Source organism: Salmo salar, chromosome ssa13 (genome assembly GCF_905237065.1).
Source record: "Salmo salar chromosome ssa13, Ssal_v3.1, whole genome shotgun sequence".
NCBI classification, from domain to species: domain Eukaryota; kingdom Metazoa; phylum Chordata; class Actinopteri; order Salmoniformes; family Salmonidae; genus Salmo; species Salmo salar.
This window is the reverse complement of record NC_059454.1, coordinates 43,609,082-43,670,029: the sequence shown is the minus strand read 5'-3', so window position 1 is coordinate 43,670,029 and position 60,948 is coordinate 43,609,082. Positions and strand designations below refer to the sequence as shown.

Genomic DNA, 60,948 nt, shown 5'->3' with positions numbered 1-60,948 from the left:
TGGAGCTGCCTTACTCAAGAAAACAAAAAGGAGACCATGTTTGCATGCGGGTTTATTAACTCATTGATATATATATTTTTCTACATTGTTTGCAAACTAATATGTGACACGTACTATTAATGCCAAAATAACATAAAAAACAGGCAAGCAAAAAATGTGAGGCTCAAAACGCCCTGAGTGACGGGTCGCCACTGGGACTATCATTTGTTTTTCAACAGAAATCGACACAATTCTGTATACATCTGGCCCTTCTTTGGACACTGTGCTAACAAACCTCCAAACGAGCATCAACGTCATACAACACTCCTTCCGTGGCATCCAAATTCTTTTAAATGCAAGTAAAACTAAGTGCATGCTCTTCAACTGATTGCTGCCCGCACCCTCCTGCCTGACTAGCATCACTACTCTGGACGGTTCTGACTTAGAATATGTGGACAACTACAAATACCTAGGTGTCTGGTTTGACTGTAAACTCTCCTTCCAGACTCACATTAAGCATCTCCAATCCAAAATTAAATCTACAATCGACTTCCTATTTCGCAACAAAGCCTCCTTCACTCATGCTGCCAAACATACCCTCGTAAAACTGACTATCCTTCCGATCCTCAACTTCGGTGATGTCATTTACAAAATAGCCTCCAACACTCTACTCAGCAAACTGGATGTAGTCTATCACAGTGCCATCCGTTTTGTCACCAAAGCCCCATATACTACCCACCACTGCGACCTGTATGCTCTCGTTGGCTGGCCCTCACTACATATTCGTCGCCAAACCCACTGGCTCCAGGTCATCTATAAGTCTTTGCTAGGTAATGCCCCGCCTTATCTCAGCTCACTGGTCACCATAGCAACACACACCCGTAGCACGCGCTCCAGCAGGTATATTTCACTGGTCATCCCCAAAGCCAACACTGCCTTTGGCCGCCTTTCCTTCCAGTTCTCTGCTGCCAATGACTGGAACGAATTGCAAAAATCACTGAAGCTGTTGTCTTATATCTCCCTCTCTAACTTTAAGCATCAGCTGCCAGAGCAGCTTACCGATCACTGTACCTGTACACAGCCAGTCTGTAAATAGCACACCCAACTACCTCATCCCTCTTGCTCTTTTGCACCCCAGTATCTCTACTTGCACATCATCATCTGCACATCTATCACTCCAGTGTTAATGCTAAATTGTAATTATTTTGCCTCTATGGCCTATTTATTGCCTTACCTCCCTACTCTTTGTCACGTCCTGACCATAGAAAGCTGTTATTTTCTATGGTAGAGTAGGTCAGGGCGTGACATTTTTTTTTCTAGTTAATTTTTTCTATGTTATGTTCTAGTTTAGTATTTCTATGTTGGGTTTTTGTTTGGGATGATCTCCAATTAGAGGCAGCTGGTCATCGTTGTCTCTAATTGGAGATCCTACTTAAGTAGGTGTTTTTCCCACCTGGGTTTGTGGGAGATTATTTCTGAGTAGTTAGTGTATGTTTCACCTCTGCGTCGTAGTTTGTTGTTTTGTTCTTTAGTTTCTGTTTATGTATTGCATAGTTTCACAGTGTAAATAAAATGTGGACCGACACACACGCTGGACTTTGTTCCGCTTCTCCTTCCTACGACAACCATGACACTCTTCTAGATTTTCACACACTGTACATAGACTTTTCTATTGTGTTATTGATTGTATATTTGTTAATGTGTAACTCTGTGTTGTTGTTTTTGCCGTACTGCTTTGCTTTATCTTGGCCAGGTCGCAGTTGTAAATGAGAACGTGTTCTCAACTGGCCTACTTGGTTAAATAAAGGTGAAATCATAATAAATAAAATAAAAAATAAAAAGTCCTGAACAGTAGTTGCAAACAACAACAGTGTGCCACCAGCAGACGGCGGTGTTGACCTAGTATGACTAGTCTAATACATTTGGCTGGGATTGAATGTAATATTCTGTAGCTGCAGGAGATCTGTCTCTCTCTATCTTTCTAGCTCTCACTCTCTCTTTCCCTCTCTCTGCCATCCTCTCTCTAGTTGTATACCTGATGGTACGGCAACTGCACCGTCCCCAACCACAGGGCTCTCCAGAGGGTGGTGCGGTCTGCCCAACACATCACCGTGGGCATACCGGGGCCTGCCCTCCAGGACATCTACAGCACCCGGTGTCACAGGAAGGCCAAGAAGATCATCAAGGCCTGTTCACCCCGCCACTATTCTAGAAGGTGGAGACAGTACAGCTGCATCAAAGCTGGGACCGAGAGACTGAAAAACAGCTTCTATCTCAAGGCCATCAGACCACTTCCAACCAGTACCCTGCCCTGAACTTAGTCACTGTCACTAGCCGGCTACCACCCTGTTACTCAACCCTGCACCTTAGAGGCTGCTGTCCTATGTACATAGACATGGAACACTGGTTACTTTAATAATGGAACACTGGTCACATTAATAATGTTTACATAGTGTTTTACCCATTTCATATGTATATACTGTATTATAGTCAAGGCCATCCTATTCAACTATTGCTGAACATATACTATTCTATCCACGTATTCTTCAGATATACTATATATACGTTTGGACACACCTACTCATTCAAGGGCTTGTCTTTATTTTTAGTAGTTTCTACATTGTATAATAAAAGTGAAATAACACATATGGAATAATGTAGTAACCAGAAAAGTGTTAAACAAATCAAAATATATTTTAGATGTTAGATTCTTCAAAGTAGCCACACTTTTGACATTCTCTCAACTAGCTTCATGATGAATGCTTTTCCAACATTCTTGAAGAAATTCCCACTCATGCTGATCACAAAAAGTCCATATACAGTGTGTGCAAATGGCGTAAGGAGGTAAGGCAATAAATAGGCCATAGTAGCGAAGTAATTACACTTTAGCAAATTAACACTGGAGTGATAGATGTGCAGATGATGATGTGCAAGCAGAAATACTGGTGTCTAAAAGAGCAACAAAAAAAGTTAATAAAAACAATATGGGGATGAGGTAGGCAGTTGGATGGGCTATTTACATATGGGCTGTGTACAGCTGCAGCGATCGGTAAGCTGCTCAGATAGCTGATGCTTAAAGTTAGTGAGGGAGATATCAGTCTACAACTTCAGTGATTTTTGCAATTTGTTCCAGTCACTGGCAGCAGAGAACTGGAAGGAAAGGCGGCCAAAGTAGGTGTTGGCTTTGAGGATGACCAGTGAGATATATCTGCTGGAGCGCGTGCTACGGTTGGGTGTTGTTATGGTATTTGTAGTTGTCCACACATTCTAAGTCAGAACCGTCCAGAGTAGTGATGCAAGTCGGGCGGGCGTCTGCGGGCAGCGATCGGTTGAAGAGCATGCATTTAGTTTTACTAGCGTTTAAGAGCAGTTGGAGGCCACTAAAGGAGTTTTGCATGGCATTAAAGCTCGTTTGGAGGTTTGTTAACACAGTGTCCAAAGAAGGGCCAGAAGTATACAGAATGGTGTCGTCTGCGTAGAGGTGGATCAAGGAATCACCAGCAGCAAGAGCGACATCATTGATATATACAGAGAAAAGAGTCAGCCCGAGAATTGAACCCTGTGGTACCCCCATAGAGACTGCCAGAGGTCCGGACAACAGGCCCTCCGATTTGACACACTGAACTCTATCAGAGAAGTAGTTGGTGAACCAGGCGAGGCAGTCATTTGAGAAACCAAGGCTGTTGCGTCTGCCGATAAGAATACGGTGATTGACAGAGTCGAAAGCCTTGGCCAGGTTGATGAATACAGCTGCACAGGGCTGTCTTTTATCGATGGTGGTTATGATATCACTTAGTACCTTGAGCGTGGCTGAGGTTCACCCGTGACCAGCTTGGAATCCGGATTGCACAGCGGAGAAGGTATGGTGGGATTCGAAATGGTCAGTGATCTGTTTGTTAACTTGGCTTTTGAAGACTTTAGAAGGGCAGGGCAGGATGGATATAGATCTGTAACAGTTTGGGTCTAGAGTGTCACCCCCTTTGAAGAGGGAGATGACCGAGGCAGCTTTCCAATCTTTAGGAATCTCGGACGATACGAAAGAGAGGTTGAACAGACTGGTAATAGGGGTTGCAACAATGGCAGCGGATAATTTTAGAAAGAGTGTCCAGATTGTCTAGCTCAGCTGATTTGTACGGGTCCAGGTTTTGCAGCTCTTTCTGCTATCTGGATTTGGGTGAAGGAGAAGCTGGGGAGGCTTGGGCAAGTAGCTGCGGGGGGTGCGGAGCTGTTGGCCGGGGTTGGGGTAGCCAGGAGGAAAGCATGGCCAGCCGTAGAGAAATGCTTATGGAAATTCTCGATTAACGTGGATTTATCGGTGGTGACAGTGTTTCCTAGTCTCAGTGCAGTGGGCAGCTGGGAGGAGCTGCTCTTATTCTCCATGGACTTTACAGTGTCCCAAAACTTTTTGGAGTTAGAGCTACAGGATGCAAATTTCTGTTTGAAAAAGCTAGCCTTTGCTTTCCTAACTGACTGTGTGTATTGGTTCCTGACTTCCCTGAAAAGTTGCATATCGCTGGGAATATTCGATGCTAGTGCAGTCCGCCACAGGATGTTTTTGTGCTGGTCGAGGGCAGTCGGGCCTGGAGTGAACCAAGGGCTATATCTGTTCTTAGTTCTAAATTTTTTTTAAAGGGGCATGCTTATTTAAGATGGTGAGGAAATTACTTTTAAAGAACAACCAGGCATCCTCTACTGACAGGATGAGGTTAATATCCTTCCAGGATACCCTGGCCAGGTCGATTAGAAAGGCCTGCTCACAGAAGTGTTTTAGGAAGCGTTTGGCAGTGATGAGGGGTGGTCGTTTGACCTCGGACCCATAGCGGATGCAGGCAATGAGGCAGTGATCGCTGAGATCCTGATTGAAAACAGCAGAGGTGTATTTGGAGGGCAAGTTGGTCAGGATAATATCTATGAGGGTGCCCATGTTTACGGATTTAGGGTTGTATCTGGTGGGTTCCTTGATAATTTGTGTGAGATTGAGGGCATCTAGTTTAGATTGTAGGACTGCCGGGGTGTTAAGCATATCCCAGTTTAGGTCACCTAACAGAATGAACTCTGAAGATATATGGGGGGCAATCAATTCACATATGGTGTCCAGGGCACAGCTGGGAGCTGAGGGGGGTCTATAACAGGCGGCGACAGTGAGAGACTTATTTCTGGAGAGATTCATTTTTAAAATTAGAAGATCGAACTGTTTGGGTATAGACCTGGAAAGTATGACAGAACTTTGCAGGCTATCCCTGCAGTAGATTGCAACTCCTCCCATTTTGGCAGTTCTATCTTGACGGAAAATGTTGTAGTTGGGGATGGAAATCTCAGAATTTTTGGTGGCCTTCCTAAGCCAGGATTCAGACACGGCTAGGACATCAGGGTTGGCGGAGTGTGCTAAAGCAGTGAGTAAAACAAACTTAGGGAGGAGGCTTCTGATGTTAACATGCATGAAACCAAGGCTTTTATGGTTACAGAAGTCAACAAATGAGAGCGCCTGGGGACACACATGGCCTGGGTTAACCTCTACATCACCCGAGGAACAGAGGAGGACTAGGATGAGGGTACGGCTAAAGGCTATCAAAACTGGTCGTCCAGTGCGTTGGGGACAGAGAATAAAAGGAGCAGATTTCTGGGCGTGGTAGGATAGATTCAGGGCACAATGTACAGACAGGGGTATGGCAGGGTGTGGGTACAGTGGAGGTAAATCTAGGCGTTGAGTGACGATGCATCTCTGGAGGCACTAGTTTTGCTGGATGAGGTCACCGCATGTGTGGGAGGTGGGACAAAAGAGGTATCTGAGGCATGTTGAGTGGGACTAGGGGCGCCGCAGTAAAATAAAACAATGATAACTACCCCAAACAACAGTATACAATGCATTTTGACATTAGAGAGAGACATAAAGTGAGGCATATAGCAATCACAGGTGTTGATGGGGAGAGCTAGCTAAGACAATAACGGGTAAGACAACAACAGCTAATCAGCTAAGACAACAATAACAGATAAAATGGCAATGAATGGGCAGAGAGGGTCAGTAAACTACACACAGGGCCTGAGTTCAAGGCTGGGGCCGACAGATAAACAAAATAAACAAAATGGAGTACCGTGATTAATGAACAGTCCAGCAGGCATCAGCTATGTAGCCAAGTGATCATAGGGTCCAGTGAACAGCAATAGATGAAACAGGGAAGCTGTTAGGTAGTCGTTACTACGCTAGCAAGCGGGAGACACGGCGTTCATAAAGTTAGCAGGCCGGGGCTAGCAGAAGTGTCTTCACCGACGGCTCCGTGTCGTCAAAGGGTCCAGACCAATTGGCAAAAGAGGTATTGTAGCTGGAGTAATTTCATTTGCTAGCCGGGAGATGCGCCTGGCTCGAGGCTAACTGGTGCTAGATTCGGGACAAGGGCGTTAGCCACTATAGCCACTCGGTAGCAGCTCAAAATGGTTCCAAATAACTACTGTGGTTTCTTGTCGTTTTCAGAAATAAAATAACCACACCGTTTGTAAGCATCAATAAAACGTTCAGTTTATTTATTTAGTTTCTTATTTTTCATAATGTGCTATTGAAAACAGATGCATTCTGTACATAATTAGGTACAGTAGTAGGACATTTCATTTGTTGACTTTTCTGAAGTCATAGACATGGGTTGTCACACCAGGCATCATACTCAGTATTGTAGGTGGTGGGTACAGCAGAGTTACATTTAGTGCATTTATAGCATTATAAATATAAAGCAGACATGAAATGAAAATAGTGCAATTCTTACCCCATCTTAACAGAAGAGGAGTCTTGATAGTCTCAGCTACTGTCTTGTCAATGCTAGAAGACTTTGTATTGCGTACAGAATTTAGGTATGTCTGGAAAAACTAAAGCAAAACAATAGACATTGATAATTGTGAAAAACATGTGCTTTTGGATATCCATCAATTTTACTTATATTATTATTTATATAAATTACTTGCATGAAAAATGTCATATTTGCAAGTGGGATTGATACTGATTGTTGTTTCAGTGTGCTTGGAACTGTGCTTGGTTGGTGTGCATGTTTTGTAGTTCTCAAGTCTCAAGGTTGCGGTACAGTAGGTCTAACGACTGACTGTCTGAGGTCGCCATCTAGTGGTCTACAGACATAACCATAAGTATAAACCAGCCTTTACACAATTTCTCAAAATTGTAACATGTTAGGTTAGGGGTCAACCAATAGAGGCAATACTCAAGATGGTTCCAAATAACTACTGTAGTTGCATCTGAAACGGCATCTTATTCCCTATATATTGTACTATATAGGGAAAATGGTAAAAAGGGAAAATGGTGCCATTTTGGACAGATTCCGCGTTTCATACTAAAAAGGGAGAAAATACACAATTTATGTATAAATACATGCTTATGAGGCTTTGAAGACATGATCAAGTAGACCTACAGTACATTTTCCAGATGATTTTCTGTCAACAGTTTATAGATTTTGTGCACCTTGTTATTACTGAGGAAGAACTGAGAATGAATATGAATTATACAATACAAGTAAGTGACGTTAGAGTGCATACATAACGTAGTTAATTGGCTATGCAAGTCATCAGTTAATTTTCTCTTCAGAATGAGATGTGAAAAGCTCCAGTGACTGACTATGATCCTGGAAATCCCTTCTACTTGTAAAATAAATATGTCCTTCTACTAAAATAAATATGATATATCATGCACATACATTTGATTAAATAACTGTGGTAGTAATTCATGTAATTCATATACAGTTTTGTAATGATATAGCAATAATTATCAATTAATGGCATGTGAGTGTTTTTCTATAGTGAGATGCATCCTGCTCTGTGATTTAAGGTCTTGTTTGCTTGGGAAAGCTTCAGGTATGTATTACTACAATGCGAAAACGTACATGTAGCTCCTGTAAGGGTTGGAAGCTCATAAAAATAGTTTTTGATCTACATATTGGCAATATATCATCATTCTCCTTGTCCTCAAGCAGAGCGCTATCACTAGTGAATATATCTATTTTATTCAGATACATGAGTTGACATTTGGGCGATGGTATTACGTTGCATGACGTTCAGTAACGTGCTACTTCAGGTGTCATGTCACAAGCCCAACACTAGAGGTCCCTCGCTCCCAACGAAAGAAAAACAGGACGTGTTACGGACAAGCTTTGATAACATTGGAATAGGTGGATAGGTAGATGAGAACTGAATTATTGTGGAAGCATAGTCTTTATAGGCTACTCATCATTGAAGCGCTGGGACTTTAACTAAACTTTTTTTTTTATCAGAACTTAAAGTGAACTTGTTATCAGAAGTGCTAATCAACTGCTTATATATGTTGAGTGTAATGTAGTGTTTGAGGAGAGAGCAGGTTGGAGCCTGACAGCTTGAACAGTGGGATGAGAGATACAGTCAAGTCCTGTAATGTGGGCTGTACAGTGATAAGGCATGCAATAATACATTCAGGAGAAACTGGAATTGGTTTTAGGGAGAGTTTTTCTGTGTCGTCTAAACGTTTTGAACATACAAATGGTTAATGTATCTCCTCAAGTACAGATTATGTTTTTGGTCATAAAAATAAATAAAAATAAATAAAAAATGACAAGCAAACGTGTGTGGTCTGACTCCTCCTATCTGGGTCCCCGCCTGCGATCTGATTGGTGAATTTAATGGCTAAGCTACTCTGACCTTCTGCTGATACATTCTGTTGAAACATGATAAAGATACACAAGAGCTGTAGATGGCAATGTGCAAGTTTGTGCTTTGATAATGTGCTTTGATGTGCTTTGATTCATGCATACTTTATTCCTCTGTGTCACTATATGAGGCCTACAATACCAGTCTGTTACGGGAACACAATACCAAACAGGCCATGAAAAAAACAAGCTATCAAGCAAGAGAACGTAAGCAATAAAGGAAGAGAACGGTTCTGGTCATTACATACGGTACTGACTAGGTGCCTGAACACATCGGAACAACGGTGGTGCACTATGCTACTGGCCAGTGTGCCCTAATTACAGCAAACGATTTGGTCCAATCTTTAAATCGCGACTCATAGAAAACGGCGGTGGCGGAAGCCATCCAGAAATGGTGTGTAATATGGGAGATATGTCATTGTCATTCATTGCCATGTTCCTCAGTACATCTTTAGAAAGCTTAAGAAACCTTAGAGCTTTAAAGAGAGGAGTTGTTGATTGTGGGGGCTACTGTACTCTACCCTACTGTACTGTACTCTAAGCACATTCATAAATTCTGATTGGACAGTGATTTTAGGAAGAGACCTATGCCACACTATGCAACAGTCTAAGCATTATTAAGCATTAGATTACACTTGTTGTTTCAGAATGTGAACTGTCAGACCTGGACCAACCCATCTGTGTCTGGAAAGGCCTGCCCTTAGTGGAAACACATGGGCTGGTTCAGTGGTGAAAGTTTGGGTTTTACATAACTGTTTGGGTGCTATCGCTAAGTGGTTTTGAGTGCTAATAGCGGTGAGTTAGGGTGGGGGCGAAGAGTGAGGTTTGGGGATGTAAGGGGCGAGAGGGTTTGGTCTGGGTCAAGCTGGCGGTCCGGTCGCTGCTCTGGTTTGTGTTCCTGTTGCGTACTGTTGCAGTGAGTGGCCCTGAGAAGCATCATGTGGCTTTGGGATCAGTCAGGGGACTCTGGGAGGACTCTCCAGCAGGGGGCAGCGTGGGGGTGGGGGTCCATCTTTATCGGGGGGACTCCTCTTCCTCCTCCTCGTCATGCTCCTCTTACTGCTCCTCAACCTCAACCTCCTTCTCCTGCCGTCTCTCTCAGATGCAAGCTGCCCTGTCCCCCTGTCATCCACCTCCTTTTATCTCTCCAGGATTGAGAGGGGCAGGCCTGTGGAGATGGTGCCTATCCAGACAGGAATGAAGGCTGCCGACCCCTGGTCCCCCCGTGACCCCCAGTGACCTCGGACTTCTGACCCCTTACCTCTGAACCACAGCAGTGGCTGCTTCTTATAGAATAAAACAGAATAAAATAGAGTAGAGCAGAATAAAGAAAAATGGTACACTCTTTGAAAAAAGGGTTCTTCGGCTATCTTTTTGGTTCCAGGTATACACTTTTTTGGTTCCAGGTTAGAACCCTTTTTGGTTCCATGTAGAACCCTCTGTGGAAAGGGTTCTACATGGATCCCAAAAGGGTTCTACCTGGAACCAAAATGCTTCTACCTGGAACCAAAAGGGTTATTCAAATGGTTCTCCTATGGGGACAGCCAAAGAACCCTTTTAGGTTCTAGAGAACAATTATTTTTCTAAGAGTGTAGGGAGGGATAGGGACTGCTGAGGGGGTCCTACTCACCCAGGTCTGAGTCTGTGGTAGCTGGGTAGTGATCATTCTATTAACTCTTGAGTCTCTGAGAACTGGAAACACAGAAAATCAAGGATGAATGAGAGAATAGCAAGCAGCAAAATGACCATAGATTCAGGGCCAGATTATTTGGTGGCATACAAGGTCATATTTCATTTTTTCAGTCGCGCTGCACAATTTCAGGAACCGCATTAATAAATTAATGCACAGCACAATTGCAAAAAGACATGCATTGGTTATCAAACATCATGCTGAGAGGAGCTCGCCTGTTGGCTGGAGTTAGCAGAGGGCGGGGTGACCACGCTCTGGTCCAATAGGGGGTTGAGGGGGGTGGAACAGGGCAGGTGAGTGGCGCGCCAGTAGATGTCCAGGTACTCTGCCAGGTGTTCACATGCATCCTCCAGCTGGTTCTCATCCAGGATCACATCAAACATCTCCTGAGAGATGAGATACAGTGCATTCGGAAAGTATTCAGACCGCTCTACTTTTTCCACATTTTGTTACGTTACAGCCTTATTCTAAAATTGATTAAATAGTTATTTTTCCTCATCAATTCAGACCCTTTACTCAGTACTTTGTTGAAGCACCTTTGGCAGTGATTACAGCCTTGAGTCTTCTTGGGTATGACGCTACAAGCTTGCCACACCTGTATTTGGGGAGTTTCTCCCATTCTTCTCTGAGGATCCTCTCAAGCTCTGTCAGTTTGGATGGGGAGCGTCGCTGCACAGCTATTTTCAGGTCTCTCCAGAGATGTTCAAACAGGTTCAAGTCCACGCTCTGGCTGGGCCACTCAAGGACATTCATAGACTTGTCTCAAAGCTACTACTGTGTTGTCTTGGCTGTGTGCTTAGGGTTGTTGTCCTTTTGGAAGTGAACCTTCGCCCCAATCTGAGGTTCTGAGCTCTCTGGATCAGGTTTTCATCAAGAATCTCTCTGTACTTAGCTCCATTCATCTTTCCCTAAATTCTGACTCGTCTCCCAGTCCCTGCCGCTGAAAAACATCCCCACAGCATGATGCTGCCACCACCATGCTTCACCGTAGGGATGGTGCCAGGTTTACTCCAGACGTAACGCTTGGCATTCATGCCAAAGAGTTCAGTCTTGGTTTCATCAGACCAGAGAATCTTGTTTCTCATGGTCTGAGAGTCCTTTAGGTGCCTTTTGGCACTCATAGCGAGCTGTCATGTGCCTTTTACTGAGGAATGGCTTCCATCTGGCCACTTTACCATGAAGGCCTGATTGGTGGAGTGCTGCAGAGATGGTTGTCCTCTGTTAGAGTGACCATTGGGTTCTTGGTCACCTCTTTGACCAAGGCCCTTCTCTCCCAATTGCTCAGTTTGGCTGGGCGGCCAGCTTTAGGAAGTGTCTTGGTGGTTCCAAACTTCTTTCATTTAAGAATGATGGAGGCCACTGTGTTCTTGGGGACCTTCAATGGTGCAGAAATGTTTTGGTACCTTTCCCCAGATCTGTGCCTCGACACAATCCTGTCTCGGAGCTCTACGGACAATTCCTTCAACCTAGAGGCTTGGTTTTTGCTCTGACATGCACTGTCAACTGTGGGACCTTATATAGATAGGGGTGTGCCTTTCCAAATCATGTCTAATCAATTGAATTTACCAAAGGTGGACTCCAATCAAGTTGTAGAAACATTTCAAGGATGATCATTGGAAACAGGATGCACCTGAGCTCAATTTTAAGTCTCATAGCAAAGGGTCTGAATACTTATGTCAATAAGGTATTTCTGTTTGTTATTTTTTATACATTTGCAAATATCTCTAAAACCTGTTTCCGGTTTGTCAATATGGGATATTGTGTGTAGATTGATGAAGAAAAACATTTATTTAATCCATTTTAGAATAAGGCTGTAACGTAACAAAATGTGGAAAAAGAGGTCTGAATACTTTCTGAATGCACTGTAGATGGCAACGTCAAAAACCCAACTCAAATGAACACTTTATCTAAATGATAAGCCTCAAGGGAATGATGCTAACACCCCTAACTGGTGAGTGCACACATTCCATTAGAGTGGAAAGACAGTTTTGTGATTGTTGTATAATGGAAATAAATGTATACGTATTATTTTCATTACATACGGGTGGACACTGTGCTAGTTTGTCTCCTGCCATCATCTGTACGTTGAGGTGTTTACTTTGAGATTTCCCCCGAGATTTGATGAGCCTCTGAAGAACCTGGGAGAGGGGAGAAAAATATTAACTGACTGACTGGCTTACTGGCTGGCTGACTGGCTGACTGTTTAGCTGACTAGCTGGCTGGCTGGCTGACTGGTTGACTGGCTGACTAGCTGTCTGGCTGGCTGACTAACTGGCTGACTGGCTTATTGGCTGACAGTCTGGCTGACTAGCTGGCTAGCTGACTGGTTTGGCGGGCGGGCTGGCTGATTGTCTCGCTGGCTCTTTTGCTGACTGACTGACCGTATGCAGGTAGTGGATCAGTCCTTACCTTTGGAGAGGACACCTTAACATAAACGATGATAGGAGCCAGGGATGTTTTGAGGAGTTGTGTTGGATGGTTGATGGTGTCTGCATCCAGAACTACGAGCTGTAGGGTCTTAGCCAGCTCAAAGATTCTCTCAATCTCACTCTGGACCTCAGCTACCACCCCAACACACAGAGAGAATTACAGTCAGGTGGCACAGACCAACAGAACCACAGATGGCACAGTAAGTACAGAGAAGAGAGAAGAGGAAGTGGGACGTCGGTCCTGAGTGATATTCGAAAGCTCCAAAATGTTAGTAATTAAAGTTCATGAGGGATGCAGAAGTCATCCTCCACTCACCTAGACTGGAGCGTGTGTTGGACCTCTCCATGATGGCCTTCTTGTTCAGAACAGACCTTTTGGCTAATGACAGATCAGCAGTCACCCGCGTGATAGAGATTCTGAAAAGATAGATACATTTAGATGGATAGATTACATTTAATTGGACTATTTAAGAATGCAATTCCTGCCACACAAGCGGGTACACTGCATTCAAAATCAGCGAGTATTTTCACAAAGCAATTTGACAACTTATTCCGTAGGGATTCTGGCTGTACCCACCTCCCATCAAACCTGTGTTTCAGGAAGTCAAACAGGGCCTTCTGCATCATGTCCGTTACCTGGAACACAGAGGGGAGGATGATGATTGGTTAGGAGAGAGCACGGACCCCTGAATGGTCATGGCCAGAGTCATAGAGGTTTTACAATGGACGTCATGTTAGTTTCCTTATTCGTGACATTTTGGTGGTATAACAATTATGAGACCCGCCTCTGACAATTTAGCTAACATTCAAAATCAAATAGCTAAATGATCCATGCTATGGCCATCTTAAAACAATTCCACGTCAGCTTAGAACCCCCACCCCTCCCCCTCCCCCCCAAGGGCTTAGACTTTCTAAATTCTCCTAGCCTGCTACGTTAATTATCCTAACCTGCTGCGTAAGTTCTCCTAACCTGCTACGAAAAGTCCATTCTGGTCAATTTTGACGTAAACTGTATACTATCTAGTCAGAACTATTGTTCCTCACAACATGCTCCCTGGACAGAAGCTTCCTACACACTGCTGTCCAGAGCACGTTATCGGTGACATCACAGACACAGGCCTTCAAATACTGAGTGCATAGACACTTCCTGAACACACCACCCTCCCGATCACAACAACGCACTTACCACCCCCCACTGACCGCTGAGCTGCAGTGAACCATATGATTGGTCAACTGGATACTTATTAAGCCATCCACCATCCCCCCCTCTTCAGGAGGACACATATATATTCTTTGCCACATCTACATACATTTTACCTACATGGTACTTTTCTATACAGCAGTCACATAACAATAATACATTATCAAACATAAGCTCTTTAATCCCACCCCTCAGCCACTCTCAGCCCATCCCACCTATCACCATAGACCACCCTCGTTTGGTTTCCATATGCCATATATTTTTCAATTGTGCTGTGATGTATTACATGAATTTTGAACCTATCTAATCGCATAGTATCCACTGATTGTGAGCTCAAGATGAAAACTTTTCCTACGAGTATTATTATATTATTGATTGATTGAATATGGATTTCTAAATTGCCCAACACTGCTATTTGTAAGGTTAATTTTAAGTGAATGTTGTGATTTTTTCTGTGACCAGAAACAAGCTACATAGGAGCAATACCAATACTCTTTGCAGAAAAATCTACAGAGCTGAGATTGTTGTATGCCCCTTATATTGGCATCAGTGGAGGCTCCTCAGAGGAGGACATCCTCCTCAGTGAAATTTCATAAAAATAGTAAAACATTAAAAAAGTTATCATTTTAGATAAAGGTGTATTAAACATATTCATATGTCACCAAATAACTGTTTAAAATACACTGTTTTGCAGTGAAGGTCTACAGTAACTTCAACAGTACTGTCTGGTGTAGCACCATTGTGTAGCCGGAGGACAGCTAGCTTCAGTCCTCCTTTGGCTACATTGACTTCATTCATGGTAATTATGAGCACTTCCGGAGGACGTCCTCCAACCAAATCAAAAATGTTGCAGTATAAACTGACATGTCCATCCAATCATAGAATTAGGATTAGAGAATGAACCTAGCGAGTTGTATTGGGATTATGCCACAGAGCATTATGGGGGTTCTATGTGTTGAGAAGCTTGGTGACATTGTTGGATAGGGATTAAGAGTGAAAAGTGATTAGTTTACAATTTTTTTATATTATTCAATTCAAATTAGTTTTTTCAATTACAGGACACGGAGGAAGTATATTATAAATTGTTTTCTTGGTTTTAGAACTTTATTTTTGTGTCCAGTTAGTGCAATTTATTTAAATGTGACTTGCTAACTTCAGTAGCTAGCTAGCTAACGTTACCAGGGCGAGTGTGCAGTTTTCTCCGCCAGAATGGTAGAATGGCCAACGCTGACGAAAACGTTGTGGTCTTTTTGTTGAAGAACCTCTTTCATTCTCTGGGGTACACGGTGCGATTTAAAAGTGAGGGTCGACCTCTGCCTGAGATAAGTTTCATGAAGAAGGATGAAAAGGTGAGGGCGTTCAATACCAACTGGTATCAAAAGTATATCGCTGGTTAACAGGGAGCCTATCATCAAGCCGCCTGTATTGCTGGCCTTGTCCGCTCTTTGGAAAATCTGAGCCTTGGTCAAAAGGTGGGTACAGTGACCCAAATAACATAGATCGTTCAGCAGGCAGCTTGATAATTGTTAGCTAGCCAGCCATCGAGGTTAGCTAGCCAGCTATTTCCGTCCCCCGCGACGCCATTTTTCCTAACCCAGCCAACTATTACCGACGAGCAGCATTGTTGAAACTAAATACACTACAAGGAACGTCTTGATTAGTGTTATGTTAGCTAGCTAGCTACAAAGTTGCTTTGTATCATGACAAGGTGTAGTACTGAAACTACCGAGGTTACCTAGCCAGCTACACGTTCAAAGTCAACAACGCAGCCACTGCTAGCTAGCCTACTCCACCAGCCAGCAGTACTGTATCATTTTAGTCAATAAGATTTTTGCAACGTAAGCTTAACTTCCTGAACATTCGAGACGTGTAGTCCACTTGTCATTCCAATCTCCTTTGCATTAGCGTAGCCTCTTCTGTAGCTTGTCTACTATGTGTCTGTCTATCCCTGTTCTCTCTCCTCTGCACAGGCCATACAAACGCTCCACACCGCGTGGCCGCTGCCACTCTAACCTGGTGGTCCCAGCGCGCACGACCCACGTGGAGTTCCAGGTCTCCGGCAGCCTCTGGAACTGCCGGTCTGCGGCCAACAAGGCTGAGTTCATCTCAGCCTATGCTACCCTCCAGTCCCTAGACTTCCTGGCGCTGACGGAAACATGGATTACCACAGATAACACTGCTACTCCTACTGCTCTCTCCTCGTCTGACTACGTGTTCTCGCATACCCCTAGAGCATCGAGCCAGCGGGGTGGTGGCACTGGAATCCTCATCTCTCCCAAGTGGACATTCTCTCTTTCTCCCCTGACCCATCTGTCTATCTCCTCATTTGAATTCCATGCTGTCACAGTTACCAGCCCTTTCAAGCTTAACATCCTTATCATTTATCGCCCTCCAGGTTCCCTTGGAGAGTTCATCAATGAGCTTGATGCCTTGATAAGTTCCTTTCCTGAGGATGGCTCACCTCTCACAGTAACCTCCCCACGTCTACCTTCGACTCATTCCTCTCTGCCTCCTTCTTTCCACTCCTCTCCTCTTTCGACCTCACCCTCTCACCTTCCCCCCCTACTCACAAGGCAGGCAATACGCTTGACCTCATCTTTACTAGATGCTGTTCTTCCACTAATCTCATTGCAACTCCCCTCCAAGTCTCCGACCACTACCTTGTATCCTTTTCCCTCTCGCTCTCATCCAACACTTCTCACTCTGCCCCTACTCGGATGGTATTGCGCCGTCCCAACCTTCGCTCTCTCTCTCCCGCTACTCTCTCCTCTTCCATCCTATCATCTCTTCCCTCTGCTCAAACCTTCTCCAACCTATCTCCTGATTCTGCCTCCTCAACCCTCCTCTCCTCCCTCTCTGCATCCTTTGATTTCCTCTGTCCCCTATCCTCCAGGCCGGCTCGGTCCTCCCCTCCTGCTCCGTGGCTCGACGACTCACTGCGAGCTCACAGAACAGGGCTCCGGGCAGCCGAGCGGAAATGGAGGAATACTCGCCTCCCTGCGGACCTGGCATCCTTTCACTCCCTCCTCTCTACATTTTCCTCTTCTGTCTCTGCTGCTAAAGCCACTTTCTACCACTCTAAACTCCAAGCATCTGCCTCTAACCCTTGGAAGCTCTTTGCTACCTTCTCCTCCCTCCTGAATCCTCCTTCCCCCCCCCCTCCTCCCTCTCTGCGGATGACTTCGTCAACCATTTTGAAAAGAAGGTTGACGACATCCGATCCTCGTTTGCTAAGTCAAACGACACTGCTGGTCCTGCTCACACTGCCCTACCCTGTGCTTTGACCTCTTTCTCCCCTCTCTCTCCAGATGAAACCTCGCGTCTTGTGACGGCCGGCCGCCCAACAACCTGCCCACTTGACCCTATCCCCTCCTCTCTTCTCCAGACCATTTCCGGAGACCTTCTCCCCTACCTCACCTCGCTCATCAACTCATCCTTGACCGCTGGCTACGTCCCTTCCGTCTTCAAGAGAGCGAGAGTTGCACCCCTTCTGAAAAAACCTACACTCGATCCCTCCGATGTCAACAACTACAGACCAGTATCCCTTCTTTCCTTTCTCTCTAAAACTCTTGAACGCGCCGTCCTTGGCCAGCTCTCTTGCTATCTCTCTCAGAATGACCTTCTTGATCCTAATCAGTCAGGTTTCAAGACTGGGCATTCAACTGAGACTGCTCTTCTCTGTGTCACGGAGGCTCTCCGCACTGCTAAAGCTAACTCTCTCTCCTCTGCTCTCATTCTTCTAGACCTATCTGCTGCCTTTGATACCGTGAACCATCAGATCCTCCTCTCCACCCTCTCCGAGCTGGGCATCTCCGGCGCCGCCCACGCTTGGATTGCGTCCTACCTGACAGGTCGCTCCTACCAGGTGGCGTGGCGAGAATCTGTCTCCGCACCACGTGCTCTCACCACTGGTGTCCCCCAGGGCTCTGTTCTTGGCCCACTCCTATTCTCGCTATACACCAAGTCACTTGGCTCTGTCATATCCTCACATGGTCTCTCATATCATTGCTATGCAGATGACACACAATTAATCTTCTCCTTTCCCCCTTCTGACAACCAGGTGGCGAATCGCATCTCTGCATGTCTGGCAGACATATCAGTGTGGATGACGGATCACCACCTCAAGCTGAACCTCGGCAAGACGGAGCTGCTCTTCCTCCCGGGGAAGGACTGCCCGTTCCATGATCTCGCCATCACGGTTGACAACTCCCTTGTGTCCTCCTCCCAGAGTGCTAAGAGCCTTGGCATGACCCTGGACAACACCCTGTCGTTCTCCACCAACATCAAGGCGGTGACCCGATCCTGTAGGTTCATGCTCTACAACATTCGCAGAGTACGACCCTGCCTCACACAGGAAGCGGCGCAGGTCCTAATCCAGGCACTTGTCATCTCCCGTCTGGATTATTGCAACTCGCTGTTGGCTGGGCTCCCTGCCTGTGCCATTAAACCCCTACAACTCATCCAGAACGCCGCAGCCCGTCTGGTGTTCAACCTTCCCAAGTTCTCTCACGTCACCCCGCTCCTCCGCTCTCTCCACTGGCTTCCAGTCGAAGCTCGCATCCGCTACAAGACCATGGTGCTTGCCTACGGAGCTGTGAGGGGAACGGCACCTCCGTACCTTCAGGCTCTGATCAGGCCCTACACCCAAACAAGGGCACTCCGTTCATCCACCTCTGGCCTGCTCGCCTCCCTACCTCTGAGGAAGCACAGTTCCCGCTCAGCCCAGTCAAAACTGTTCGCTGCTCTGGCACCCCAATGGTGGAACAAGCTCCCTCACGACGCCAGGACAGCGGAGTCAATCACCACCTTCCGGAGACACCTGAAACCCCACCTCTTCAAGGAATACCTGGGATAGGATAAAGTAATCCTTCTAACCCCCCCCTTAAAAGATTTAGATGCACTATTGTAAAGTGGTTGTTCCACTGGATATAAGGTGAATGCACCAATTTGTAAGTCGCTCTGGATAAGAGCGTCTGCTAAATGACTTAAATGTAAATGTAAATATAAATGCCCACATCAGGTTCAAGCTTCTGGGAAAAAGCTGCATCGATCATGACAAAGGTCTGCGTATTCAAACTGCGCGACACAACGAGATGTTCTCAAGCGGCTCATCAACACCACTGCGTTTTTGGGCATGCAAGAATGTTCTTTTAGAGGACACTACGAGAGGGACAGTTCCGCCAACAAGGGAAACTACAATGAGCTTGCAGAGTTAATTGCACGTAACAATGCTATACTTGCAGAACATATCAAACTTTCGACTGATTTGATAGTTTCCGTCGCATCATCCGTTTCGCTTGCGCTCAAGTAGGCTTTCCACTTTCCTCCGGTATTTATTTAGCAAAGATGAAAACACATAATCGCTCCGAACAGACACAAGCAAAAACGAATGATATAAATGTTGCAGCAGCCTAGCCTACACCTAAATATTAGAGATCTGACATGCTGCATGGGATGAAAACTAGACCATTTTTCAGTCTGATCAACTGTAGGTTACTAATAAGAACAGATGCATACAGCCTATGTGCGCTGTCCATTTGTTCAGGGTAACTAATTGGTAACGTTATATATTCATAGTCCATTTATGTATCAGGAGAAAATATGAATGTGATCAAATTTGGTTTATATTCAAAATTGAGCTGGCTAGGCTGCCTATATGTTTTCAATCCAAAATGATTAACTGGAATCAATCAATCAACATAAAAGCGATGACAGATGTGAAGACATTTTTTATAAGGCCTGCAGTTGCATAGGCCTGCATGATGCAAACATTCAAGCAAACTGTGATAAGACCAATGAGTTAATTGCAAACTTTCAATTGAAATTGGTTGTGGTAAGTTAGTTTAGATTTTTTTGAGATACTGTATGAATACCAAGCATGTCTACTTCACCATCTTCTCGTTGTATTGGTAAACTAGCAATACGTAATATGATACACTTGTCATAATTAGGTTTTAGTCCAGAGAGACTAGAAAAGTGATCAAAATCTTCATTGAGACTGTGCAGGGATCTAGATTGCGGACTTACTTGCGGAAAGAGCATCGGCAAACATTGACACTGGATTTCTAACCCCTTGATGTTCTTGTTGGATCTAGCATTTTGATGGCGATAATAAATAAATATGGAGATGGTCAACTGAATGTCACTTTATATCTGATTTGGCCATTGTTCACCAAAAAATCTCTCTCTCGGCCTCCCCTTCTCCCTCCCACCCTCCCTCTCTGAAATACTTAGAAAGTCAAGGAACCAAAATCTCTATATCCTTTATTAAATAAGGACAGATCTACGTGTGTGGTCTGTTTGTGTAACTATAGGAAGTAGACAACATGGGTCTGAGTGTTCCTTTCTTTCCATCTCATTGAAGACAATGTTAGTCTGACTGTGGCAATGGAGCTTAGAGAGCGGTAATCTCTGTGGAGGAGCAGACAGAGAAACCTTTGCCTGGCCCAGCCTGTGTGTGTGTGTGTGTGTGTGTGTGTGTGTGTGTGTGTGTGTGTGTGTGTGTGTGTGTGTGTGTGTGTGTGTGTGTGAGTGAGAGGCGAGGCGTGGCCGTCTATAAAAAATAAAAATAAAAAGATGCCTTGTGAAATAGGGGATAAAACCAAGAACTCCTACCGCTGCAACTTCCCTGCTGTCTTGGAGAGGGAGAGGAGAGAGGGAGAGAAGGAGAAAGGGAGAGAGAGAAAGGCAGAGAAAGACAAAGAGAGCGAGAATGAGAGAGGAAGAGAGAGACGAAGAGAAAGGGAGAGAAAGACAGAGAGAGGGAGGGATGGAGAAGGAGAGAGAGAAGGCTGACGTATGCCTCCGGAGCATCCCCAAAGCACATCACCAGAGAAAAGCATAAATATTTCACAGACACACAAAACAAACGGCTTGGCTCTCAGCCTCCGCAGTCACACAGGAGAGAGAGAGAGAGAGAGAGAGAGAGAGAGAGAGAGAGAGGGGGTGAGAGAGAGAGGGGGAGAGAGAGAGAGGGAGAGAGAGAGAGAGAGAGGGGGTGAGAGAGAGAGGGGGAGAGAGAGAGAGGGAGAGAGAGGGAGGCAGAGAGAGGCAGAGTGAAAATGTTAAAGCAGAGAGAGATTTCATCTAATTATATGCCTTATAGTTGTGCAGACTTGTTTGTTAGGCGCAAGCTAAGTCAAGCTCATTACAGACAAATGGCATGCGGTATCATCTTATATCCCTTATATCTCTACACATCTATTGTATTCTGTATGGGGCATGTACAGTATAAGACATAGACTACTTGTTGATTTTCTATGTGATTGTGAGTGGGCAGCACATGATTCATATAGTTACTGTATCATCATGTAGTGTAATTTGATCATAATAAGTTTATGGAGTTGGCCTAATAGCTAATGGAATGGAAGTGTGTGTGTGCGTGCATACTTGTGTGTCTCTGTGAGGGTGTGTGTGCGTGCGTACTTGCATGTCTCTGTGAGGGTGTGTGTGTGTGCGTACTTGCGTGTCTCTGTGAGGGTGTGTGTGCGTGCATACTTGTGTGTCTTTGTGAGGGTGTGTGTGCGTGCGTACTTGCGTGTCTCTGTGAGGGTGTGTGTGCGTGCGTACTTGTGTGTCTCTGTGAGGGTGTGTGTGCGTGCGTACTTGTGTGTTTCTGTGAGGGTGTGTGTGCGTGCGTACTTGTGTGTCTCTGTGAGGGTGTGTGTGCGTGCGTACTTGCATGTGTGTCTATCGACCAGCTTCTCACCTCATAGCCTTTCAGGGAGGGCCCCACCAACACCACCGGCCTCATGGAGGGAACAACATCATAGGGTGGGAGATGCTCTGTCTGCACAGGAGACACACACATTGGGCTTGGAACAACTTATACTTTAAAGACCATAATAGAGCCCTGAGTTTTTCCTGGTCAGATCATGTGGTCAGGGAAAACTCTGGGCCCAAGCATAACCTAACCTCATACAACCATCCGGAAGTTTCGCAAGCTTACATTCTGTTTCGCTTAGGGTTGCAAAATTCAGGGAACTTTTAATAAATTCCCTGGTTGTCTGCCCATTCCCTTGTTATTCCGGGAGCCTCCAACCGGGATTTGGGGAAAATCAGGAAATGTATTGAAAATTCCCGAAATTGTTCTACACGGAGCGATAATCAGTCTGGTAATTACAAGGCTAAGCATAAACCCCCCCCCCAGTCATTGAGAATAGGATCTACCAAAGTGTAATTAAATAAGAACAAGAGACTGTGGAGTAGAGTATTTTACACATCAAGAAATCAATCAATCAAATTGTATTTGTCACACGCGCCGAATACAACCTTATCATGAAATACTTACATACAAGCCCTTAACCAACAATGCAGTTTTAAGGAAAATAAGTGTTCCGAAAATATTTACTAAATAAACTAAAGCAACAACAACAAAAAAGAAGTAGCAAAAAAAGTTACAGAATAAAATAACAATAAGGAGGCTATATACAGGGTGTACCATTTTTATTCCTAGATCTGACACACAGTAGAATAACCTGCATGACCAACATACCTGCTTTTGCTTCTGTTTGGCTTGTAAAAACAAGAAAACAGATTTAGCATTAAAGCGAAGACGCATGTCTATTTATGGGGAGCAGATGGAATAGCGTCTGAAAAGAGGATATCCTGTGGCTCCCTTTGACACCCATTCATCCAGTAAAAAGCAGCAACACTGTTGGAATCTGAATTTCAGGCATTCTTCCTGAATTGACTTAATTCAACTCGGGATACTGTGCACATGGTTGATTCTAATGAATAAACAGGCTTTGCTACATAGCGTAGTATAGAATTGTATTGTCCATCCATGATGGACATTTTTCTTTGCCATCACTTTACATAAATCAGGTACGAGAAAGAAGCGTGAGGTCAATCACCTGCAGATGGTGGTGTGGACCTCCAGCTGGACGATGTGTTCGCTGCTTTCCTGTAGGACAACAACATGGTGCGTGAGAACAAGTTGAGGATTCAAGGACTATACAAGCATGTTATCTTTCCTTGAATCCTCTCCTTGCTTAACATAATACACTGCTCAAAAAAATAAAGGGAACACTTAAACAACACAATGTAACTCCAAGTCAATCACACTTCTGTGAAATCCAACTGTCCACTTAGGAAGCAACACTGATTGACAATAAATTTCACATGCTGTTGTGCAAATGGAATAGACAACAGGTGGAAATTATAGACAATAAACAAGACACCCCCAATAAAGGAGTGGTTCAGCAGGTGGTGACCACAGACCACTTCTCAGTTCCTATGCTTCCCTGCTGATGTTTTGGTCACTTTTGAATGCTGGCGGTGCTTTCACTCTAGTGGTAGCATGAGACGGAGTCTACAACCCACACAAGTGGCTCAGGTAGTGCAGCTCATCCAGGATGGCACATCAATGCGAGCTGTGGCAAGAAGGTTTGCTGTGTCTGTCAGCGTAGTGTCCAGAGCATGGAGATGCTACCAGGAGACAGGCCAGTACATCAGGAGATGTGGAGGAGGTCGTAGGAGGGCAACAACCCAGCAGCAGGACCGCTACCTCCGCCTTTGTGCAAGGAGGAGCAGGAGAAGCACTGCCAGAGCCCTGCAAAATGACCTCCAGCAGGCCACAAATGTGCATGTGTCTGCTCAAACGGTCAGAAACAGACTCCATGAGGGTGGTATGAGGGCCCAACGTCCACAGGTGGGGGTTGTGCTTACAGCCCAACACCGTGCAGGACGTTTGGCATTTGCCAGAGAACACCAAGATTGGCAAATTCGCTACAGGCGCCCTGTGCTCTTCACAGATGAAAGCAGGTTCACACTGAGCACGTGACAGACGTGACAGAGTCTGGAGATGCCGTGGAGAACGTTCTGCTGCCTGCAACATCCTCCAGCATGACCGGTTTGGAGGTGGGTCTGTCATGGTGTGGGGTGGCATTTCTTTGGGGGGCCGCACAGCCCTCCATGTGCTCTCCAGAGGTAGCCTGACTGCCATTAGATACCGAGATGAGATCCTCAGACCCCTTGTGAGACCATATGCTGGTGCGGTTGGCCCTGGGTTCCTCCTAATGCAAGACAATGCTAGACCTCATGTGGCTTGAGTGTGTCAGCAGTTCCTGCAAGAGGAAGGCATTGATGCTACGGACTGGCCCGCCCGTTCCCCAGACCTGAATCCAATTGAGCACATCTGGGACATCATGTCTCGCTCCATCCACCAACGCCACGTTGCACCACAGACTGTCCAGGAGTTGGCGGATGCTTTAGTCCAGGTCTGGGAGGAGATCCCTCAGGAGACCATCCGCCACCTCATCAGGAGCATGCCCAGGCATTGTAGGGAGGTCATACAGGCACGTGGAGGCCACACACACTACTGAGCCTCATTTTGACTTGTTTTAAGGACATTACATCAAAGTTGGATCAGCCTGTAGTGTGGTTTTCCACTTTAATTTTGAGTATGACTCCAGCAAAAAAAATTAAGAAATTGTATGAAATGTATGCATTCACTACTGTAAGTCGCTCTGGATAAGAGCGTCTGCTAAATGACTAAAATGTAAATGTAAATGTAAATCCAGACCTCCATGGGTTGATAAATTGGATTTCCATTGATTATTTTTGTGTGATTTTGTTGTCAGCACATTCAACTATGTAAAGAAAAAAGTATTTAATAAGATTATTTCTTTCATTCAGATCTAGGATGTGTTGTTTAAGTGTTCCCTTAATTTTTTTGAGCAGTGTATAATAAATATATGGCAGTAAGCAGACGCTTTTAGCCAAAGCTGCCAACTGTGCTTCCGTCTGACATGCAAGGAATTCCTTGCTGACGTTTTGAGGAGGCAGAGAGAGGATGGTAGAAGAGGACAGAAGAAATCAAGGAAAGACTACTGAGAAAGAGATTTTGAATGTAGCATGGGGATGTATGAGAGAGGATGAACCCTGACCTCTGTGCCTGTTTTTGTTCCTGTTTGATCCGCATGGCCTCCAGTTTCACCGGGCTGGGGATGAAGGTGATGTCCGCCCCCTCCTTCACCAGCCGACCGATCCACCAGTCATTGCTGTATTTCTGCAGACAAAGAGACAAAATGGACGTCAGTCAAGTCAAAATGAAACTGCTGTCAATGCTGTTCCAACAATATGGCAGCAGTGGTCAATGTGGCTAATGTCTTAGTAACTGAAGTGAAAGAGATGCCTGTCAAAGTCATGGTCTTCCATATTGTCAACGTGTAAGGACTATGTTACGATAGCCACTGGTTAAGCGAAATGTAATTCGAGTGGAGATAATATATGTGATCGTGATATGGTGACAGGGATTGTTGATGATGATGCATACGGAACTCCACTCACCTCTTTTATATGTAGAAAGTCTTTGGTTTCAAAGTTGATAGCAGCACCTTGGACAGGACAGTCCCCATCTAGAGCCCCACAGTAACTCACGTTGGTCTTCACTGCAAATGCTACCGTTTTCGCCTGGGGAGGACAGAGAGAGACACAACATATATGAAGTGTTTATGAAAGGATTCTGTTACCGGACGATATTCCATCCTATGGGGATCTCTCCTTGGCTCTCTGGACCTGAATAACTCTGCTTCATTTTTTGTATTCGACCCTTAGTTGCCTGAGAACACATTCACATTTACAGTCAGAGGAATAGTTGCATTGGAGAAGGGAGCTTGAAGGAGGGTCACTCCCCTTAGCTCTCTCCAGCTGCAGTTGGGCCTGAATAAACTCCTATATAAACTCTACTGACTAAAGTTGAACTCTTACCATAGCTCAGTTGGGCCTGACGTTTGGCTTCAAGCTAAGTCACTAACTAAACTCCTGACTCTGCTTACTAACTCTACTAATCTTGGCTCTATGACTAGCGGGTGGAGGAGAGGTTGCTTATCTTGGCTCTCTGACTAGCGGGTGGAGGAGAGGTTGCTTATCTTGGCTCTCTGACTAGTGGGTGGAGGAGAGGTTGCTTATCTTGGCTCTCTGACTAGCGGGTGGAGGAGAGGTTGCTTATCTTGGCTCTCTGACTAGCGGGTGGAGGAGAGGTTGCTTATCTTGGCTCTCTGACTAGCAGGTGGAGGAGAGGTTGCCTACCTTGGTTCTCTGACTAGCGGGTGGAGGAGAAGTTCCCTACCTTAGCTCTCTCCAGCTGCAGTTGGGCCTGGCGCTCGGCTTCAAGCCGAGACGCCTCGGGGTCGTCCTCCAGGGACACGTCGGAATCCGAGGGTCTACTAGTGTAGGAATCAGCTGAACCCTAGAGAGAGGGAGGGAGAGACAGAAAGAGAGAGAGAGAAGACAGAGACAGAGAGACATAGAAACAGAGAGACGGAGAGAGGAAGAACGAGAGAGTCAGCCTACAGGAAGGGGAGAAACATAACACCACACAGGAGCCCATTTCCTGTAAACTTACTTCGACTGTATTGCTGATAATGTTTCTATCATTCAAATCCAAGCTCTCAGTGTCACCCATTATGTCAGATCAGATGGCTTTATGTGGACTCCCTGCTCCAGTACCTGAGAGGAGCACGTTCTGTCCCTTTACCTGCTGCAGGTACCTGTCTGGCCTGGCCCTGCACCCATGTGACCTGCCTAGCTGGGAATGGCAGTTCCAGTTCCTCTTCAGTTCCTGCTTTCCAAAGCAGTCCTCTCTGGGGAGCATGTGTGTGAGGCAAGCACTGCAACAACATGCAGTACATATGATAGCGTTCCAATGTTTATTTACTGAAGTGAATGATAGGAAACCTTGTATTATATACAGTACGTCTACCGTCGATTGTGCTGCAATAGATGCTGCAACCACATTCAGCCACAAAGGAGTACACACTATTCTGAACATACGTGTATCTTCTAATCTAAACAGTATTCTGAAGTTCATATCGCCCACCATCAGTAAGTCACCACACAATCACAGCCATAACTTTGGAGACACGAAGAGCATAACCAGGGTAGGTATCAAGTTATTAAAATATCTCAACACTTTCGGAAAGAAACCTGGTTAAAGGAAGAGCAGTCCAAGACACTAATTGCCTCATCGTATCAGCTCACTGTCAGACAAACCTGTCATGGGTAAAAATACATCTCCCTCTCCTCGGTCAGTCCTAAAGCCAACATGCTCTACACTCACCGTGACCACTTTCCAATCCCCGTCTCCTTTCAGTCCCAGCTGGCCCCACACACACCAGAGGAAGACTGACTCCTCACATGCCAGGCTGATACACATAAACACCCACACACACCACTTCCAAATACAGCTCCAAATATAGCTCAATAACAACTGCACAGCAGCAGGCAGCCTTCTCTTTTTTCACCTGTCTCTCTCTCTTTTTTCTCCACCCCTCCCTCTTCCTCCCTCCCTCCCAAGTCATTTCTGCAGGCTCGATCCAGAGCACAGCTTTTCTCTTTTTTTTCTCTTTTTTTTTACTTGTCTTTCTCCACCCCCTGCTCCCCTTCTTCCCCTCTCTCTCCCCCATCCCAAAACATTATCGGGCTTGATCTTTTTCTTTCTTTCTTTCTTTCTTTCACCTGTCTCCTCCCCATCCCCTCGTCCCAAAATCATTTGGGCACCAGGCTGGATTTAGCGCGATCCAGAGCGCAGTGTGGATATCATTTATATATCAAAGCGTGCCGAGAGGGGCTGGCGTCTAAAGATACTTCGACCGCAGGAAGAAACAAAGCAGAATTAACAAGAAAAGACCCTAGTTTCGTTTGGTTAGTAGTGCTGAGGATGAGACTAATACATAATACCCTGAAAAATATATTGTGTGTGTTTTAACATATCATCTATGCTAACGCTCTACAACTTGTTATAAGCATCTATGAGCCTTTATAATGCCTTATAATAATGATTAGCGGTGCTGAGGATGGGAGTGGCTAATACAGTAAACGGTTGCATGTGTTTCACATTAGATGCCTTTCTGCATGCAGGTGTAACCCCAACCGCCATGTTCTTATGCTATCTGGGGGGGGGGGCAACCAATGCCATATTACAACCTATGTGTGGTGATAATTGCTTTCTTTGCACTGTAACCTGTTAATTCATATGCCCTGTGACCGTGATACATGGACCTAAAGGACGAGACAATAAGAAGACACAGTGGCAGAATAAATTCAACCACACCTTTTAAAAAAAAAAATTTAATCACAAAACCGGATAGCAACCTCTGTCCAGTGAAGTCCACAAAGCATATTGCATGTATAGTAACAGACAGTTTCATGACCTACAGCACGGTCAAGCAAGTTAATGTTTCCGACATTTTCGGACCGCTAAACAGCTATTGATTTAGAACCACAGAGAGTTACCGCAAGTCGCAAAGAAAACAGGAGCTGCTTCCACTATTCCAGCACCATTTCATCTTTAACATGTCAACATCATGAAATCACCTCTGCTTCTTCTAATACAGTGACAATTTAGTCCAATCAACATAAGCTAAATATGATGTGGCTGTCCATGGTTCTGATTTCTGTATGTGTGTGACTGTGAGTGTGTGTGTGTGTGTGAGTGTGCGTGTGCGTGTTCGTGCAAGTAGAACAAAAATGTTGACTCACCCTACTTGTAGAGAAACGCCAATGCCATCCTTCTCTCGTTCATGTTGACGAAACGGTCTATCACTCTGTCATACAGTACACACTTTTAGTTTTTGTTGTCCTTGGCTACCTGGCTAAAATGCTTGCTCGCTAGCCTAACTTCCATTCATGGGCAACATTAGCTAGTTAACTTTAGCCTTCTACATCGAGCTACATATTCAACTTCCATCCTATCAGGACAGGGGCACAAAAATGTAGGAATTAATGGTTGGATCAGAATCGCCGTTATAATCATTGGCTAGTACGGAGAATTATGTAAAACCACAAGTACAAGTCCCTATCTCCATCCATGGCTAATTTAGGAAAGGGACAATTTTAGCTAGCTGGCTAAGCTAGCCCACTCAGGTAAACAACACAAATCAAGTTTTTCTGTCAATGACGTATGCTATCAATGGGATTTCATAGGAGTGACGCCAAATCCAAGCTGGCTTCCCTTGACAATTTTTTGGGGGTATTCCAGGACCATTCATGGTTGAGCTCAACACTGAATGGCCAGATGGGGTGGCCAGATGCTCGCTGGCTTCGTTCACCTTCAATGCTATAGGCGGCAACAATGTCATACTCATTTGGACCAGACAACATCAGATTGGTGTCCTACACATAGAGAGACAGAGGGGCGCTGTTTTGCTCGCTCGGATGCTTTCTCCCGTGAGATACATTCAGCCTCTTGCAAATTGAAGGAAAATTATGAAACATGGTCAATTCCCTTGGCATCCCATGAATACACGCCATTGCTCTCTTTCCAGTAGCAGCAAGTTGGATCACCGGCCGGATTCTGTCAAGTTCCACCCCGTGCATCCTCAGAGTAAAGTGTGAGAGACGGGAGGAGAGAGGAAAGAGGGTCGGGAAGAGCAGGGAAAAGGAGGGGAGAGGGGTAGAGCGGAAGAGGGATAGACTCGATGGATATAAAGGCCCTTTCTCTCTCTGACACTGTCCTGGTCTCACAGTCTCACACCATAGCTAGAGTATAGAATCTTAGAATATCTCTTAGATTAGTCCAATTTCCACTTCCCTGGTCTGTGAATCTGAGCAATACCAAACCCGTTGTTCGCTTTTGCCAAGAACTCCTTATTGTCAGACACCAGTTGAATTCTATCATTTTCAAACGATGAGCCAGCTTGTTATTCTGAAGGCTACTGTATCGCCTATAACAACAATCACAGCAACATCCACCATATCTCCTACCAGGGCTTTAAAAGATCCTCCTAAGAAGTCACTGCCAACCACACAACACTGAGATCAGATCAATACAGTCATGTGATACTAGAAGAGACACAAGATCCTAGAAGGGGATGACATTCAGTTGGCGTGGCTGCAACATATGTGGTGTAGCGAGAGAGAGAGAGAGAGTGAGCGAGAGAGAGAGAGAGACAAAGGGAGCGAGAGACAGAGAGAGAGAGAGACGAGAGAGAGAGAGAGAGAGAGAGAGAGAGAGAGAAATAATGAGTAACAATAACTTGGCTATATACATACCAGAACCCAGTCAATGTGCAGGGGTAGGGTTGCTACCCTTGCACATTGCCGACAGTAGCTACCGCCCTCTCACAGACACACACATTTCACTTATTCCTCTCTGACAAGAAAATAATAAAGCATCTTCTATTTCACACAGCAACAGCGAATAATACATGAGGTCGTAACAACATAGTCTGTCCAGGTGGTGGCACCCCACACACAGCAGTCAGTTGAGTCAGCATCTCTCAGTATTTAACTTATTTAACTAGGCAAGTCAGTTAAGAACAAATTCTTACTTACAATAACGGCCTACACCAGCCAAACCCAATTGTGCACCACCCTATGGGACTCTCAATCACAGCCAGTTATGATACAGCCTGGATTTGAACCAGGGTGTCTGTAGTGAGGCCTCTAGCACTGAGATACAGTGCCTGTGACTGCTGCGCCACTCAGGAGTCCTGTATAGATACTAATAATACCACTTTCCCCCCAATAACAGTTCAGACAGTCTCATGGACAATTTCCATTCAACCGCTCAGATTCTGTTTTTGTCAACCCGTGTTTATGTTGATTGAGATAACACGTTGTAGTTTGAATTTGTTTTATATAAAATCTCTTATGACATGTCATACTTGTTATACCATTCTATATCTTTTAACTGAATTGATCCCCTTTTATAATTTCAAAACTCAGGATTCAGCACAAATGTCTCACACAAGATAGCAACAGCAACATGCAAAGTACAAAGTGGAGCAGAGAAAGTCCAGAGAGGGGAGATGGGAAGACGTGTTCCTGTATACCTGACAAGGAAGGGGAAAGGCAGAGGAAGAGTGGGGATAATGCTGACAGAGTGAGTGAACAAGAACAGGCTTTCTACTGAGGTAGGTAGAGCACGTTGAAAACATGAGGAGGGGTAGAGCACGGAAGAGAGGAGATAGGGAGTGGTACCAGAGGAGAGGAGAGGAGAGGAGAGGAGAGGAGAGGAGAGGAGAGGAGAGGAGAGGAGAGGAGAGGAGAGGAGAGGAGAGGAGAGGAGAGGAGAGGAGAGGAGAGGAGAGGAGAGGAGAGGAGAGGAGAGGAGAGGAGAGGAGAGGTAGGAGGAGAGTGAGGAGGAGAAGAGCATTAGAGCATTAGATTAGAAGAGAGGTACCAGATTGTGGAAACAGAGAGCAGATGGAAAGACAGACAGATGGCCTAACGCTGCAGAGAGAGAGAGAGAGAGAGAGAGAGAGAGAGAGAGAGAGAGAGAGAGAGAGAGAGAGAGAGAGAGAGAGAGAGAGAGAGAGAGAGAGATCGAGAAAGCAACAGAGAGCAACACAATACCTTATTACCGATGAGTCCTGTAGCGCTCGAGTCGGACATGCTTCTACCGCTGCCTTCTCTCTCTTCCTCTCCATCTCACACATGCAGACCCCTCCCCTCCTCTTCTCCCCCAGCCTCCAAGCCCGTCGTTAGTTACAGGGAGAGAGAGAGGCAGTGCGCTCAGGCTCGGCCTAAGTGCTCCATTCTGACGTTAGTGCACTGCCTGCCTGCCTGCCTTGGCTGGGCTGAATGCCTCAACAGCCATTTCCTATACAAAATGTATGCCCTAACTGCAGTACTGGTGCTTAGTGTGCCGTATACGCCCTCTCACTGGCCGGGTTGGTTCTGCTCTAGTATCTCTCTCCCAAGCTTCAAACACTTTCTTTCTCCCTTCTTTTCCTTCCTTCTTTTTTTGTTCCTTTATGCAAGACCTTGTTCCTTTCTTTCCTCTTCTCTCGATTCTTCTTCTTCTACACACCCCTCCAGTTACCATGACACTGCTTATCCACTGTACTGTAGTGTACCCCTTCTCCCTTCTCTCTAGTCTGTAGAACACACGGACCTCATTTCTCCTGGCAGGTAAAATACAGCCCTGTCCTCTGCAGGAAGGAGACTATATTTATTTTCTCCTGCTTGTAACTGTATTTAGAACCCCTCCCTTTTACATTACACATATTCCCACTGTTTACAACACATCCCCCTCTATATGATCTCTGTGATAACGCTATGATAACCTCGCTATGTGATAACGCTCTATGATAACCTCACCATATGATAATCTCACTATGTGATAGCCTCTATATGTGATAACCTCTCTATGTGATAACTCTCTATGACACCTCTCTATGTGATAACTATATATGATAACCTCTCTGTGTGATAACGCTCTATGATAACGCTCTATGATAACCTCTCTATGTTATAACCTCTCTATGATAACCTCCCTATGTGATAACTCTCTATGTTATAACCTCGCTAGGATAAACTCTCTATGTGATAACGCTCTATGATAACCTCTCTGTGTGAGAATGCTTTATGATAACCTCTCTGTGTGATAATGCTCTATGATAATCTCTCTATGTGATAACGCTCTATGATAACCTCTCTATGTGATAACGCTCTATGATAACCTCTCTGTGTGAGAATGCTTTATGATAACCTCTCTGTGTGATAATGCTCTATGATAATCTCTCTATGTGATAACTCTCTATGATAACCTCTCTATGTGATAACGCTCTATGATAACCTCTCTATGTTATAACCTCTCTATGATAACCTCCCTATGTGATAACTCTCTATGTTATAACCTCACTATGATAAACTCTCTGTGCGATAACGCTCTATGATAACCTCTCTGTGTGATAATGCTCTATGATAACCTCTCTATGTTATAACGCTCTATGATAACCTCTCTATGTTATAACCTCTATGATAAACTCTCTGTGCGATAACGCTCTATGATAACCTCTCTATGTGATAACTCTCTATGATAACCTCTCTATGTTATAACCTCTCTATGATAACCTCCCTATGTGATAACTCTCTATGTTATAACCTCGCTATGATAAACTCTCTATGTTATAACGCTCTACGATTATCTCCCTATGTGATACCTCTCTACGATAACCTCTCTACATGATAACTGTGATCATGAAGGATACATTTCACAAACTAACCAACACCGTGGGCCTGTAGCAGAGAGTGGTCGGTAATCATGGGGAAAAACACTGGCTGTGACTGACACAGCACCCTATTCCTCATGAAAAGTGCATACCTTCTATACCGTACTGTAATGTACTATATGAAATAAGATGCACTATCTAAGGAATAGGGTGTCATGTCTGATTGGCCCATCATCACTGTAGTCATCAGCCACCTCCATAAAGAAAGTTAACAAAGAGATCTAGCTGTTATGTAACTGAACTCAGCAATAATAATGATACTATAGTAACAACCAATAGAGGGAGAGTTACGAAGACTATATAGTCCATAACTTAATACGTCTGCCTTATAACTTTGTCAATTATCTGTGTGGTTTGCCATCCTTCATCGGCAAAGTGCTGTGTTTACAATTTGAGTAGAGCGACTGCCTGGTCCTACCTCTATAGCTTCCATAGTTCAGTAGCAGTGCTGAGACAATAGCTCGTTCTCAATTAGTCTTTTCCTCGATCCCTTGCGTCCTCTCCCTTCGCCTCCTTCTCCTTGGACCTTCTCCTCCAATGGCTTTTGAGAAAGAAGCGAGGAGCGATGACATGAGAAATCGAGGAAAGACGAATCGAGAAAGAGACAGCGAGAAGGGCAGGGTTATGTTAGACTGGCTAGCTAGCAGAGACAGAGCGAGCAGACCAGGGAAGGCTGACTAAGACAGACAGGATATGGTAGGGTTGTGTCTGTCAGAGTGACTAACAAGCATTCCTAAGACAGAGAGACAAAGAGAGAGAGGAGGGGCTACAATAGCAGTCCTCAGATGGAGACAGAGACAGAGAAAGGAGGGTAGAACGGGCTTGTGTAGCCCATTCTACAACAGAGGCAGAGAGCAGGGCAGGGCAGGGAAGGGTGTGGCCGCTCAGTGCTGCTCAGTGCTGCTGTCAGAGAGGTGATGCATGGAGCTACAGAGATGCAGGGGGTGAGTCAGCATCAAGGAGTCATCTCTACTCCATATCCATCATATGTCTCTCTCTATACAGGCTAGTAGAGAGAGATATCCTATAGTGGGAAATGTACACACGCACACACACTAACAGATGCATTCAAGCACACACAGCAAGCAATAACTGTCTTTCTTTTTCGGCATCAGACCTGCCTTATTCTAAGTTTAAACATAGTTTGTGTGTTTATTTTGTTAACATCTGACTCCAGAATGATCTGTTCTTGCAGTTTGTAGTCTATGATATTTCAGATTTAGATCTGATGATTTTTCATGAACTAGTTTGGATGTATTTAACTACTTTTTCAAAGAAACTTTAGTTCAGTAAACTCTATTTTTCCATAGGGGTAACTTTAGTGTAGCTTAACTTCTGACAGCTTGGTAAACTATATTTTCAGAAGTAGCTTCCCCAACACTGCACACACACACACACACACACACACACACACACACACACACACACACACACACACACAACAGCCCTATTGTTCCTGACCCAGGGTCTAATAAGACTGGGCCCTGCCTGCATGCTTTCCCACTCAGGCTGCCCCAGGCACTAAGGACCCTACTTAAGATGGGCCATTAACCTGGTAGTATACACTCTCCCCACTCTCCCTCTCATTCAACTTTGGCTGCTAAAGAATAAAGTGCACCAACTGCTTTCAGCTGAAACGCCTAAGGGCTATATTTTATGGATGTGTTGCCGTTTTTATTTCATTCAAGGCATTGCAAACAAATGCGCGCGCACGCACACGGCCACACACACACAATTACACACACACACACTCACGCGGGCATGCACGTGGACACACACATGCTCACACACACATGCTCAAACACACATGCTCACACACACACACACAGACACAAACAGACACACACACACACACACACACACACACACATACACACACACACATACAAACAGAGAGACACACACACTTCAAAAGCCCTGGTCTTAGAACCGAGAAGACGGGATGACTATTTGCATCATTAGTGTTGTGCTGGAACAGCTACTGAGTCGCAGAGGAGTTCTAACTCACTCAGAGGGAGGGGAATGCAGATGGAGAGAGGCATTACAAAGAAAGAGTGAGGCGAAAACAGAGTGAAAAAGGGAAGGAGGGAGGTAGCAGCGAGAGTGGTGTGGGATAGCAAAAGAGAGAAAGAAGAGGAGCGAGAGATTGAGAGAGAGAAAGAAAGAAGAGGAGCGAGAGATTGAGAGAGAGAGAGAGAGAGAGAGAGAGAATGAAAGTGCGAGAGAGAGAGAGAAAAAGAGAGAATGTTAGTATCTCAGCAGACCAAGGACTGGAGATTGAAAACGGAATGTTTTTTGCTGCGAATTGGTCGTTCTAAATATAGCCTCCCTCCATTCTCCTCTCCTCCCTCTCCTACTTTCCTCACAGCCCTGGCACCGCACATCTCTGAACACCCGTGACAATCCTTGGAGGCTAGGTGGCTAGGAGGATAGGCGGGGGGGGTGGAGGGTTTCTAGGAGGACGGCTGGATGGGACTGTGGGTTGTCAAAGTTCACCGCGTATTGTTGAATTCCCTCGAGAGAGACTAAATCGAATTAGACAACTGCACACAACAATACTCAAATCCACTGAAGCCAGATATTTGATCAGACAGTGGACACTTTAGCTACTACATATAGAGATCCGATCCCGCACAGTCATTAGAGCAGTTGCTCCAGTCTACAGCCCTGCCCTGGGTGTGATTTGACCCGTTCCTCTTCTGTGAGCTCATATCTTTGACCATTCAAATCCACTGAAGCCAGATACACCATCAGTTAACACTATACTGTATAGGGATTAGTCATTAGGCCAGTTGCCTCCACTCCAAAGACCTGAATGTGATTTGACATCTTCTATAAGCTCATTACACTACTTCACACTACTGAGTCAAGTCAATGCAAGCCAACCATCCCTGTGCTGACCTGGTAACACATCCACCCTACTTGCTAAAAGCTTTCTCGAAAGGAAGAAAATATCCAAGCCAGTATGAAAACCGGTCCCTCCGTACAAGAGCAGGGGCAGTCCTGGTACCCAGTTCCAAGTGGGTCATGTAGGTTTTCCACACAACTAATAGCAGAGCAGAACATGTGATCTGGGATAGATTTATTAGCTAGTTTTCCAACAATTGGCGACAGATTTTCATGCGAATATTCGAAAATATGCATAAAAAAACAACATTTTTTCCACCAGAGGTGTTTCCATCAAACTGACCAAAAGGATGACTTAGTGCACATTAAAAAAAAAACGGATGTTGTGAGGTTCACTGAACAACATTCATTACAGGAGAGCTATGTCAAGTATTGTCACCCGGGTACGACGTATGTTTTTGACACACCAACCAGAGCACCAGAGCATGTGAGCTAACAGAGATATGATTACAGACAGAGGACATTCAACTCGGCCCAGACAGTCCCCTGACGACGCAATGGGATCAAGACATTGAGAGCAAGACCCGAGTCAATCAATATGAGAGACACACAGATTGATCATTTATCCTGTTCTAAGTGACCAGCACCAGGACAGCGAGCCAGTCATCATCTCCTCTCCATGACCTCCCCTCATCTAGTTACCACATACTGCTTTCTTACTGCACTCCTGCCCATGTGTCTGTGTGTGTGTGTCTGTGTGTGTGTGTGTGTGTGTGTCTGTGTGTGCATGTGTCTGTGTGTGTGTGTGTGTGTGTGTCTGTGTGTGCATGTGTCTGTGCGTCTTTCAATCAACTACCACCAACATCGTTACACATCGTTACAACAACAATGCATCACTGCACCTTTCATCTCTCTCCAGCAGTGAGCTGTCCTAGCCTAGCTTCTCTGCTACCCCACCAAGGACACTCAGTTCTCACAGACAAGTGTTGTTCCCTCCTTCCCACCGCGCGCACACAGGCACGGATGCACGCGCGCGCACACACACACACACACCTGCCTGTATGCCCCCTGTTAAAAATAGGAGGTATCTCATCTCCAGTCACTGCTAGAAACACTGCCGATGCAATGAGGACACTGTAATGATATGAATCATCAGGAAGGAACAAACACTGACACAGGCATAGACAGAGGCATACGGTACGACAGGAGGAGCAGGAGGGGCAAGAGCTGGAGGCAAGGCTGGGGTGGGAATGTATGCCCAGGCCAGGGAGTGATCCAGGGAGTGATCTCTATGGTTACCGCCGAAATGACATTCCCTAAATAACTGAAGTGTACTAAACATTAGGAAAACCTTCTGTTGCCGTCAGAACAGCCTCAATTTGTCGAGGCATGGACAAGGTGTGGAAAGCGTTCCACAGGGATGCTGGCCCATGTTGACTCCAATGCTTCCCACGGTTGTTTCTCGTTGGCCAGATGTCCTCTGACACTTCTCTGTTTTCACAATGACATTCAAATCACCGTTGAAAAGAGGCGCAAGTTTTAAGTTTGTTCCACCTGAGCGAGTCTGACAACAAGTCAGAGACCACTATGATGACACACCAAAAAGTGTTGGATCGATCGCGGGAAAAAGAGCAGGAATAGGCTTTAGTAGGCTACAGTCCAAGCTACGTCTTCCAATGGTTTTACTGCTGTCGGCACCCAAACATTATCCACCTTGAATAAATGCTCGGAGGTAAGGATGACAGCAGTGGTGTAGTCTACGGCGATATGGATATCACTTATTATTAATATCTATATAGCGCATTGATGGGAATCACACTGCTGCTCTCTCATTTAGCTATTGCTCCCTTACGGAATGTGGTTGTTGTGGATGGCTGATCACAAATCTAAATGTATATTTGAACCCAATAATGGTTGAATTCAAGTTTAAGCTGCCTATTAATCATTGTTCTTGAAACCAGCGGACAGCCAGTGAAAAATGCTCTCCTGCAACAGCTGCATAGTGTGGATCCCAGCCTACGGAATAAAAGTGGGGATTTTATTGCTCAATCTAATTCATGCTGATATAAAAATATCCATAGGCCTAATGGACACATGCTCAAACTTGCACACAGTAGTTGCTACATCCATTTTTTGACTCACATATATAAACACACACACACACATAATATATATATATATATATATATATATATATATATATATATATATATATATATATATATATATACACACATATAGTACCAGTCAAAAGTTTGGACACACCTACTCATTCAACGGTTTTTCTTTATTTTGACTATTTTCTACATTGTAGAATAATAATGAAGGCATCAAAACTATAAAAAAAAACACATATGGAATCATGTAGTAACCAAAAAAGGGTTAAACAAATCAAAATATATTTTATAATTTAGATTCTTCAAAGTAGCCACCCTTTGCCTTAATGACATCTTTAAACACTAGTGGCATTCTCGGAATGTAATTACGTTACAGAGTTTGGGTAATCCAAAAGTTACGTTACCGATGACAGTTTTGGACAGGTAACTAGTAACTGTAACGGATTACATTTAGAAAGTAACCTACCCAACACCTGAGTAAGTACACTACTTCTGACCAGGGTTTCCCTATGTCGTGCACTTCTTTTGACCAAAGCCTGTGGCCCTAGTCGAAAGTTGTGCACTATTATGTTGACTAAGGTGCCATTTCTTTCATCGACTAGGCTGCCTGGCTGGCTGCGGGCTTGGCCTTGCATTGCTCTGCTGCTACTGTGAATACTTAGTCTTTTATCCCCACAGGGACTCCTCAACCTGACTCCACCGAACTGCTGCTTCAAAGTATCTCCACTGAGAAGCTACTGGAGCTAGCCCATATACAGCCATCATGTGTACCTACAGTACTGGGCTGCCTGCACTCTTCATATTTTAATTGCATCTTCATAAGACCCATAGAAGCCGTGTACTGTACCTAGACCTGCAGCACTGTGCTGCATGCCTCCTGTGTATTATACATCACCAAACACTACTTTATTCAGATAAATCTGTAGCTAATCCATATAGTGCAGCCGCCGTGTACTGTACCTACAGTACTGTGCTACAGGCACCCTTTAATGTCTGAATCCTTCTGGTTAGTGCATGTTATTTAGAATTTGGCCAAATTAGGCTATGCCAGGATTCAGCTTTGTACAATTGGTGTGTCGTGATTATTGTATTGATGAGAGGGATTTAGGACTGTCATATTCATAAATGTATGAATACGTATATTGTTCCCCCCCTTAAAGTCATTCAATTCGTATCATTTTGCCTTTTCTTTTTTATTTCGCACGTCTGAAAAGTATACTGCTATCTATCTAAGACATTCTGTTGTTATGGATAAGGTTTATATTGAATGCATGGCACTCAGCTACTGTAGCCTATTTCAAATTCAATGATGAGTGAAAAGATTGAAGCTGTCAGTGCATGGACGTTTTAGCCACAGGGAGATATAGAGGACTCATCTTTGTCTCTGTCAAGAGTCCTCTATGGTTCTAGTACTGGGGAACCTGTTTTTGTTCATTCGGGTGGGTGAATTGGTGTAAATATGGGGTTGTGAGGTGCCCTAGATAGGACTTGCCTTGCAAACCAACAGGGTAACACAGGATAAAAATGCACTTAAAGCCTGCACATATAATGCTTTATAACTTGTTATAAGCATGTATGAGCCATTATAATGTTTTAAAATGAGGCATATAATGAGGAATTTATAAACAATTACAAGCACTTATAATTACTTATTCATGAAATTCTAAAGTGTAACCAGCTGTATAGAGGGCACACATTTCCATTATGTTCCCACTTGTATTCCAATAGAAAACAACCCGTAGAGTGACTAAAGAGTATTTTTCTTGAGACAGGAAGGAAGCAGAGAGAGACAGAAACTGAGTCTTCACCTCTCTAGACTGAGCTGGTTCATCAAATTTAATCAAAGCATTGCAATCTGACACGCCAGTGCAAATGCACACACACACACCAACACACGCACACGCGGATACGCAAACATGAATGCACACACACATGCACACACCAACACACACACACACAAACGCACACACACAGAAAGCACACCTCTCCTCACAGGACAGGCTTTTAGTGCTCTGTCTCACGCAGTATTTAATTGACCCCACACAGGAAGCATAGTGGTCCACACATATACAGCACACACACACACACACATTGAGCGCACAACCACACACTGAGCGCATACACACATAGAGCGCATACACACACACACGGACACACACACACGGACACACACACACACACACACACACACACACACACACACACACACACACACACACACACACACACACACACACACACACACACACACACACACACACACACACACACACACACAGCATAGCACAGCACAGCACAGCACAGCACAACACAGAGAAGAGAGGATAAAGCATGAATGCCTGCCAGTATATGCACAGCTTCTTCCCCACCCCTGCCTCTCCTCAGTTACTGAACATAACCAGCTAGGTCACCCTTGATACAAGTCAGTATTCGACGTCCATCCATGTCTGAAGACGTCGGGAGATGACGTGGAAACTGACCACTAGGGGCAACAGTGAGTGCTGTCACCTTGAAGTAGATTTAGGGTTTACTAAGGCGTTGTGGACGGGAATGGTGGATTGGTGTAACATCTGATTCCAAAGGTAGCAAGTTCAAATACAACAATAAAAATATGTTTTTGATATTTTTGTTTTAAGCCAATCCCAAACCTTAACTTAACCATTCATAGTTAAAACCTTAAGAATTTGGAGTTAACGCCTGAACTTAACCCTAACTTTTAAAAATATGGGTTAATACCTAAACTCAACCATAAACACTTCGCATTGAGACGTTTGGAACAACTTTGAAATTTGACATTTGAGAAACATGGATGAACGTCTAATTCTGATGTGAGACCGTGAGAGCTGGTTGAACATAACAGCAGTTCTGCAACTTATAACCCAGAATACACCAGAACCGTTCACCAGCAGTGTCATCAATGGAGCAAGAGTCATGTCACTGGATATCAAGTTTATTGGACATAAGACTGATAATACTGTAAGCTTGAGTGAAGGAACAATGAAAGGTTAAATCAGATGTTATATTTCTTAACATGCACAGTTGCATGATGACTCAAACTGAATTATTTCCACTGCTCTGTCATTCGCTACATACTTCAAGTCTGAGACTGCCATCATTGAAGTCGTTTGTGGTGACGTCAAAATGAGTGGCGTTATACAAAACAAAGTCATCAGCGATTGGATCGTCTCTAACCAATCAAAGTATCAAAGCCAATGATGAAGTTTCAAATTGTCGCTATACCCCATGTGTGTTCTGGTTCTGGACCAACCCATCTGTTTTTGGGACCAATCAGACGGCCCCGAGCGTGACTGCATTCGGTGTAGGTTCGGGGAAGCACTCAGATCCAGACTCATTGGGAGAAGAAACTAACGTCCGTGGGCGTGGCGTAGCATTTGGCAGGAGCAAGGAGTCTGGGTAGCCAGGCAAAAAGCTGCTACCCATGAGAGTTGTCCCAGAGTGCTAAACATTTTAACAGAAGCAGTCGCTGTTGTATGAACTTGATAAGACTATTTTCGGCTCAAGGTACTGGAAGATCAACTCTTTTTTAGGTTTTGATTGATCTAATTTTGATAAAAGAAAATTCACCAAGTTTAAATCTAGAAAACACATCAAGAAGAAAATACAATACAAATGTTCTGTTCTCTGTAGAATGCCTATGCAGGCAGAGAGAATAGAATAGAACAGAAGAAGCTGAATAGTCTTGAGAAAGATAGAATGTATGGTGGGTACTTACTCTGTTGGAGGTAGGAAGAGAAAGCTCTCTCCCCCTCTCTGTCTATCTCCCTCTCTCGCTCTCTTGCTCTGCTACACAGTCGTGGTGTTCTCTCTCTCCAGGGTAGCGGTGAAGTGAACTGTAGCGTGCTTATAAGCAGTCTATCCCTCTCTGTTTCACTCTACCCCCTCCTCCCTCTCCGATACACAACCCTTTGCCACGTCATTAGGGCTCCTTTCTTTCTATCCTATCCGGCACTCTTTCTTTCCTTCACCCCCCTTTCTCTCCCTCTTCATTGTCATTATTTTACCTCTATCACTACCTCCACTGTTCTTCTTAGTTACATTTAACTTTCATACAGCCATATCATATTGTGCGGGACTGAGAGAAAGGAATTGTCAGTCTGATTCTGATTCTATCATTTTGTTATTCAAAAAAATGTATCTATATTTAGATAATTGTTACTGTAAGATAATCAGAGTTCATTACAGTGTTAATGCTATAGATGACTAAATGACAGGGACATATCTGTCGCTGACTTCAGTTCCTTTGAACATCATGCTGTATTGTTAAAATGTCAACCATCTGTGCTGGCCGTAACCCTCTGTAGACCACCAAAGTCATGTCTAATTTTTTTAGTTGATTTCTCAGAATATCTGTCCATCATTCATACAAGTTATTACAAAATGTAGATTTTACGTGATTTCAATTTACATATACACTCAGTGGCTAGTTTATTAGGTAAACCACCCCATTCACGAAAATGGTTCGCTCCTACAGACAGTGAGTCACGTGGCCATGGCTTGCTATATAAAGCAGGCATCGAGGCATTCAGTTACTGTTAGATTGAATGTCAGAATGGGAAAACGAGAGACCTAAGCGACTTTGAGCATGGTATAATGGTCGGTGCCAGGCGTGCCGGTTCCAGAATCTCAGAAACGTATGGCTTTCTGGGCTTTTCATGCACGACTGTCTAGGATTTACCGAGAATGGTGCAACAACAACAAAAAACATCCGGACAGCGGCAATCCTGTGGGTGAAAACAGCTTGTTGATGAGAGGTCAAAGGAGAATGGCAAGAATTGTGCAAGCTAACAGGCGGAGCACAAACAGGCAAATTAACGACACAGTACAAGATTGGTGTGCAGAACAACATCTCGGAATGCAAAACTCCTGAATATTTGTCACGGATGGGCTATTGCAGCACCAGTGTGCATGCAATCACCAACACTGGACAAATGAGGAGTGGAAAAACATTGCCTAGTCTGACAAATCCCCATTCCTGTAGCTAATGGCAGAGCAGTGATGTAAAGTACTTAAGTAAAAATACTTTAAAGTATTACTTAAGTAGTTTTATTGGGTATCTGTACTTTACTATTAAAACATTTGCCAACTTTTACTTTTACTTCACTACATTCTGTCATGTCCTGACCAGCAGAGGGAGCAATTGTAGTAGTTTTGGTCAGGACGTGGCAGGGATTTTTGTGTTACGTGTGAGTTGGTTGTTGGACTCCCAATTGAAGGCAGGTGTGTTGAGTTGCCTTTGATTGGGAGTCCTATATAGTAGTGTGTGTTTTTCCTTGTGGTTGTGGGTAATTGTTTCTGTTCAAGTGTGTTATGCTGTCAGTACTGTTTAGCTGTCGGTTGTTTATTGTTTTGTAAGTGTATAGTGTTCCGTTTGCATTAAAGATGACGAACACGAACTCCGCTGCATTTTGGTCCACTTCTCTCCATGCCGACAGCCCTTACAGAATTACCCACCACAAAAGGACCAAGCAGTGGAAATGAGGGCAGAGGGAAGTCAAGGAGGACTATTGGAAGCAGCGCGCTCGGGAGGAGATGGCATCCTGGTCGCTGGAAGTATTGGAGGAAAGGATTGACTGGACATGGGAGCAATTGCGGGACCACTGTGACAACCTGCCTGGGAGGCAGGTAGAGCCCGAGAGGCAGCCCCAATAATTTTTTTGGGGGGGGCACAAGGGCTGTTTGGCGGGGCGAGATTGGAGCCCCAGGCCAGCTCCCCGTACCCTTGTAGGGCAGAGACAAACTGGACAGGTCCCGTGCTTTGGGGTTGGGGCTGTGGTGAGGCCTGGGATTTTCAGGCCGGTAGGCACAGTACCAGCGCCCCGCATGTGCCAGGGCGAAGTGAGCATCGAGCCTGAAGGGGTGATGCCAACCCTGCGCTCAAGACCGCCAGTGCGCCTCTACGGTCCGGTGTTTCCCGCTATACGCACTAGCATGGAGGTGCGTGTTTCCAGGCTGGCACGTCCAGTACCAGCCCCACGCATCAGGCGTATAGTGCGTCAGCCCAGCCTCGCCAGTCAGGAGCTGCCAGAGCTGCCCGCCAGTCAAGAGTCCTCAGAGCTGCGCGCCAGTCAAGAGCCGCCAGAGCTGCCCGCCAGTCAAGAGTCGCCAGAGCTGCCCGCCAGTCAAGAGTCGCCAGAGCTGCCCGCCAGTCAAGAGTCGCCAGAGCCGCCCGCCAGTCAAGAGTCGCCAGAGCCGCCCGCCAGTCAAGAGTCGCCAGAGCCGCCCGCCAGTCAAGAGTCGCCAGAGCCGCCCGCCAGTCAGGAGCCGCCAGAGCCGCCCGCCAGTCAGGAGCCGCCAGAGCCGCCGCCAGTCAGGAGCCGCCAGAGCCGCCCGCCAGTCAGGAGCCGCCAGAGCCGCCCGCCAGTCAGGAGCCGCCAGAGCCGCCCGCCAGTCAGGAGCCGCCAGAGCCGCCCGCCAGTCAGGAGCCGCCAGAGCCGCCCGCCAGTCAGGAGCTACCAGAGCCGCCCGACTGCCCGGAGCTGCCAGAGCCGCCCGACTGCCCGGAGATGCCAGAGCGGCCCGACTGCCCGGAGATGCCAGAGCGGCCCGACTTCCCGGATCAGCCAGAGTGGCCCGACTGCCCGGATCAGCCAGAGTGGCCCGACTGCCAGGAGCTGCCAGAGTGGCCCGACTGCCCGGAGCTGCCAGAGTGGCCCGCCTGTCCTCCGGCCCAGCCCGAGTGGCCCGCCTGTCCTCCGGCCCAGCCCGAGTGGTCCGTCTGCCCGGCGCAGCTATCGGCGCCACCGAAGTGGGCGACGCCGAAGGTGGAGCGAGGTTCACGTCCCGCACCTACGCCACCTCCAGGATAGGTGGGTTGGGGGGGGTGTAGCATAGTGCCGTCGTTGACGGCAGCCACCCTCCCTTCCCTCCCTTATTGTTTAGGGGGTATTGTTTATTGGTTTTGTTGGGGTATTGGGGATTTTTTGTGTTTTCTTTTTTAAGGTGCATTCCGGGGTCTGCACCTTTAGGGGGGGGGGGGGGGGGTACTGTCACGTCCTGACCAGCAGAGGGAGCAATTGTAGTAGTTTTGGTCAGGACGTGGCAGCGATTTTTGTGTTACGTGTGAGTTGGTTGTTGGACTCCCAATTGAAGGCAGGTGTGTTGAGTTGCCTTTGATTGGGAGTCCTATATAGTAGTGTGTGTTTTTCATTGTGGTTGTGGGTAATTGTTTCTGTTCAAGTGTGTTATGCTGTCAGTACTGTTTAGCTGTCGGTTGTTTATTGTTTTGTAAGTGTATAGTGTTCTGTTTGCATTAAAGATGACGAACACGAACTCCGCTGCATTTTGGTCCACTTCTCTCCATGCCGACAGCCCTTACACATTCCCAAAGAAAAGAATGTACTTTTTGCTCCATACATTTTCCCTAACACCCAAAAGACTCGATTAGAATGCTTAGCAGGACAGAAACATTTTCAAATTCAAGCTCTTATCAAGAGAACATCCCTGGTCATTCCTACTGCCTCTGATCTGGCGGACTAACTAAACACAAATGCTTAATTTGTAAATTATGTATGCGTGTTGTAGTTTACCCCTGGCTATCCGTAAAAAAAAAATTGCTGTCTGGTTTGCTTAATATAAGCAATTTCAAATGATTTATACTTTTATTTTGATACGGTGGCTTGCGAAAGTATTCACCCCCCTTGGCATTTTTCCTATTTTGTTGCCTTACAACCTGGAATTAAAATAGATTTTTGGGGGGGTTTGTATCATTTGATTTACACAACATGCCTACCACTTTGAAGATGCTAAATATGATTTTTTTTGTGAAACATACAAGAAATAAGACAAAAAACGGAAAACTTGAGCGTGCATAACTATTCACCCCCCCCTAAGTCAATACTTTGTAGAGCCACCTTTTGCATCAATTACAGCTGCAAGTCTCTTGGGCCTCGGCACATCTAGCCCCTGTGATTTTTGTCCATTTTTAAAGGCAAAACTGCTCCAACTCCTTCAAGTTGGATGGGTTCGTTGGTGTACAGCAATCTTTAAGTCATACAACAGATTCTCAGTTGGATTGAGGTCTGGGCTTTGACTAGGCCATTCCAAGACATTTAAATGTTTCCCCTTAAACCACTCGAGTGTTGCTTTAGCAGTATGCTTAGGGTCATTGTCCTGCTGGAAGGTGAAACTCCGTCCCAGTCTCAAATCTCTTGAAGACTGAAACAGGTTTCCCTCAAGAATTTTCCTGTATTTAGCGGCATCCATCATTCCTTCAAATCTGACCAGTTTCCCAGTCCCTGCCGATGAAAAACATCCACACAGCATGATGCTGCCACCACCATGTTTCACTGTGGGGATGGTGTTCTCAGGGCGATGAGAGGTGTTGAGTTCCTGCCAGACATACCATTTTCCTTGATGGCCAAAAAGCTCAATTGTAGTCTCATCTAACCAGAGTACCTTCTTCCATATGTTTGGGGAGTCTCCCACATGCCTTTTTGGCGAACACCAAACGTGTTTGCTTATTTTTTTCTTTAAGCAGTGTTTTTTTTCTGGCCACTCTTCCGTAAAGCCCAACTCTGTGGAGTGTACGACTTAAAGTGGTCCTATGGACAGATACTCCAATCTCCGCTGTGGAGCTTTGCACCTCCTTCAAGGTAATCTTGGTCTCTTTGTTGCCTCTCTGATTAATGCCCTCCTTGTCTGGTTCATGAGTTTTGGTGGACGGCCCTCTCTTGGCAGGTTTGCTGTGGTGCCATATTCTTTCCATTCTTTAATAATGGATATAATGGTGCTCTGTGGGATGTTCAAAGTTTCAGATATTTTTTTATAACCCAACCCTGATCTGTACTTCTCCACAACTTTGTCCCTGACCTGTTTGGAAAGCTCCTTGGTCTTCATGGTGCTGCTTGCTTGGTGGTGCCCCTTGCTTAGTGGTGTTGCAGACTCTGGGGCCTTTCAGAACAGGTGTATGTCTACTGAGATCATGTGACACTTAGATTGCACACAGGTGGACTTTATTTAACAAATTATGTGACTTCTGAGGGTAATTGGTTGCACCAGATCTTATTTAGGGGCTTCATAGTAAAGGGGGTGAATACATATGCACACACCACTTTTCAGTTTTTATATTAATGGTATTTTTTTAAACAAGTTATTTTTTAAATTTCACTTCACCAATTTGGACTATTTTGTGTATGTTCATTACATGAAATCCAAATAAAAATCAGTTTAAATACAGGTGGTTGTAATGCAACAAAATAGGAAAAATGCCAAGGGGGTGAATACTTTTGCAAGGCACACCAGAATTTATAACTGACTTTTTCCGACATAATATACAGTAGGTACAGCAGTTCTCCTTATTGTATGGGACACTTTTAAATGTGCCATTAGAGGCCATGCAATTCAATACTCATCTTTAAAGCAAAAGCAATTTAGGTAAAAATAATTCATATTAACAGAGGGACTAACAGTACAGATAGATAGCAATAAAAACTGTACCATAGAGGAAAAACAAAAAGAATTGCAGGAACATATTCAAGAAAGATCAAGTGCAATATATTTTTATAAAAATAAAGCGAACTGGATGGAATATGGTGAAAAATGCTATTTTTTAATCGTCAACATTGAAATGTTACCAAAAATAATAAACTGAAACTTGTTAGAAATGACGGAGTCACACATGATCCACAAAACAATATTTTGAAAGAGGAAGCAAAGTACTTTAAGCATATGTTTTTGTTTCAGTCTCCTCCATCTCCACTAACCAAAGTTAATTGTAAGGATTTGTTTTAATTAATCATGTAAAATTAACACCTGTACAGAAACACTCATGTGAAAGCCAAATTACAGAGGAGGAACTTCTTGATGCAATTTAAGCCTTTAAGTCCAGGAAAACTCCAGGGCTGGATGGCATACCAGTTGTGGTGTACCAAACCTTTTTTGATGTACTCAGAGGACCGTTATTAGCATGTTTTAACCACTCCTATAAAAATGGTAGATTATCAGATACTCAACAAGAAGGTCTGATTTAATTTATTACTGAAACAGGACCCAAGTGGTAAATATAAAGATTCAGTCCATTTACAAAAATTAGAGGCCACTTATACTTGCAAAAATTCTAGCAAAATGCAAAGCACATAGAATTAAAAAGGTATTGTTGGATATTATTCATCCTAATCAGACAGGTTTGTTTTACATGGACGATACATTGGAGATAACATAAGACAAGCACTGGAAACAATCGAACACTATGAAAAATTTGCTAAACTAGGCCTGGTATTCATAGCTGACTTTGAAAAGGCTTTAGATGAAGTACGACTGGAATTTCTATATAAATGCCTGGAATATTTCAATTTTGGAGAATCTCTTATTCAATTGGTTAAAGATATGTATAGTATACCTAGGTGTAAAATAGTAAATAATGGCTACTTCTCAGAAAGTATTAACCTCTATGGGCTAGGTGGGACGCAAGCGTCCCACCCGTGGTGCACTCCATCAACAGCAGGTGCATTTCAAGAGCGGCAAATTTGAAACCAAATAAATGTCAAAATTCAAATTTTTCAAACATACAACTATCCTACACCCTTTGAAAGATAAACATCTCCTTAATCTAACCACGTTGTCCGATTTCAAAAAGGTTTTACGGCGAAAGCATAAAGTTAGATTATGTTAGGAGAGTACATTGACAATAGCTGTGTGTAAGGTTTTGTCAATTCAAAGACAGGGTCACCAAAACCATAAAACCAGCTAAAATGATGCACTAACCTTTTACAATCTCCATCAGATGACACTCCTAGGACATTATGTTAGACAATGCATGCATTTTTAGTTCTATCAAGTTCATATTTATATCCAAAAACAGCGTTTTACTATGGCATTGATGTTGAGGAAATCGTTTCCCTCCAATAACCGGCAGTCAAGTCAGCACCACAAATTAAATAATTAAAATTAGAAAACATTGGTAAAATATTATATTGTCATTTAAAGAATTATAGATTTACATCTCTTGAACGCAATCAACTTGCCAGATTTAAAAATAACCTTACTGGGAAATCACACTTTGCAATAATCTGAGCACTGCGCCCAGAAAAATACGCGTTGCGATACAGACTAGCCTCCATGTTGGGGAGATCTAAAATCGAAAATACTATGTAAATAATCCATTACCTTTGATTCTCTTCATCAGATGTCACTTCCAGGTATCACAGGTCCATAACGAATGTAGTTTTGTTCAAAAAAGCTCATCATTTATGTCCAAAAATCTCCGTCTTGTTAGCACATGATCTAAGCCCGCCGGACTTCACTTCATGAACGAGGGGAAAAAATATATTTACGTTCGTTCAAACATGTCAAACGTTGTATAGCATAAATCATTAGGGCCTTTTTTAACCAGAACATGAATAATATTCAAGGTGGACGAATGCATTCTCTTTTATAACGTATTGGAACGAGGGTACCCAACATGAACTCGCGCCAGAGTCTAATCGGCCATCACCGTTCCATGGCTCTTGTTCGGTCAGATCTCACAGTAAAAGACTCAAAACACTTTGTAAAGGCTGGTGACATCTAGTGGAAGCAATAGGAAGTGCCAAAATATTCCTCAGCCCCTGTGTTTTTCAATGGCATAGGTTTAAAGGTAATACAACACATCAGGTATCCACTTCCTGTCAGAAAATGTCTCAGGGTTTTGCCTGCCAAATGAGTTCTGTTATACTCACAGACACCATTCAAACAGTTTTAGAAACTTTAGGGTGTTTTCTATCCATATATAATAAGTATATGCATATTCTAGTTACTGGGTAGGATTAGTAACCAGATTAAATCGGGTACATTTTTTTATCCAGCCGTGCAAATACTGCCCCCTAGCCCTAACAGGTTTTAAACTGTCAAAGAGGAGTAAAACAGGCCGTCAACTATCAGCATATCTATTTATTATAGCCATTGAAATGTTAGCTATTAAAATTAGATCAAACAACAATATCAAGGAGCTGGAAAATCATGGCTTAAAAACAAACATGTCATTGTACACTAATGATGAATGTTTTCTTTTAAATCCACAATTTGAATCCCTCCACAGCCTCATAGAGGATCTAAATATTTTTTCTAACCTCTCTGGATTACAACCAAATTATGATAAGTGTACTATATTACGTATTGGATCACTAAAAAATAAAACTTTTACATTACCGTGTAGTTTACCAATAAAATGGTCTGACGGTGAAGTGGACATAATCTGTATTCATACCCAGAAATAAATAAATTATCTCACTACAATACATTTTAATAGAAAGTTAGCAAAAATAGGAAGATCTTGCTACCATCGAAAGGAAAATACCTGTCTATTTGTGGAAAAATCACCCTGATTAACTCTTTAGTCATATCCCAGTTTACCTATTTGCTTATGGCCTTGCCTACACTTAGCGACTTGTTTTTTAAATGGTATGAGCAGAGAATATTCCATTGTATTTGGAACGGTAAGCCAGACAAAATTAAACAGGCCAATTTATATAATGAATATGAATTTGGAGGGCAGAAATGATTAAATATTAAAGCATTAGACTTCTCACTAAAGGCTTCAGTCATACAAAAGTAATATTTAAATCCAAACTGGTTCTCTAGCACAGTGGTTCCCAAACTTTTTATAGTCACGTACCCCTTCAAACATTCAACCTCCAGCTGCGTACCCCCTCTAGCACCAGGGTCAGCACACTCTCAAATGTTGTTTTTTGCCATCATTGTAAGCCTGCCACATACACACACTATACAATAAATGTATTAAACATAAGAATGAGTGTACGTTTTTATCACAACCCGGCTCGTGGGAAGTGACAAAGAGCTCTTATAGGACCAGGGCAAAAATAATAATATGATAATAATAAATAATTTTGCTCTTTATTTAGCCATCTTACATATAAAACTTTATTTGTTAATTGAAAATTGTGAATAACTCACCACAGGTTAATGAGAAGGGTGTGCTTGAAAGGATGCACATAACTCTGCAATGTTGGGTTGTATTGGAAAGAGTCTCAGTCTTAAATCATTTTCCACACAAAGTCTGTGCCTGTATTTAGTTTTCATGCTAGTGAGTGCCAAGAATCCACTCCCATGTAGGTATGTGGTTGCAAAGGGCATTAGTGTCTTAATAACCTGTTGGGGCTCGGGGGCAGTATTGAGACATTTTGAAAAAAATATGTGCCCATTTTTAACTGCCTCCTACACCAACTCAGAAGCTAGGATATGCATATTATTAACACATTCGGATAGAAAACACTCTGAATTTTCTAAAACAGTTTGAATGGTGTCTGTAAGTATAACAAAACTCATATTGCAGGCAAAAACCTGTGAAAAATAGATTTAAAAAAAATGTGTATTTTGTGACTGTACTATTTAGTGTCATTGTTTTATAGATACCATAGTGAGAAAGGATTCATTTCGCAACACCTACGGCTTCCACTAGATGTCAACGATCTTTATAAAGTTGTTTGAAGCGTCTATGATAAACAGAGAGCAAATTAGAATCCAAGGAAGTTGACATGTCATCACTTCATTTTTTTGCGCCTGCGCATAAATCTGAGAAACGTGAGTTTTGTCTTCATTGTTTATCTCGACATAGGATAGGTTGTGTGAAAATATTACTGATGTTTAACGTTAAAAATGGACCAAAAGATTAATGCTAAACAACATTTGACATGTTTGAACGAACATAAATAGATTATTTACTAGGTTTTTTTAGCTTTTCGGGCGTGATTTTACAGTCCCCCACCACGTTTTGTGGGAGCATAATGAACGCTAAGTACTTGGTGTTATTTGGACATAAATTATGAACTTTGTCAAAAGAAACCACATTTGTTCCGGACCTGGGATGCCTTCCGGACCTGGGATGCCTGTCTTCTGATGGAGATAATCAAAGGTAAGGGGATATTTACAATGTTATTATCGATTTTAGATGATGCTAACTGTATAGCATAGCCTGTTGTTCTTAGCATAGCACCCCGTTTATTGCAAAATGTGATTTCCCAGTAAAGTTATTTTGAGATCTGGCCATTCGGTAGCAATTACGAGATGATAATATATTATTCTTTGAATGACAATATTATAATTTACCAATGTTTTCGAATAGTAATTTTGTTATGTTCACCGGAAGCATTTCAGAGAAGAAAAAATCTGAATTTCACGCTACTGTAAAATGCTGTTTTTGGATATAAATATGAACTTGATGGAACAAAAAATGCATGTATTGTATAACATAATGTCCTAGGAGTGTCATCTGATGGAGATTGACAAAAGTTAGTGCATAATTCAAGCTGGTTTCTGCTTTTGGTGACGCCTGACCTTGAATTGAAAATGGATGTTTGTACTTTTGTGGCTATGTACTGTCCTAACATAATCTAACTTTATGCTTTTGCCGTAAAGCCTCTTTGAAAATCGAACAATGTGGTTAGATTAAGGAGATATTTATCATTTAAATTGTGTAAAATAGTTGATTGTTTGAGAAATTGAAATTATTAGATTTTTGATGTTTTGAATTTCCAGCCTTGTTAGCAATCCCGGCTCGGGGTTCATTGCTAACCTGTAGCCCCAACAGGTTTTAACAGCGCGATTTGCCATGACAGGATACTCTGAGCGCAGCCCAATCCAGAAATTCTGTCAGTGGCTTCTGATTAAATTCAATTTTCACAGAACCGCTTGTTGCAATTTCTATGAGGCTCTCTTGTACAGATATCGATAAATGGACTGGAGGCAGGGCATGACAGGGATAACAAATCCAGTTGTTTGTGTCGTCCGTTTCGGGAAAGCACTTGCTTAATTGCGCACCCAACTCACTCAGGTGATTCGCTATATCACATTTGACATTGTCTGTAAACTTGAGTTCATTTGCACACAAAAAAATCATGCAACGATGGAAAGACCTGTGTGTTGTCTTTGTTAAAACTTCTTCAGGATCGGTGGGTCCCCTGCGGGACGGTTGAGCTAACGTAGGCTAATGCGATTAGCATGAGGTTCTAAGTAACAAGACCATTTCCCAGGACATAGACATATCTGATATTGGCAGAAAGCTTACATTCTTGTTAATCTAACTGCATTACAGTGAAATAATACCATGCTATTGTTTGAGGAGAGTGCACAGTTTTGAACATGAAAATGTATTAATAAACAAATGAGGCACATTTGGGCAGTCATGATACAATATTTTTAACAGAAATACAATGGTTCATTGAATCAGTCTAAAACTTTGCACATACAGTGCTGTCATTTAGTGGCCAAAATCTAAATTGCACCTGGGCTGGAATAATACATTATGGCCTTTCTCCTGCATTTCCAAGATACAAAAAAAATTACAAAAACTGTTGTTTTTTTCTTTGTATTATCTTTTACCAGATCTAATGTGTTATATTCTCCTACATTACTTTCACATTTCCACAAACTTCAAAGTGTTTCCTTTTAAATGGTACCAAGAATATGCAGTTAGATTTGGGTATTTTAGGTGAAAATTGCAAAAAGGGACGGATCCTTATGACAGGGAGGAGCTCCAACTTCTTAATCATAGCCTCACTATTGTCCCACACATTGAATATAGTTGCGGAGAGTCCCTGTAATCCTAGATAGGCCAGTCGTGTGAGAAACTCGTCATCATGCAAGCAGTCAGACAAGTGAAAATGATGGTCAGTAAAGAAAACTTTAAGCTTGTATCTCAATTCAAAAAAACGTCTCAATACTTTGCCCCTTGATAACCATTACGCTTCTGTATGTTGTAAACGCATTACATGGCCGCTGCCCATATCATTGCATAGTGCAGAAAATACACACGTGAGTTCAGGGGCCTTGCTTTAATAAAGTTAACCATTTTCAATGTAGTGTCCATAACGTATTTCAAGCTGTCAGGCATTCTTATGGCAGCAAGAGCCTCTCGGTGGATGCTGCAGTGGACCCAAGTGGCATTGGGAGCAACTGCTTGCACGCGCGTTACCACTCCACTATGTCTCCCTGTCATGGCTTTTGCGCCATCAGTACAGATACCAACACATCTTAACCACCAATGTGTGAATCACATTTTTATTTAGCGTACCCCCGACGGCATTGTACCTCAGTTTGGGAATACCTGCTCTAGCAGATTAGTAAGAATGCTCACCCCATGTTCAATAATGGCCTTTCCCCTTTATTACAACTTCTCACTTTTGATTATTTGAAAATGAAAATAATCTAAAACGTTACAGACACCGACGTCTTGCTTCCAGACAAACTAAACCCCTTCTTTGCCCGCTTTGAGGATAATACAGTGCCACCATCACAGCCCGCTAACATGGACTGCGCCCTAACCCAGTCTGCTGTCCCCAAATGCTTCAAGATGGCCACCATTGTTCAAGGACCCAAGAAGGCAAAGATAACTGAACTAAATAACTACCGCCCCGTAGCACTCACTTCTGTCATCATGAAGTGCTTTAAGAGACTAGTCAAGGATCATATCACCTCCACCTTACCTTCCACTCTAGACTCACTTCAATTTACATACCGCCCCAACAGGTCCACAGACGATGCAATTGCCATCACACTGCACACTGCCCTATCCCATCTGGACAAGAGGAATACCTATGTAAGAATGCTGTTCATTGACTATAGCTCAGCATTCAACACCATAGTACCCTCCAAGCTCATCATTAAGCTGGAGGCCCTGGATCTCAACCCCACCCTGTGCAATTGGGTCCTGGACTTTCTGACGGGCCACCCCCAGGTGGTGTATAGGAAACAACATCTCCACTTCGCTGACCCTCAACACTGGGGCCCCATAAGGGTGCGTGCTCAGCCCCCTCCTGTACTCCCTGTTCACCCCTGACTGCCTGGTCATGCACGCCTCCAACTCAATCATCAAGTTTGCAGACGACACAACAGTAGTGGGTTTGAGTACCAACAACGACGAGACAGCCAACAGGGAGGAGGTGAGGGCACTCGGAGTGTGGAGTCAGGAAAACAAATTCTCACTCAACGTCAACAAAATAAAGGAGAAGATTGTGGACTTCATGAAACAGCAGAGGGAGCACCCCCCTATCCACATCGAATGGACAGTAGTGGAGAAGGTGGAAAGTTTAAAGTTCCTCTGCGTACACATACATCACAGACAAAATGAAATGGTCCACCCACACAGACAGTGTGGTGAAGAAGGCGTAACAGTGCCTCTTCAACCTCAAGAGTCTGAAGTAATTTGGCTTGTCACCTAAAACCCTGACAAACTTTTACAGATGCACAATCGAGAGCATCCTGTCAGGCTGTATCACCGCCTGGTACGGCAACTGCACCACCCTCAACCGCAGGGCTCTCCAGAGGGTGGTGCGGTCTGCACAACACATCACTGAGGGCAAACTACCTGCCCTCCAAGACACCTACAGCAACCAATGTCACAGGAAGGCCAAAAAGATAATCAAGGACAACAACCACCCAAGCCACTGCCTGTTCACCCTGCTACCATCCAGAAGGTGAGATCAGTACAGGTCCATCAAAGCTGGGACCGAAAGACTGCTAAACAGCAATCACTAACTCAGAGAGGCTGCTGCCTACATAGATAATCAAATCACTGGCCACTTTAACAAATGGATCACTAGTCACTTTAAACAATGCCACTTTAATAATGTTAACATATCTTACATTACTCATCTCATATGTATATACTGTACCTTATACAATCTATTGCACCTTTTCTATGCCGCACGGCCATCACTCATCCATATATTTACATGTACATATTCTTATTCCATCCCTTTAGATTTCTGTGTATAAGATAGTTGTTGGGGAATTGTTAGATTACTTGTTAGATATTACTGCCCTGTCGGAACTATAAGCACAAGCATTTCGCTACACTCGCATTAACATCCGCTAACCATGTGTATATGACCAATAACATTTGATTTGATATGGAATCATGTAGTAAACAAATCTAAATATATTTTATATTTGACATTCTTCAAAGCAGCCACCCTTTGCCTTGATGACAGCTTTGCACACTCTTGGCATTCTCTCAACCAGCTTCATGAGGTAGTCACCTGGAATTAATTTCAATGAACAGGTGTGAGAGACTTACCCAGAAACACTCACAGCTGTAATCACTGCCAAAGGTGATCTAATGAAGATATATTAGTCTAGAAAAAAACAAACTATTGGAATCAAGACTGTAAAATAACTGATATTGGCACGAGATGGAGGAAGTGTTGGAACATAATGAACGAAATGATGGTTAACAAAAATTAACACTTAATCCAGTTTAAAACGAATGTATAGAATTTATTATACTATACAAGAGACAAAATAAAAAAAGTATTCAGCAAAACGGCAGAGTCATGTCCTAAGTGTAAAACTAATAATGACTCAATAATTCATGCCTTCTGGGAGTGCTGTAAATACTCAAAGTTATGGGCAGTGTTAGAAAGCTGTCTGTCAGTATTACAATATAAGTTTACTTTTAATCTATCTAACTGCATATTTCGAGACATGGCATATGGGAGTGCGGTGAGATACCCAATGGGTTGGACAATATTATTTCCGTCACTTATATTGAAGAAGCTATTACTTAAATACTAGAAGTCAAATGATACTCCAACGTTAAGAGAATGGAAGAATCAAATGCTTTATTATTTAGATATTGAAAAGAAATCATTAGAGCACTATAAACAACATTTGGTGTGGATACGGTGGGAACATGTGGGTCTAAGCAAGTGTGATGCCATTAATGTGTGTGGAAATGCATGTAAATGTTAAGTTGTCTAGTTTTTGTCTATATTAGTGTTATATTTTCCATATTTATTTTTCTTCCACTTCAACACTATAGAGTATTTTGTGTAGATAGTTGACATAAAATTATAGTAAAATCCATTTTAATCCCACTTTGTAACACAACAACATTTGAAAAAAGTCAATGGGTGTGAATACTTTCTGAAGGCACTGTATCCTCAAGGAATAATACAATCAAGTAAGAACATGGTGCCATAGTGGATGACCGCCGTTTTGCGAGCTCCGACCCAACTTTGCTATTTTGTGATTATATTAGTTTCTAATATATCTTATATCTTCACTTAATTTTCACTAAATGTATACACTATAATTTCTTATAACTGGCAAGAACTTTTGAACAACAGATTGCCAATCACAATTCAGGCATCAACTTCGACTCATCTGCGTCTATTTCTGAAATTCTGACCCAATTTTTGGGCTATGCAAGTGGAAATGCCAGCGTTACAGAGACAGGAGAGGGGGAGTCCTGGCGAGATTAAGGTGAAGGGAAAACCAGACACCTTCCTTCCATTGTATTGGCCAATGTACAGTCACTTGATAATAAGATGGATGCTACCAACAGCACTCTCGTAACTGCAATATTCTCTGTTTTTCTAAAACATGGCATTCGGACAAGATAACCGCATGGCTATCCAACTCGATGGATTCTCCATTCACCCAGCGGACAGGACAGTAGAGTCAAGGAAATCAAGAGAGAGAGTGGTTTGCCTTTTCATCAACAACAAATGGTGTGCTGACTCGAGCGCAGTAGTATTCTCGATCCATTGTTCACCCTTCTTGGAATACCTGATGGTCAAATGCTGACCATTCTACCTCCCGGAGGAGTTTTCAGCTGTTATCGTGACTGTGGTATACATTGTGGAATGTATACCAAGAAATAGAACAAGCTGGCACTTAACCTGTACGAGGCAGGAAAACGCACATCCGTATGGTGCCTTTCTTGTTGCCGGCAATTTTAATTCCACGTCATTAAGACACGTGATGCCCAACTTCCATCAGCACGTCTCCTTCGCCACTAGAGGTGATAAAGTCCTAGACCACTGTTACTCTACCCACAAGCAAGCATACAAGGCCCTCCCTCGTCCGCCATTCGTCAAATCAGATCATGACTCCGTTCTTCTATTTCCTGCTTACAAGCAGAAGCTAAAACGTTGTAATGTCATTGTAATGGCTTGACATTGTAATGGCTTGAATGGAAGAAATGGAACGGTATCAAACACATCAAACATATGGAAATCAGATATTTGACTCTGTTCCATGAATTCCATTCCAGCCATTACAATGAGCCTATCCTCCTACAGCTCCTCCCACCAGCCTCCACTGACACACACAGTCATAAAGAAGACGCGATAGCACCTCTTCCCCCTCAGAAAGTTGAAAAGGTTTTGCTTGGGCCCTTAAATCCTCAAAAAGTTATACAGCTACACCATTGAGAGCATCTTGACTGGCTGCATCAAGCATGGTATGGCAACAGCACCGCCCTCGATCGCGTGGTGCTACAGAGGGTGGTGCAGACAGCTCAGTACATCACTGGGGCCGAGCTCCCTGCCATCCAGGACCCCTATATCAAGCGGTGTGAATAAAAGGCCTGGAAAATCGTTAAAGACTCCAGCCACCCAAGCCATAGACTATTCTCTCTGCTTTCGTACGGCAACCGGTACATCTGAGTTGACCCTTGTATTTTATTTTTGCACTGTCTCTATGCACACTCGCAGGACTCTATACATTCACGCACACTGACACTCCAACACACACATACTGTAACATGCACACACATTTATACTGACTGTACACGCACACTCTCATATACAATCATAATGTACGCTGCTGCATATCCTGATGCCTTATCCCTGTACAGATCTACCTCTGTCACTCCAGTATCCCTGCACATTATCAATATGGTACTGGAACTGACCCTGATTATAACTTCTTACTTTCTCGCGGTCTACTTATTTCTTATTTCTTGTGTGTTTTAGTTCTACCTTATGTTAGGTTTAGTGCTAAATTGATATTGATTACTGCATTGCTGGGTTTTGAGCTTGCAAGAAAAGCATTTCACTGTACTTGTGCACGTGACATTAAAACTTGTGCACGTGACATTGTGCACTGGGCCAGCCCCACCCTTCCATCACACTATGCATGAGTACCAGACACAAGAACTAAAGACACAAATTACTAACAAACCCTGACCAAAGCCACGTCTTAAAACTCTTATCACCACCCTCTCCTAACCACCGTGGAGTTGAACATGTCAGAACAGCCAAACCTTGAAGAAAATAGCAAAACAGGAGACAGTGTGGTGGTGGTAGGGTGACATGGAGTCAGACATGTAGAAGGCTCCAAGGTGTGTTTGTGGGTGTGTGTGTGTCTGTGTGCTGTTCTTCGGATGTCACGGCTGGCTGTACACTGACAGGCCCTCCACTGCACTACTATGTCAGGGGCCATTGTGTGTGTTTGTTCTAGGGAACACTTTAACCGAGAACAGTCAATCCCTCAACTCAACTCTCCCGCTGATCCTGCTGGTGTTGGCACGCTGCGATGCATCACACACACACACACACACACACACACACACACACACACACACACACACACACACACACACACGTGCGCGCACACACATTTTGAACATCTACACAATTCCAAGCTCTCACCTCGTGGAGTTGCAATAATCATGAGAACGGTGAGGAATCAGCCCAGAACTACACGGGAGGGTCTTGTCAATGATCTCAAGGCAGCTGGGACCATAGTCACCAAGAAAACAATTGGTAACACACTACGCTGTGAAGGACTGAAATCCTGCAGCGCCCGCAAAGTTCCCCTGCTCAAGAAAGCACATATACTGTACATGCCCGTCTGAAGTTTGCCAATGAACATCTGAATGATTCAGAGGACAACTGGGTGAAAGTGTTGTGGTCAGATGAGACCAAAATGGAGCTCTTTGGCATCAACTCAACTCGCCGTGTTTGGAGGAGGAGGAATGCTGCCTATGACCCCAAGAACACCATCCCCACCGTCAAACATGGAAGTGGAAACATTATGCTTTGGGGGTGTTTTTCTGCTAAGGGGACAGGACAACTTCACCACATCAAAGGCACGATGGACGGGGCCATGTACCGTCAAATCTTGGGTGAGAAACTCCTTCCCTCAGCCAGGGCATTGAAAATGGGCCGTGGATGGGTATTCCAGCATGACGATGACCCAAAACACATGGCCAAGGCAACAAAGGAGTGGCTCAAGAAGAAGCACATTAAGGTCCTGCAGTGGCCTAGCCAGTCTCCAGACCTTAATCCCATAGAAAATCTGTGGAGGGAGCTGAAGGTTCGAGTTGCCAAACGTCAGCCTCGCAACCTTAATGACTTGGAGAAGATCTGCAAAGAGGAGTGGGACAAAATCCCTCCTGAGATGTGTGCAAACCTGGTGGCCATCTACAAGAAATGTCTGACCTCTGTGATTGCCAACAAGGGTTTTGCCACCAAGTACTAAGTCATGTTTTGCAGAGGGGTCAAATACTTATTTCCCTCATTAAAATGCAAATAATTTTATAACATTTTTGACATGCGTTTTTCTGGATTTTTTTGTTGTTATTCTGTCTCTCACTGTTCAAATAAACCTACCATTAAAATAATAGACTGATAATTTCTTTGTCAGTGGGCAAACGTACAAAATCAGCAGGGGATCAACTACTTTTTTCCCTCACTGTATATATATATATATATATTTTTTAAAAGCTCATAATGACGTATGCACCAAGACTGCACCATTTGACGTCATAGCCTACAATTAAGACTGAAGAAGTCTATGAGAAATTTCCAGTGAAGTTAAGATTCATAATTTATAGCACAGGTTGCGGGAAACAGTCAGCCTAAGGAGAAGAGAGGAGAGGGACATCAATTTGAATTCAGTATGAGCAGTATGAAGTGAATAAAACATGAAGAAAGGGCTTGAAAGCTAAACTCCATCCACAATGTTAGAGAGAGAGAGAGAGAGAGAGAGAGCTATAGATGACTCCCTGTCTTGGGGTTGGCAGTGAAGCCCTGTCTTGTCCTGTGAGCTGCACCCAAGCATTTCAGTGCAGATATCTGTCAGCAGACCTGGGATCAAATACTATTTGATATCATCTCAAATACTTAAACTGGGCTTGATTGGGCTTGCCTGGTGCAGCAGAACCAATAGAATAGTCACACAACTGCAAACCCTATTCATCTGGCACTCCAGACAGGCAAAAGCAAACACTATGTATTTGAAAGATTTCAAATAGTATTTGAACCCAGATCTATTAGTCCCTTTGTGTCTGTCCCTGTTAGTCTGTCTGT

At 43.9% G+C, this 60,948-nt stretch overlaps 1 protein-coding gene across 2 annotated transcripts; it reads right to left on the bottom strand.

Moving 5' to 3' along the window:
- Positions 1 to 6,471: 6,471 nt before the first annotated feature.
- LOC106567011 (voltage-dependent L-type calcium channel subunit beta-4-like) lies at positions 6,472 to 31,921 on the bottom strand. 2 transcript variants are annotated; one of them, XM_045693303.1, is made up of 14 exons: positions 31,273 to 31,921; positions 26,045 to 26,164; positions 25,264 to 25,386; positions 24,861 to 24,982; positions 22,827 to 22,876; positions 22,466 to 22,485; positions 21,680 to 21,760; positions 13,348 to 13,406; positions 13,087 to 13,187; positions 12,751 to 12,902; positions 12,384 to 12,479; positions 10,557 to 10,727; positions 10,282 to 10,343; positions 6,472 to 9,937 (listed from the first exon to the last, which is right to left on the bottom strand). In XM_045693303.1, exons 1-13 carry the CDS (start codon positions 31,309 to 31,311, stop codon positions 10,314 to 10,316), a joined length of 1,164 nt encoding a protein of 387 aa, XP_045549259.1. In that variant the 5' UTR covers positions 31,312 to 31,921; the 3' UTR covers positions 6,472 to 9,937; positions 10,282 to 10,313. The 2 variants fall into 2 exon arrangements, with proteins under 2 accessions (XP_045549259.1, XP_013991254.1); XM_014135779.2 differs by having other exon boundaries at positions 6,472 to 9,934.
- Between the last annotated feature and the right edge of the window lie 29,027 nt (positions 31,922 to 60,948).

What these genes read in the sequence shown, in the direction of transcription:
- LOC106567011 (XM_045693303.1), bottom strand. Translation starts at nt 31,311, where the DNA reads ATGTCCGACTCGAGCGCTACAGGACTCATCGGTAATAAG. An exon ending in AACTAGCACAGTGTCCACCC is followed by an intron (nt 10,728 to 12,383) that starts GTATGTAATGAA and finishes CTCATCTCTCAG; the next exon opens with GAGATGTTTGATGTGATCCT. An exon ending in CTGCTAACTCCAGCCAACAG is followed by an intron (nt 10,344 to 10,556) that starts GCGAGCTCCTCT and finishes CTGTGTTTCCAG; the next exon opens with TTCTCAGAGACTCAAGAGTT.